This window comes from Cupressus sempervirens, chromosome 10 (assembly GCF_028749045.1).
Source record: "Cupressus sempervirens isolate cs-2001-9-10 chromosome 10, ASM2874904v1, whole genome shotgun sequence".
In the NCBI taxonomy this organism is placed as follows: Eukaryota; Viridiplantae; Streptophyta; class Pinopsida; order Cupressales; family Cupressaceae; genus Cupressus; species Cupressus sempervirens.
In genome coordinates this window covers 9,486,454-9,558,542 of record NC_143127.1, presented here as the reverse complement: position 1 = coordinate 9,558,542, position 72,089 = coordinate 9,486,454, and the positions used below count along the sequence as shown (strand labels likewise).

The 72,089-nt window shown below is 35.4% G+C and overlaps 1 protein-coding gene across 1 annotated transcript; it reads left to right on the top strand.

Annotated features, from left to right (window-relative positions):
• The first annotated feature begins 21,272 nt into the window (after positions 1–21,272).
• LOC149532301 (plastidal glycolate/glycerate translocator 1, chloroplastic) lies at positions 21,273–65,709 on the top strand. The gene is made up of 8 exons (XM_089807255.1): positions 21,273–21,644; positions 21,746–22,061; positions 26,997–27,258; positions 27,443–27,558; positions 35,276–35,385; positions 35,976–36,153; positions 62,633–62,762; positions 65,384–65,709. The coding sequence occupies exons 1-8, from the start codon at positions 21,360–21,362 to the stop codon at positions 65,532–65,534; spliced, it is 1,548 nt and encodes a 515-aa protein (XP_089663381.1). The 5' UTR covers positions 21,273–21,359; the 3' UTR covers positions 65,535–65,709.
• Positions 65,710–72,089: the final 6,380 nt, after the last annotated feature.

Genomic DNA, 72,089 nt, shown 5'->3' with positions numbered 1-72,089 from the left:
TAGGTAATAATATAGGCTAGGGTTAGACTTATGCTTATAGTTAGGGTTAGGGATAGGGTTAGAATCCAATTATGGTAGAGTTAGAATTAGGGTTAGAGTTAGGGGTAGAGTTATGCTTATGGTTAATGTTAGTTTTAGAGTAATGCTCATGGTTAAGGTTAGGGTTAGAGTCATCATTATGGTTATGGTTAGGGTTATAGTGGGGATAGGGTTAGGGTTAGGGTTTGATTCAAATATATCTTTTAATTTAATATAAGGAATTTAATTTAGATTAAAAAAAAAAAATTTGGGATATTGTAATGTAAAATGTTATAGTCATACGTAGATATATGGTTAGGGACAAAGTTAACATTATAGTTAATGTTAACCTTAGGCATAGAATTAGGGTTAGGGTTAGCATTAGGGTTATGGTTGGAGTTAGGGTTAGGGTTTGAGATATGGTTAAGGTCAAGGATAGAATTATGGTTATGGTTATCATTAGAGTTATGGTTAAGGTTCAGATTAGAGTTATGTTTATGGTTAAGGTTAGGGTTAGAGTTATGGTCATGGTTAAGGCTAGGGTTAGAGTTATGCTTATAGTTAGGGTTAGGGATAGGATTAGAGTCCAATTATGGTAGAGTTAGAATTAGGGTTAGAGTTAGGCATAGAGTTATGTGTATGGTTAAGGTTAGGGTTAGAGTAATGGTCATGGTTAAGGTTAGGGTTACGGTTAAGGTTTGAGTCAAATATTATTTTAAATTTAATATAAGGATTTTAATTTAGATAAAAATATATATTTTATTTTTGGGATATTGTAATGTAAAATGTTATAGTCATACGTAGATATATGGTTAGGGACAAAGTTAGGGTAAGGGTTTGAGGTAGGGTTAAGGTTAGGGTTAAGGTTAGATTCTAATTATGGTAGAGTTAGATTTATGGTTAGAGTTAGGGGTAGGGTTAAGGTTAGTGTTAGGATTAGAGTTAGGGTTAAGATTAGGATTAGAGTTAGGGTTAGGGTTAGGGTTATAGATAGGGTTAGGGTTAGGGTTAGGGTAAGGTTTTGGGTTAGGGTTAGGGCTAGGGTCAGGTTTAGGGTTAGAGTATGAGTTAGGGCTAGGGTTATAGTTTGAGTTAGGGGTAGACAGAGCATTATAATTTGGGTTAGGATTAGGGTTAGGTTTAGGGTTTGAGTTTGAGTTATGGTTAGAGTTAGGGTTAGAGCTAGAGCTAGAGTTAGAGTTAGGGTTAGAATTAGGGTTAAGTTTAGGGTTTGAGTTACCAATAGAGTTAATTCTACAGTTGGGTTAATGTTAGAGTTAGGGTTAGGGTTAGAGTTTTGAGTCAAGGTTAAGGTTAGAGTTAGGGTTAGGGTTAAAATTAAAATCCAATTATGGTAGAGTTAGATTTACAGTTAGAGTTATGGGTAGGGGTAGGGTTACGCTTACAGTTAGGGTTAGAGTTAGATTTAGGGTTAGGGTTAGGGTTAGGGTTAGGTTTATATTTAGAGTTAGGGTTATATATAGAGAGAGTTATATTAATGTTAAGGTTAGGGTAAGGGGATTGAGTCAGGGTTAAGGTTAGAGTTAGGGTTAGGGTTAGGGTTTCAGTCAGGATTAAAGTTAGGGTTAGGGTTAGAGTCTAATTATGGTAGAGTTAGATTTACAGCAAGAGTTAGATTTAGGGTTAGAGTTAGGGGTAGGGTTAGGGTTAGGGTTAGGGTTAGAGATAGGGGTAGACAAAGGGTTAGGCTTAGGCTTAGGGTTAGGGTTAGGGTTAGGGTCAAGGTTAGGGTTAGGTTTAGGGTTAGAATATGAGTTAGGGTTAGAGTTTGAGTTATAGTTAGGGCTATAGTTTGAGTTAGGGGTAGATATAGTATTAGAATTCTAGCTACGATTAGGGTTAGGTTTTGGGTTACGGTTATGGTTACGGTTAAGGTTAGAGTTAGGTTTAGGGTTACAGTTATAGTTAGGGTTAAAGTCCAATTATGGTAGAGTTAGATTCAGGGTTACAGTTAGTGGTAGGGATAGGGTTACAATTATAGTTAGGGTTAGGGTTAGGGTTAGAGTTAGAGGAAGGGTTATATTTAGAAGTTTTCTTATGGTCACAGTTATAGTTAGGAGGGGAGTAAGGGTTGGGATTTTAGATTATATTTATTATTATATAAGGTGCCCTATATAATAATATGTATATTCCCACACTCATGGATAAGGTTAGGGAAAGAAGTAGGACCATGGTTATTAGTGATACATTTAGAATTTCATTTAGGAGGGCATTGTGTGCCATTTTTTCCCCTATCAACCCATCATTGATGTCTGATCTGAGAGACCTTAAATGGGATAGGTTCTTTGCAGAGGGTTAACATTGCTAAAGTTGGCGGCTAACATTTTGTGTTGGCTCGGTTTCTTCATTGACCATGCTGGATCATTTTTTCTTGGTCAGGTTGATTCATGCTGCGAGATTCGATAACTCTTATTTCTTTGCGAGCTATCTTCCCATCTTCCCAAAAGTGCAAGATGTTGCCATGCATTCCCATTCTAACATTTATTTATACGCTAGTGTCTTCGAAACACTCTAAAGCCTAGAATTGCACAAGATGCTACCATGCATCTCCATTCTGATGCATCATCATGCTACATTGTTTCTTCAATTCTCTGAAGCCCAGAATTGCATCATGCTACCACGCATTGCCTTTCCAACATTTCCTCACTCCACAATGCTTTCATGAGTCTTTGAGACCCAAAATTGTGCCACATGGAGGGGGTTCACACCTTTTGTGCTATCTGCTTCATTCGTTGGGAGGAATCTCTTCACTACATCTTAGTCATCCATTGGAAATAAAGCCAATCTTGATCGACGAATGTGACTTAATCCTTCATTGGGAGGAGTTTCCTCGTTGCATCTCAGTCATCCTTTTTGAGGGGAGAATGTACAGCAACGGTTGCAACTTAATCCTTCATTGGTGAGGATTCACGATGCATCTATGCCGTCTATTTCGAGAGGAAGACCTTCATCGATGACCATCACTCATTTTTGGGGAAACCAAATTCCCCCTTGTGGTCAACCTTGTATTTTTTGTGGGAGGTTAACACATCATGTTATCTCTTTTCGTAGTTTTCTGCCAGCGAGATAAAATTCTGTCCTCTTCTTTCCATGAGTCTCCATTCTAGCGCCTCCTTACGCTGCATTGTTTCTTCAATGCTCTAAAGCCCAGAATTGCGTCATGCTACCACATGTCACCTTTCTGACATTTCCTCACTCTGTAGTGCTTTCACGAGGCTCCAAGACCCAGAATTGTGCCACGTAGCGGGGGTCCCCACCTTTCGTGCTATGGTTACAATTTAGATTTTAGGGTTATGGTTAGAATCAAGGTCAATTCTAGAGTTTATAGAATATTTAGAGTTAAGATTAGGGATTAAATATACATGAGGGTTAGCATTGGGTTGTATGATAGTTACAGTTAGGATTATAGTTAGATATATCATTTAGATTAGGTTTTAGTCAGGGTTTAATTAGACTTAAGATTAGGGTGAGGATCAAGGTAAAGTCTATATTAGGGTTCATATCATGGTAGGATTGAAACTAATGTTAGGGTTAACATTGAAATTATGATTAGGGGTAAGGTGAAGATTTATATTTGGTCATGATTGTGATTTGTGCTAGGATTAGGGTCTAAGCTATGATTAATTTTATGATTGTACCTTTAGGGTTAGGGTTTTGTTTAAGTTTATGGTTATGGTTACAACTATGGTTTATGGTTCAAGTTTAAAGTTGGGAATGTGATTAGGATCAGGGATTAGTAAATTTTTTAAGAGTTCGGTTATAGGTTTATACCATGGTTAGGACCTTGGGACTGGATTTAGAGTTTAATATCATGGTTATCCCTATAGTTAGGTTGTGATTTTGATCAATATTTTGGAGTTTGTTTTTACATTATGGTTAAGGGTTAGATTTTAGGGTTAAGACTATAACCAATATTAGTGTGTAGGTTTTTGGCTTAGATTATGGTTTGGGCTGAGATTTTCGTTATGATTAGAGTTTAGAATATCAATAGGGATATGTTTTAGTGCTATAATTATAGTTTAATGTTGGATTATAGTTAGATTGTACATCATTTTTGGGGCTAGGGCTAAGGTAGGGGTTGCTATTAGGGTTAACTAAGGATGACAATTAGGATGGTTTATCTTTTCAAGTAGAAAAAAAAACTCATATTGATTGAAAAACAAAGAAAATATACTTCAAAAATATTTTTCTATGTCATAATAGATTTATTTATTTTAATTATTGTATTAGTTAATTAGTTGTTTGATGTTCCAAAGTAAACATGGCTTATTTTATTTAAATTTAAATAATATTATTGTTTTGAACTGAATTTAGCTTAATTGTTAATGATCATATTTATATTTCTAATATTAACTCCAATTTGATTAAAGACCAAATATATTTTTGGTATTTTTGTAAACAAACTTGCTTAACACTTCCCTATTTCAAAGTTAATAAAATATCATTTCTATTGTCTTAGATTTGAGAGGAAGTATATTAAATAAGTAATAATAAATGAACATTATGATTAATATATTTCTAAAATAAAAATATATTACTTAAAAACTTGTTTACTTTAAATAAATAAAGTACTCATTTACTTGTAAATTTTAAAAATAGAAATTAATCTACATATATATAAAATATTTATTCTTTTTCCTATTTGCATACAAATTAATTAAAATCTAAACTTTAAACTACATAAATATTTTTAAAATATATATCCATCAATAATTAGTTTAGAATAAAGTAAAATCTAAAAATTAGACACATAGAATCTTTTTAATTTCTAGATACAAGTTTTTCTAATTTATTTCTACAAACATGCAACTGATATTTCTATTATCCATTTTTTTCCATTCTAAAAAAATCTAGATGTAAATAGAATTTTTTTAGATGCATGCAATCTTTCAAATTTTTTCTACATACATATATTAACATTTATATTTTATATTTTGTTTTTACATTATGGTTATTTCAATCAAAATATGTAGATGTAAATAGAATTCTTTTCAAAAAATCTAGATGTATATAGAATTCTTTTAATTTTTTACATACATAAAATCTTTCTAATTTTTTTCTACATACATAAAAGAATATTTTCTATTTTCTATTTTTTATTTTCTATTTAAAAAAAAAAGCTATCATAAAGATTGATAAAAAAATTGATTCATATGCATTCTTTATTTTGTGCACTAAATGCATTAATTTTTTTCATTTATCTAATGGTTTTGAATGAACTTTGTCTCATCTTGGCATTGCATCTTCCAAAGATGAGTAAGCAATATCAAGATATAAAATATCAAAGTTGAAAATATTAAAATGAATGACTAAAATATCAAATGCTCAGGATGCAAGGCAGAAATAAACTGTGTTGAAGTGTATTTTATTGATTAAATGATGACTTTTATATTGAATTACTAAATTACCAAATCTACCCACCCCATTGTAAAACTTAATTGCTCTGTTTCAAACGTGATTAAATTAAAAATAGAAAATCTACACAACATAGATCTGTTCTGCATAATGCAGATTTTAAAACTATGTAAAAGATTTGTTGTTCTGCATAATACAGATTTTAAAACCATGTAACAACAATTTATTCTTGACTTCCAACTATTTGTATCTTCTCTAATATAAATTATTTTGTTCATATCATACATTATATAATGAAAGTAAATCCATACCAATTAATATTAATGTAAGTGGGAAATAAATTTTTTTCACATTGATAGAAGAGTATGACGGAATCCAAAATGGGTTTGTCGTGGATTTGCATTCTTGCATCAATAGTTTAAACTGATTTCGTACTCATGAATCACACCGGCTAAAATACACTGAAAAATAATCCATTGCAGGGAGGCGATAAAGATTAGTAAAGAACTTAAAGAAGACACACGGGTATAATACGAAGAGTTTTTAGAAGTGAGCATCTTATTAGCTCCAAGCTGGAACCTCACAGAATAATCTATCACAGAACAATCAAATATTCATTTAGGTTTTTTTTATAAAAACATTACAAATACTATATTTTCAAAACAGAGAGATTGATGCTATCAACACTCAAATGAACAAGACTCGTTCTTATTAACAACATTTACAGAGAAATAAAATAAATAAAATCTGAGAAGACTGAGCAACTCTGGAATTTTGTCCAAATACAATGAACCAAATCAAAGTCAAATAGAAATTGAAATCAAAAGGCTCCAAAAATTCAATGTTTCAATTTGTCATGGATCTTCTGAATTCTGCAAAGATTTTAGTGTGCTCATAGACTGGAAGGAACCTATAAATTGGAGCCACAACAGAGCCAATTCCAAATGCATATCCAGATCTAGAGTCAGTCATTTATCTTTAATCCATTCCCATTCAGTCCCAGCAACGCGCTAATAGCGTCAGGAAGCTCCATGCATGAATCAGAAGAAAATGGATAGATCTGGTTAGGAAAGTACATATTGGACCAAAATATTTCAGAAATAGAAAAGAAGACATCCCTAAAACACTCCCATCAAGCACCATTAACAATGAAAAGTATTATAAAATATATATATCAAATAGATTTTGAATCCAAATCTAAATCTAAATCAAACATGCAAGACTAAACTATTAAATGCAAGCCTAAATAGTTATGAACATAATTCTAAATCTAAATCAAATTAATTAAAATTGAAATCTAAATCAAAGTAGAATATTATAACTAATTTTGAATTTCAATTTACATCTACATCTAAATCTAAATGAAAATATAAATAAAAAATAGAAATCTCACCTGCAAAAATGTTGCTCCAAAACTTCAATTTACTCCTATTCAAAAACTCCAATCTAATCCTCCAATAACCTCCACCTCTTCCTTCTTGCAAAAGCATAAAATGAAAATGAAATGAGGAGCCTTGGTTTTATAACTTCTGAGAGTCTCCTCATATCCCCCAACAGACGTCTCTTCACATTCCACGAATTTGTTTCAAATTCCCCCACTCCCCGCAAAAAAAAAGCATGAATGTGCATGCAAAATTATATTTAACAAAAAAAAAAATCATATTGAAATTATTTCGCCCCTATTTTTTCAGGCCCTATTTTTTCGGGTCCTATTTTTTCGGGTCCTACTTTTTCGGGCCCTACTTTTTCGGGCCTATTATTTCGACCTCCATTTGGCTTCCTATTATTTCGGCCAACTATTATTTCGAGAATTCTTTTTTAATATTTAATTTGGAAGTTTGTAACTGCTCCCAAATCTTTTTTATTGACAAGGAATCTTGGCATATTCTCGTGCTGCCATTGTGTAGAACGCCTCTCGGCGTAAATATATACCTCTATATATATTACGCCGAGAGTAATCGTTCTCGAGGCGCCTATTTTTATTTTCATTAATCCCAACTTCGATTAAAATAACTTTGGGATTAAATAAAAATAGGCGCCTCGAGAACGATTACTCTCGACGTAATATATATAGAGGTATATATAAGCTAGTGGTAGTCGCGACGCAATAGGAAAAATATTTACTTTTTATTTTTTATTTTGATAAGGTTACTATAAAATTGTTAATTAATTTTTAATTAGATTTGTATGAAGTTACTATAAAATTATGCTTCAAAATATTTTTTAAAATTTAATATAAGGAGTTTAATATAGATTAAAAAAATATTTTTTATTTTTGGGATATTGTAATGTAAAATGTTATAGTCATACATAGATATATGGTTAGGGACAAAGTTACCATTATAGTTAATGTTAACCTTAGAGATAGAATTAGGGTTAGGGCTAGCATTAGAGTTAGGGTTGGAGTTAGGGTTAGGGTTTGAGCTATGGTTAAGGTTAGGGATAGAGTTATGGTTATGGTTATTGTTAGAGTTATGGTTAAGGTTTAGATTAGAGTTATGTTTATGGTTAAGGTTAGGGTTAATGTTATGGTCATGATTAAGGTTATGGTTAGAGTTATGGTTATGGTTATGATTAGGGTTAGTGTTAGGGTTACAATAAGGCTAACGTTAGGGTTAGGGTTAAGGTTTGAGTCAAGGTTAAGGTTAGAGTTTAAAGGGTTAGGGTTTGAGTTAGGATCAAAATTAAGGTTAGGGTTAAGGTTAGAGTCCAATTATGGTAGAGTCAAATCCAAAGTTAGAGTTATGCTCATGGTTAAGGCTAGGGTTAGACTTATGCTTATAGTTAGGGTTAGGGATAGGGTTAGAATCCAATTATGGTAGAATTAGAATTAGGGTTAGAGTTAGGGGTAGAGTTATGCTTATGGTTAATGTTAGTTTTAGAGTAATGCTCATGGTTAAGGTTAGGGTTAGAGTCATCATTATGGTTATGGTTAGGGTTATAGTGGGGATAGGGTTAGGGTTAGGGTTTGAGTCAAATATATCTTTTAATTTAATATAAGGAATTTAATTTAGATTAAAAAAAAAAAAATTGGGATATTGTAATGTAAAATGTTATAGTCATACGTAGATATATGGTTAGGGACAAAGTTAACATTATAGTTAATGTTAACCTTAGGCATAGAATTAGGGTTAGGGTTAGCATTAGGGTTATGGTTGGAGTTAGGGTTAGGGTTTGAGATATGGTTAAGGTCAAGGATAGAATTATGGTTATGGTTATCATTAGAGTTATGGTTAAGGTTCAGATTAGAGTTATGTTTATGTTTAAGGTTAGGGTTAGAGTTATGGTCATGGTTAAGGCTAGGGTTAGAGTTATGCTTATAGTTAGGTTTAGGGATAGGATTAGAGTCCAATTATGGTAGAGTTAGAATTAGGGTTAGAGTTAGGCGTAGAGTTATGTTTATGGTTAAGGTTAGGGTTAGAGTAATGGTCATGGTTAAGGTTAGGGTTACGGTTAAGGTTTGAGTCAAATATTATTTTAAATTTAATATAAGGAGTTTAATTTAGATAAAAATATATATTTTATTTTTGGGATATTGTAATGTAAAATGTTATAGTCATACGTAGATATATGGTTAGGGACAAAGTTAGGGTAAGGGTTTGAGGTAGGGTTAAGGTTAGGGTTAAGGTTAGATTCTAATTATGGTAGAGTTAGATTTATGGTTAGAATTAGGGGTAGGGTTAAGGTTAGTGTTAGGATAAGAATTAGGGTTAAGATTAGGATTAGAGTTAGGGTTAGGGTTAGGGTTATAGATAGGGTTAGGGTTAGGGTTAGGGTAAGGTTTTGGGTTAGGGTTAGGGCTAGGGTCAGGTTTAGGGTTAGAGTATGAGTTAGGGTTAGAGTTTGAGTTAGTGTTAGGTTTATAGTTTGAGTTAGGGGTAGACAGAGCATTATAATTTGGGTTAGGATTAGGGTTAGGTTTATGGTTTGAGTTTGAGTTATGGTTAGAGTTAGGGTTAGAGCTAGAGCTAGAGTTAGAGTTAGGGTTAGAATTAGGGTTAGGTTTAGGGTTTGAGTTACCAATAGAGTTAATTCTACAGTTGGGTTAATGTTAGAGTTAGGGTTAGGGTTAGAGTTTTGAGTCAAGGTTAAGGTTAGAGTTAGGGTTAGGGTTAAAATTAAAATCCAATTATGGTAGAGTTAGATTTACAGTTAGAGTTATGGGTAGGGGTAGGGTTATGCTTACAGTTAGGGTTAGAGTTAGATTTAGGGTTAAGGTTAGGGTTAGGGTTAGGTTTATATTTAGAGTTAGGGTTATATATAGAGAGAGTTATATTAATGTTAAGGTTAGGGTAAGGGGATTGAGTCAAGGTTAAGGTTAGAGTTAGGGTTAGGGTTAGGGTTTCAGTCAGGATTAAAGTTAGGCTTAGGGTTAGAGTCTAATTATGGTAGAGTTAGATTTACAGCAAGAGTTAGATTTAGGGTTAGAGTTAGGGGTAGGGTTAGGGTTAGAGATAGGGGTAGACAAAGGGTTAGGCTTAGGGTTAGGGTCAAGGTTAGGGTTAGGTTTAGGGTTAGAATATGAGTTAGGGTTAGAGTTTGAGTTATAGTTAGGGCTATAGTTTGAGTTAGGAGTAGACAGAGTATTAGAATTCTAACACATGATTACTTAAAAACTTGTTATATTTTGAGTTAGGGTTAGGGTTATAGTTTGAGTTAGGGGTAGACAGAGCATTATAATTTGGGTTAGGATTAGGGTTAGGTTTAGGGTTTGAGTTTGAGTTATGGTTAGAGTTAGGGTTAGAGCTAGAGCTAGAGTTAGAGTTAGGGTTAGAATTAGGGTTAGGTTTAGGGTTTGAGTTACCAATAGAGTTAATTCTACAGTTGGGTTAATGTTAGAGTTAGGGTTAGGGTTAGAGTTTTGAGTCAAGGTTAAGGTTAGAGTTAGGGTTAGGGTTAAAATTAAAATCCAATTATGGTAGAGTTAGATTTACAGTTAGAGTTATGGGTAGGGGTAGGGTTACGCTTATAGTTAGGGTTAGAGTTAGATTTAATCCTAACCCAAATTATTAGTATTTATAAATTTATAAATTATAACACAATACTGATGATGAAGGAATTCAAAAACATGAACAAGGAAACTAAGGGCAATGACCTATGGTGCACGAAATGTAAGAAAGAAGGCCATACAAAGGGATCGTGCCCGAAAGATCAATTTTGTGAAATTTGTCAGATCCTTGGACACTCGGTAAAGGAGTGCCCTTTCAATTTAAAAACAAGGACACCACAACAAGTGTTTCTGTCACATGAGGCATCCCCGTCAAGAGGGAACAGGAACACTAGTACGGAAGGTGCCACATCAGGCGGATATAGAAACAACCGGCGCGGTCCAAACAACAACAGTAATAACAACAATAACAACACTGGAGGAAGGAGTCGAATCCAGTACGATGTGAATGGTCGGCTAATTGTTCAATGTTGCGCATGCAATCTGTGGGGTCACTTCGCCCAGGAGTGCACAACGACGAACACACCGAAGCTGCTATGCCGTTGGAGTGGACCTGGAGATCATGACGATACTAAGTGCCCGAAGCTCGGAGTAAACTTGATTACCGTACAGACAAATGAGGAAGAAGTTCTGGCAATCACTCGGAAGCAGGCGAAGCTATACCCTGACCCAGCGGAAGAAAAGAAGAAACTGGAGGAAGCAAGGGCAGAGATCCACAAAGTAACACGGGCAGAAATAGTACACTTGAAGGACATGCCAAGTACTTTCGTCCGAAACTATGTAGAACAGAACATTGTACGGCAAATTTTGCAAGCCGAGATACCTGTCAAGATAAGTGATCTGTTGCTCACTATGCCTCAGCTCTGATCGACACTCACAAACATCGTTCCCGCTGCTCAATTACTAGGAGAACATGGAAGGAAGCAGGAAAGTGGAGCAAGTGTAGCGGACAAAAAGGAGAAGGAAAGTGGTGCAAGTGCGAAAGATCCGATGCTGTTAGCTCTTTCATTCAGATGCTATCCGGTGGTTGTTGAAATGGGCATTCTCGGGACTGTATTGACGAAAACAATTGTGGACAGAGGGTCTGGTGTCAATGTGTTGCTTGAACACACTTGGAAAAAGTTGGGACAGCCGACATTGTGGCCACCTACCTTCCAGTTGTTAACAACCGATCAACATGGAATCAAGCCATTGGGAATACTCAGAGCGCAACCAGTGACGGTTGGAACACAACCGTTCCTGTTGGACTTTGTCATGATCCCACTATAGCGGAGAGGATATGATGCCATTCTGGGCCGGGGGTGGTTGATATAAGCCAAGGCAAAACAGGATTGGAAGAAAAATACTTTATCACTTGAAAGCAAAGGCCGGAAGTATGTCATCGATCTACACACTCAGATGGTTGGAGAAGAAGCTCTATCATCGAATTCCGAAGGAGAAGATGATGAGAGGAGGCAGAATATGGAACCCGATCAGGAGGGAGTCCTACGATTGGAAGGAGATGATGATCTGGATTCTGTAAATGGTCTTTACCACTGGCAAATAGAGGATTACAAGCTCTTTCCAAGCTGTAATATGCTAAGGATCGACGAAGGTAAGAAAGAAAGAAATGAATGTCTGAAGGAACATAGAGAAGCCGACGGAGGAAATGAATGTCTAAAGGAACATGGAGAAGTCAAAGGAGGAAATGCAGGTATGACTGAAGCTGAAGGACAAAACATACAATACGAACCCAAAAGAAGGAAAGATTTTACTGTACTACTGCGCAGGAAGAAAGTATTATGTCGAACCACAAATATAGCAGAAAGGTACCAGCAACAACGAAGACACACGATACGGTTTGCACAAGAAACAAAGCAGAAGGGTCTAATAAAAGTTGCAGCAGTACGGAGTGGACATGTTATTGGTGGCCAGAAAGGGCAACTGATGGAGTCCATGCTACGAAGCTTTGGGAACAAACTGAGTGGTATGGAGATGACATAGAACAGGCATAACAGGTTTCAACTCAGACAGTGGGTGTTGAAGTACAACGATCAGAATGAGATCAAACCAGGCAAGTTCAAAATTAAATGGGTCGGGCCATACCAGATGCGGGAAGTAAGTAATAACGGAGCAATAAAACAGTGGATGCTAGACCGAAAGGAAGTATTCGATGTAGTGAAGAGGTCGAAGTTGAATGTCTGCAATGAAAGAAGTAATGCACCCCTGTGGACGAATAACTGAGAGAATATTGTAAGTACTGTATATATGTAAATATTGTACATAATTGTTCCAGAAGCGAGATTTAAAAAAAAAATTAAAACTAAAATTAAAAAGTACCGTACGGGTTTTGTTTGCTCACCGTACAGTTTTCACTTGGTTTTGAGTTGTACGATTTTTAAGTTGGGAGCTAGTGTACAGTTTATTAAAATCTGAAGCACCGTACAGATTTAACCTACTCATCGTACAAAATTTGGAGGAAGAGTACGATTTTGCAACTTGTAAAGACTGAGAGTTTTTGAAAGGAGCTAAAGTGAAGATAATGTATGAATTTTTGAGCTTTGAACAAAACAGGTTTTAATTTATGATGTACGGATTTTATAACAATGATGCACTGTATGAATTTCCATCATTCCTGCCATACGGATTCAGGGAGGGAAACTATTGTACGAATTTTTGGTCTTTTGGTGCAGGCAGGTTATGTACGAATTTTATGTAGTCACCGTACGACTTTTGAGTCCCTATCACCATATGGACTTTCAGATGTAGTGTAGCCGTATGGATTTATGCAATCAGATAAGCACCGTATGGATTTTTACAAGTCAAATATGGGCACCATACGGCTTCCTCAAGCACGTACGGATTTCACAATGAAGAAACACCGTACGGCCTACGGATTTCGCACATCCACCATACGTATCTCTCAGAAGATGGAAAGTGGTGTACGGTTTTAAGGGAGAGTATCGTACGGTATTCAGTACATGCAAGAAGGAGCACCCCCATACGATTTTTGTAGTACAATTTTTGGAGTACAGATTTTGCAGTATGGTTTTTTAAAGACAAGGTACGAGTTTTAAATTTGAAGTACGGTTTTAAGGCAAGACTGGGTGGGATATTGTTGTACGGCTTTTTCAAGAGGATTGGAATCCAGATTGTGTCAAGTTCGAAGCCATACAGATTTCATCACAGAAGGGTGCAAGAGGTTTTCTAAAAAAAAAAGCCGACAGAATCAAGTTGTTCAGAATAAGTGACAAATGATGCCAAAGGGAAGGGGACGTATCCGTGGTTGCCAGAAAGAGTGTAGAATCGGCAGATAATGACAGAAATGGTGTGTTCCATGCATTTCTATGTGGGTTACGAAGTGCTAATTTGGTCTTGGCGACGAGGGGCGTTGCCCCTCGACCCCGCCCTGTACTGTGACAGGGAGCGCACCCGGGGCGCTGCCCCAGGACCCTGCCGAGGGCGTAGCCCCTTGGAGCCCCAGTCATTGCGGATATCAGTCGTGGGAGTCTGACCAGTTGAGAAGACTTGGAGCTATGGCAGGCATGGAGTGTCTTTCTACCAGAGGCACTGAGAGTAGGTGTTGGCCGTGAGACTGTCTTGGTGGATGCGTAGAGAGCTCGGGAGGAGCTGATCATCTAGTTGGAGGCAGTGCAACGACACTTGGCTCAAGGTACTGAGGAGTTGGAAGCAGAGGAAGCAACACAGGTGCTATCAAGGTCAGCTTGAGGAGTCAGTATTTTGTTAGCAAAGGCTATAGATGCAACGGGATGAATGTGAAAGTAATATGGTAGATCAATATTGTTGTATTAGTTGTTTGAGTTTTGTTTTGTAGTCGTCAGGAGATAACTTTTCTTTTTTTGGGGGGGATGATGTCATCGGTAGAAATTGTGTATCGGCCGACGGGTCCCTTTGGGAAGGAAATTGTGTATCGGCCGACAGGTCCCTTCAGAAAGGAAATTGTGTATCGACCGACGAGTCCCTTCAAAAAGGAAATTGTGTATCAGCCGACGGGTCCCTTCGGGAAAGTTCTTGTTATGTAGTCGACGGTAAATAGTTTGTAGCGGACATAATGTATCTGGTCGACGGATACCTTCGGGAAGGTTCTTCGAAAAGTATTTATAAACCCTTCGGGAAGCATTGTATTCATCTTATCATCATATCTTATCATGGAAGCATAATGTGCTGTTGGGTGTTCGTGTCTATTTCCTGTGTGCGTTGCTTAATTAATCCATATGGTAAACACTTCAAAAACTCTTTAAGTTGGAAGGAAGCTATTTTAGGAGTTAATCTTAAATTTAATATTGTAGTTGATTCTTTGCAGCAAATCATATTACTTAACATTTGGAAATGTAGATGTAGGGTTGTATTTCTAATTCTAAGATGCATCTTAAAGGAGAAATTTTTTTGATTTTACTCTGACATCATTTTTTAGACAATCTTTTTGTGTAACCTTTTGTAGGGAGGATCCAAGGCCCAATTGAAGATCAGTAACCAGCTTGATAGAATTAAATACCAACGACTACAACTTTTCAAAAGAGATGTATTTTGCTCGAAGGAGCTTCAACAAATATTAAAATTCAGTTTGTAATATATTTTGTTTGGTTGTAGCACTTTGGACCCAGTTAGTTGCTAATCTTAATGTTCACTGTATGAGCTATTAGAGCAATTGATTGACTTTTTTGTATATTATTCTTTTGACTTACTATATATATAATTTTGAAGTTGCCAAATAAATTTTATGAATCCAATTTTGAAGGATTTATAAAAATCAAAAAGTCTTAAATCTTCATAAATGGTGTAGTAGTTACAACGTGATTGAGTGTATTGTGTGCTTTCAGACACTTCAAATTGTTCTTTAGTGCAAATGTTGTGGCTTTCAAAAGTTGGTTGTTTTGAAATAGGAAATGTAAAAACATGCAAGTTGTGAAAGAAAGTTACATGTGTTGGAGTATGTTTTGACACATCATAATGTGCATTTATTGGAAATAAAATGGGCACCATTTTATAAGTATTTTTTAGCCCATGGTTTGTAATATTGTTTGATGGTTTCGGTAACTTTAGAAAGATGGTGTGCAAAAAGGTTTATATAAGTGGCCATTTTTTTTTTTGAAATCAAGTAAACCTAAACTTCAAAGAGAAATTTGAGGTCTTGCATGAAAAATTAGAAGATGTACAAAGAATAAGAATTGTGCTACTCTACATCTAGTTTCTAAACTATTAAACTTAAAAGAAAAAAAAACTTATAAGATCCTCTCTCTCTCCCTCTCAAAATTATAAAATGTGCAAAGAATAGAATTGTGCTACTCTAAATTTAGATTCCAAACTGCTAATATTTTAAATAAAAAATAGATAAGACTCTCTCTCTCTCTCTCTCTCTCTCTCTCTCTCTCTCGCTCTCTCTCTCTCTCCCCCCCCCCCCCCACCCGCCTTCCCATTTTTAGAACACGTGTACATGTTATGGAAAAGTAGAGTTGAACCTATACATTTCATAATGTATGCAGTTTATGGGGAAAATACTATGAAGTTAAAAACATGATCACATTTTACAAATATTTTTTTTCTTTGTCTTTTACAAAATACAATCACATTATGCAAAACTTAAGTATTTTACTAAAAAAAATTGTGTCTTGGAAAAGACTCATATTTTCCAAGCCTAGTTTTTTTCAAATTATGAATGACATGAGTGCACTATGAATTTTTTTAATTTTTCTTAGCTGGTGGTCACTTTTGGTACCTATTTCATATGTTATATCTAGGTACATGCACAAAGTTGTGGTGCCAAAAGGGGGGTATAAGTGGCCACTTATTTTCTAAAATCAACAATTTCTAAACTTTGACAAGAATTTGAAGATAGTTATGCTCAAAATTTTAAGATATGAAAAAAATAAAAGTAGTAATCCTTTGAATCTAGTTTCTAAAATACTAATTTTTTTTTCAAAATGGTTTAGTTTTAGGCCCTCTAAAAAGGGGGCCATAGAAAGTGGTATTATTTTTCACAAAATGTTTAACATAGTGCAAAGTGTGGTCCCCCTAAAATTTTTAAGTTTAAAAAAAATTGGTTAATCCCTTAGGTCAAAAGTTACCTAACACCCTATAGTTTATCCTAGATGTTTCAGGTAATTTTATAATGTGTATTTTTTTTAATGAAGTTTGTAAGTGGACACATCTAAAAAACATGAAATATTTGTGTGCCCCCACTAGAAATTATTGAAAACTAATCCAATATCCAAAATTGTTTTTTTCAAAGTGTATAGAATGGAGTCTAATTTCTAAAAAACTAACTTGTTGCAAAATTTGATGAACGAGCTAAAATCTATACCCCAATTAGTACATGTTGGTTTTTGAGAGAAAATGGACATACTTTCAAAAGAAATTATAGTTGAAAGGCTTGAAATAGTATGCATTTGAAATAAATTATACGATTATATAGCTAACATTTCGATCTACAATATCATGTAACTTGATTTTATCGATACTCAACCATAAGGAATCTTGAAGGAGAGCACAAAAGAAAAATCAAACATTTTTTGTATGCTTGTTGCAAAACACATCTCAGACCAGATTAGAGCCTCCAAACCTTTGGGTTGGATCCCCAAGGAAAATCCAAGCCTTAGGCTTGGTTTTATCCAATGCTTTATATAGCACACATGTGCAATAACATGCACACGCTGTAGTGCGAGCACGTTGTTTAAAGTATTTTTAAATTCAAGGTTTAAATAGCACGCACACACTTTGTAAGCCTTATATTGCAATAGAGAGGATGGATAGGGAGAGAGGGAAGGAAAGAGGGTAGGGAGTGTGTGTGTGTGTGTGTGTGTGTGTGTGAGAGAGAGAGAGAGAGAGAGAGAGAGAGAGAGAGAGAGTAGAGGAAAAAATAGAGAGTGAGAGAGAATGGAGAGAAAAGGCTAGAGAGAGAAGGGGATGGGGAAAGAGTATGGGATAGGATGTAGAGAGAGAGAGGGATTAAGATAGAGTAAGGGAGTAAGAGAGGGTATGGGATGGGGATGGAGAAAAAAAGGAAGGAGAGAGAGAGAGAGAGAGAGAGAGAGAGAGAGAGAGAGAGAGAGAGTACGGGATAAGATGCAAAGAAATGAAGAGAGGGTGGGGTAAGGAGAGAGGGAGGGATATATATATAGATAGATAGATAGATAGATAGATAGATGCAAAGAAATGAAGGGGTCGGGTAAGGAGAGAGGTAGGGATACTAATTCCATTTTAATTTTGTGGCCCTATCTTGGGTGATACTAGAACTTGTAGTGTTGGCCAATACAAAGTTGTCAACTAGTGAATCTCTCTAATTATTCGTCATGGGACCAAACTATCTACTCTGTTAGCTCTAGTGAATCTCTCTAATTATTCGTAATGAAGGAAATAAGGAGGTAAATGTAGTAAGTAATAAATCTGAAGAGGATGCTTTGCTTCTTTCTTTAAATAGTGTTGATGATTCATGAGTTTTAGACTTAGGGGCATAATTTCATGCTACTACCCATAGAGGTTATTTTCTTGATTATGTCCAAGGGGATTTTGGGCTTGTTTATTCAGGGGATAATGAACCTTGTCAAATTGTTGGAAATGAGAAAATTAAGATTACATTGTAGAATGAGAATCATTGGCTACTACAAGAGATAAGACATGCTCCAAGATGGTTTAAGAATTTAATTTCAGTGGGGCAACTAGGTGATGAGGTTTGTACAATTACTTTTAACGATAAAAATTGGAAGGTTTCAAAAGGTTCCCTTGTAGTAGAAAAATGTGTGAAAGTAGGCACTTATATCTTTGTACAAGTCATATTGTTTCTTCTACTTTAATTATTTAAGAGAAAAATGAATGTTTAGGAACAATTGGTGCAATTGAGCGGGGAGAACAAACATATGTTGTAGATTTTGATACAAGACTATGGCACAATAGACTTTGGGCACGTGACTAAGAAAGGTATGAAGTTAGTTCATTCAAAGAAAGTTTTATCATGTCTAAAATGTGTTAATATAGATTTATGTGAAAGTCGTGTGTATGGATGGAAAACAAAAGAGAGTTAGTTTTGTGAAGAGTGGGAAGGAAAGAAGAATGAGAAATTATAGCTTGTGCATACAAATGTATGGGGACTAGCTTAGGTATCTTCTATTAGCGGATTTCATTATTATGTTACATTTATTGATGATGTAACTAGAAAAGTATGGGTTTATTTCCTTAGATAGTAATATGATGTATTTATAACTTTTAAGAAATGAGACTAGTAAAAGATTAAAATGACTCAGATTTGATAATGATCGTGATTATTGCAGGAATGAATTTGAAGATTATTGTTTCACTAATGGTATTCATAGGCAAAAAATTGTTCCAAGGACTCCACAAGAAAAGTGAGTGGTTGAACACATGAACATGACAATAATGGAGCGTACAAGGAGTATGAGGTTTCATGATGGGCTACCCTAAAACATGTGGGCGAAGGCTGTTAATACATCTATATATTTGATCAATAGAGGTCCTTGTACTCCTTTGTGTTGTGGTATTCCAGAGGAAGCATGAACTAATAAGAAGGTGAGGTATTCCTTTTTCAAAACCTTCAGTTGTAAAGCATTTGTGCATATGGATTTTGAAAATAGAACCAAGATAGAAGCTAAATCTAAGAAATGTATATTTGTTGGATATGGCATTGATGAATTTGGTTATAGACTTTGGGATTTTGAAAATTATAAAATTGTAAGAAGCAAGGATATCATATTCAATGAGAAAGTGTTGTACAAAGATCTATTGCAGCAACATGTGTAAAGAAATAAAATGATTATGTAGTGTTAGATGATACTCAAAAGGATGGTGTTCCAATAATCCCTCATGTTCTACAACACTCGCAACAACAAATACCACAAACCCCAATGAGTGTTAGATAGTTAACAAGGCTAAGTGAACTGCCAAAAACATTTTCTCCCTCTTTGTAGTCTATTTTATTAACATATTTCTTGGATCTATTACTTGGAGATATCAAAATTATAAAGCTAGTAAAGATCCCTTGAACAAATATATCATATTAACTAGGTAAGTTCATCCTATATGGTTGTGACCCAACTCTTAAATATTTTTAGAAGTGAGGTAATTTCACATATCTGATGTTGTATGTGTCAATTCAAACATAAAAATACCCTTCCTATTAAATATGTTGTCAAAATATAACATGGGGATGTACGTTGTGTAAAAAATTAAGCTATCCAAATTTTGAAGTAATATAGAGAAATAGAACAATTTCTGATGAAGATGACTAGTTATCAAATTAGAATTGGCCAAAATCAAATCTTATTGTGAAAACATACTTTTAAGAAAAGAGTAACATGCATGCAAAACTCCAATAATACTTAAAAACCAATCAAAATAAATAAAATATTATTTAGTGATGTAGGATTGTGAATCCCCTCAGAAATTATTATAATAGCACTTGAGTCTAATATTCATGGGGTAGTGATATGGCCACATAAAGTCCTCTTGATACTACTCATAGATTTGTCAAAGATGGTCTTCTTTTCAATTAGTGTGGTGAAATTATAGCAATTCTTAACCTAATGACCATTCAAAGGGGTTTTGGCTATACAGGGGCCAAAATGCACCTGATTAGACGATTTGTTTTTATTTGTCAAAGAAATTAAAATTCTTAAAATAAGTGTACATTTTTTTAAAATTTAATCAATAAATGAAAATAAATTATCTAATCAAGTGCATTTTGGCTCGGATGTTCATAGTCTATTTACTACACTCATGCATCATTTCAAGATTGTGGGTGGGCCAACAAACAACAATAATGTTTCATTAGTTGTCTTACTACTATGGAGTACTTAACTTCTATTGCTTGTTGTTTAGGGTTTGCAACTAAAAGAAGGTCCAAAGGGGCATAAGACATCATGTTTACTGGTTGGGAGCTAAAAGATAATTGAAAGGACGTAATTGTTGAAGAGTGTAATAGTTCTAATGATTAAGACCCCCTCCTGATTTGTTTTATAACTTTGAGTACTTAAATGTATTTATATTTGTTTGGTAAGCATTGCTAGAGGGGGCAACCCCCTTTCATTAATATTAAAGAAAAAAAGTATATACAAGTAGTCAAGCCCAAAACAATGGACCTCAATATTAAATAAAGAACATCATGCCCTCAATAAACTCACAAATCCTCTCAGTTCGTAGTTCATGTAAGTTGGAACATATTCCCATGCTGATTGATGAACCTCCCAAATATACATTTAAAATGGATTGTGAAAATTTGATAATGTTAAACTTCCTTTCCTTTGAAAAACAATCTCATTTAGATTTACAACAATCATGCCAAAGAAATCTACAATACACCCATAGGCTAAACAAATGTCCAACTCATTGACCTCCTAAGTAAAAACTCAATCACAAAATTCTAACATATTGTATATAAATTTTAATTATAATATCATAGACAATTACATTTTTCACCATATTTGATTCTCATTTTTTTCTTTAAAATTAAATATTTAATTATTTTTGAAAAAGTTTTACTTAATATTGTGACTTTTTTTGATAGGTAATGGGTGGAAACCTAGACTATTTATTATTATTTATTAATATTAATTATTATTATGTATTAAAGTTGAAATAAATTCGAACCTTAGACCTCCCACATGAAAGAATTATTCTATTATACCTTTAATCTATATTCAACTTTAAAGTTTCATCAATTTTTATTATAAATAAATTGCGTTTACTTACAATAAATATATTTTCATGATGACGTCTAAATATAGACACAATATAACCATACAAATCCAATGTGATCCACTCATTATATGGATGGGCTTCTTGCCGCATGTTTCAGATAAAAAGAGAAACCTTTCCATTAGATATTCCGAATGTCCACGTAAACATTCTGAAACTGAAAAACTGCTGACCTGGCAGTTTCTCATTAGCGTAGAATACTGACATATTGGTGGAAGAATAATTTAGGAGCGGATGATGAGGAAACAGAGGAAGTAATAACCTGCATCGAATAAATGGCCTGCGTTAATTAAAATCTCATAAATTTGTTTTAATGGCCGCGGCAGCACCATCTCAGATCTCATGGCTGCTCGCCTGGAAGTCTCCCGCAAATCGATTAATCGTGCACAATTATTCTTACCTATCTTCTTCAATTCGATTTATTCAACATGACAAGAAATCAAAGCGGGCCACAGTTAATTACCAAAATAATTATTCTGGTCTTGTAACGCAGAGAAGAATTAATTCTGGTGTTGTAAAGCAGAGAAGAATTCATGTGAACAGAATTAAAGCTTCGGGCGAGTCGGGCTTCACGGGCGCCAACTCCCTCTCGCAGAATGTAGTTTGATTGAATGCATCAATTTCACGTGATAAATGTTTTTCACATTTTGATTGATCCCGTGAGCTCACGATTTCATGGCATTTTTTCGTCATTTTCAGGTCGGTCGAGCAATGCATTTGGGCGTGTCGTTGGGGTCAATGTTGGCGATGGACAAGTTGTTAAAGAAGGGCTTTGAAGCTGCGGCAATTAAGTTTCCGAGTGCCCTGTTTGGAATGTTTTGCATATTTTCCGTCTTGACTGTGGTGGATTTGGTGAGACCTGCAGCGGCGATGGCTTTGGTGGATTTTTTTGAGCCCGCTACCACATTTATACAGAGATGGCTGCCGCTCTTCTACGTGCCTTCTCTCGTCGTTTTGCCGCTCGCTGCAAAGGGCATTCCCGCTGCTTCCGCCGTTAAAATTGGCGCTATCATCGGTACTTTCAATTCATTCTTACCTTTATTCTGAACATAACCTCAGTCCTATGAATTTTGAAATATATATTATTGTCTGTTGACAATCGTAACGGATTAATGGAACTGAAAGAGAAAAAGGAGTGCATTACATAAAAATATATATAAAAATTGTAAGCGAAGATTTTATGCTGATCGCGAGATTTTGCACGTCACAGGGCTTCTCTGAAATCGAGCTTAACAAAAAGAATTGAAAAGTAAAGGCCGAGATAAACAAGTGTCCTAACGATTCTTAAGAAGATTTAAGCTCAACTCAGGACACAAATTTGATTGCAACTGCAGATTATTTGAGCAGTAATTCCTTCCTAGATTTAGTTATGCAAGATTTCAGTTGAACTTTTTTTAATGGCATCCTCTGAAATGATCTGGTTTGAAAAACAACAAAGCTTCTGGAGAAATTTATGGTAATTTAGAAAATCAACTTCTTGAATCTCACTTTGTGGTCCATCCTCAGGTTCAGCGATCTTATTTACTTGCAGTAGAACACACATTTCTGCTATGACCAATTTGTGAGCGTTGCTAGGATTGAAAATAGATGCAGTAGGGCAATTCACTTCTCAAAGATCAAGGGTGGCTATTTTGCCGTTTTTATTCTCGCGAGAAATTTCCCCGCTACTTCTGTTCTCTTCTTTGCAAAGAGCGCTAACCTAGAGTCAACTCGCAAGTTGTCAGCGTGTGTGGCACGAATAACAAAATAAGTTGAGCATTACACGACGAGACGCCTTGATGCTTTAACTTACAGAATGTTGAAATCCATCGTGTGATTTTCTAGATGCTAGAAGGCTAAAGATCGTAGGAGAGAGCATTGTTGTCTATCTGAATTGGGGATTGTTTACTTACTCTCTGATTCCAGGTTTTGGAATATTACTATAGAAGAAATAAATAGGTGCACTTAGCTACTGATCTCAGATTTTGGAGTACAACTACAGAAGAAGTACATAACAAATTTCACGAAAATTAAGAAATCTCAACGGATCATTTGTAAATATGGACCTTAGTCAATTACAAAGTTGACTAACATATACGGAAATCAGTAACCAATTTTAAGTGGGCATGGAATTCTACCCTGATTTTGGAGAGTTGCAACTCCACAACTTTCTACCAAACTATTCATCAATCCTTAACTCTTTCAGGGCTCCAAGTATCCTTATTAGACCATATCTGGTAATTCAGATGTGCAATTACTGGGAAACATGATGAGTTGCATTAGGATGACTCTACTTTTGTCTTTCCCCACTACACTCGCACTCATTTTCCCAAATGGCGGTTGACAGTCCATAAATTTGGGGCAGCTATGCTACACCCTGGTCCATCACTTACATATTCTAAAACGAGATTCTCTATGACTATCTTTCCATGTCTCAAACCACCCTTAATGGCTAACTATAGTGTACACACTAAGGCAATTTAAAATTAGATATGTCCCTCAATTCAGAAAACAAACCTGTGTTGCACAAACAACAATATTCAAAACCAGATTACTCTTGAGAAACTCTGAAGTGGGCAGAAAACTCTAGGATTAGTGAGCTAAGCTTCTCATGCCACTAATCCTCAGCCATAAATGTATATAATTCTCCTCATCGGCTTTACAGAAGCTCTACATTTCATATTGAGATCTATCACATCCACAGACTGACCTGAAGATGATCACAACCTACAGCTGCATTCACATTCATGGAGAGTGGAAGACAATACATCCTTACACAAGTTCTGTTGTCCACTTGTAGCAGTACAGAATTTTGATGCCGTAGTCCCAAATGACTCCAGATGCAACATCTGCTGAATGGATTACGGAAAGGTGTTGGTCTCCTACATTTGCAGAAACATTTGTTTCCTATCTTAGTCATGTGCCTTCAACACGTTTTGAACAAATGTAAATGGTTTTGGCACTCTTGCGAGTTGCAATGTCGCTACCATCATACTCTTGGCCTCCACATCAATAAGGCTCCAAACTTTGTGCAGGCTGTCCCATGGCCTTAACAATCTGTTAAATAAGTGGAGCAAAGCTCAGCCCTGGATGCTTTCTTCTTTTCCAGCTGGTAGCATAACTTTGTCAACCTACCAACCTCTTGCACTTATCGTTTCCCATGCCATTAACAAAGGTTAATCTTTATTTCCCATTCTTCAATCCATTACCTTGTCCCTTCACTTTCTGGCTCTACATCTTTTGCCCTTTCAATTTCATTATCAACAATGTAACAATAGCTGCCTAGTTGTTGCTGCCAACAAAGCAATTGTGGCTAGTGGTTGGGCAAGTTAGGGTATTGGCCAATAAAGAATAATGTTCGCCTAGACAAAATGAATTGCTTGCAAATTAGGCAACTAGCTAGGTGAATCATGCCTGCAAATAGATGCTTGGTAATGGCAAGTGTCATTTTTGACTAAGGAGAGTGGATGCTTGCCAATGAAGGAAAGCAGTCGTTGCAGGGGACATTAATTAGACTTATGGAATGACCTTTCTTTAATCATTGCCACCAAACAAGAAGTCCCTTTGTCTCCTCTTTTTTTGTCTCCAAAATAGCTACTGCCCACCTTATATTCTATGTGACTTTCTGTCCCCACAGGACAGTACCAACTCTGTTCAAGCAATACTATAGCATTGCTGTAAGTGATCATATAGTCTTCACCTACTTGAACATTGCTGCAAGTAATGCTGGTGAGCTGCCACTTGTCGATGTTGGATTTCAGAAGCAAAGATGGATTTGGAGTGATACCAATTACTCTCCATGCTATTCTGGTTGACTTGGCAACTATATAATTGCCCATGACATTTGTTGCATGTGAATTGCAGTTCCACAAAGCCTTTCTATGGTTGTCATTTCAGCTGCTGCAGGCGAATTTGCAATCTTGACCTCATTGTCCACTTTAACCGATTCAGTTATGAATCAACCCTCCCAAATCAGGGAGCTTTTGATCCCCAAAAGCTTTAAAGGAAAAAGTGAAATTATGAACTCTCATGTCTCTCCAATTTGAGTTATAGCAACTTTCTCAAGAGCTGATTACTGATTTATTCTCCCTGATTACTTGCAATGACCCTTTGATGGATTAAAACCACCATGGAGATGAGATACCCTTACAGTTGATCCTTCTCTTGATCAACTGAAACCACTGTAAGAAGAGCTTATTTAAATGACAGAACAATGCTCAAATTAGCTGATGAATCTCCAATCCTTTGGAAATGAAGTACAAAAGGGGTTCGGTTGAATTCGTCCTGTTGACTTGATATACTACTGTCTGAATTTGAGTTCCGTCCTCCTGCATTGACAACTAAGTCTCCAGGCCCAACAAATTCCTATGGCTGTTACACCTGTTTGTGGGTCCGATTTGGCACTAGCTTTGGCCCTTGCTCAATTGGCAGTTGCTCAGGTTCTTGACAGTGGCTTTGGCACTGACTCAAATCACACAGGCTTTGCCTCTTGGTCTCGCACTCACTCTTGGATTTGGCAATTAAAACCTCAATATGCTTTTCTTGTTACCTATCTTGCACCTTGTAGCTAATTAGACAACCTTTGCACACCATTGGATCTGAGGAAAACTTAGGTACAACAGAAAGACCTGCTTGCTACCACTTTCCTCCAGTACTCAAAAAGGAATGGTTATGATACCACTTCCTCAATAGGAATGGGAGACTTGTATGCTACTTGATCCAGAAACCTGGAGCAGACATGTTGTACTTTATTATATCATTTACAAATTCTAAAATGAGATGCTTCTGCAACTACCTTTCCATGCATTTAATTGTCTCTACTGACTGCCTATATCATGTACACTAAAGGAATTCCAAAATAAAAATGTCTTAGTGGAAAAACAAATTTGCATCACACACACAATATTATGCAACATAATGTTACATTAGAGATGCCCTTAAAAGGGAAAATACTCCAAGAACAGTGAGCTAAGCTCCCCATGTTACTGATTTTCCATCATACATCTGTATAGATCCCTTCAAGGGCTTTACAAAAGCTCCATGTTTTACACCGAGTTCCATTATAGCTTTGTATTGATCTGAAGATGATCATGGCCTGCAACCCTACTCATGTGTATGGAGAATGAAGGACAATACCTCCATGCATAGGTTTTACTGCCCACTTGTAGCAGTCTAGAATTTAGTTACAGTAGTCCCAAGTGACTCCACATGCAACTTCTGCAGATTGGGATGATGAAAAGATGCTATTTCACCCACAGTTGAAAAACTTGGACTTGACAATTACTTGATTGACTCAATTTAATAAATCTTGGGAATTGACAAACACTTGACATTAATTCAGCAATTTTTTTGAACGTTAAAAATATGTAGATTTTTAAAATATTCTTCAAAACATGCATATTACTTGATTTATGGAACACATTATTGATGCCCTTTATAGAGAGGTCAAAATTAGAGTTAAATACACATCATAAAAGCAATTTCAAAATTTCAATACGTATGAACTTTGAGCTTCACTATCAATAAAATTATAATTGATAAACTTCTTCTATGACTGCACCTTAGACTAGAAAGACAAAAATGTTAACTTCCAGTTGCAAGTTTTTGTAAAAGTTAGAAGTTTATCGATGGATTTTTTAATAATCAAATAGATTGATCATCATCAAAATACTAAAAAGGAAAAAACTATTAATCAATACAGTGCCAGTCTTGATCAAGTGTTTCCTAAAAGTGATGGCCTCCGTTATCCTAGGGTATTGTTAGTTGAAAGTGTACCATTTTTCTGCCTATCACTTGTCCAAATGCAGACAAAGCTACGAGGACTGCTAAAACTAAGAGCATATGTTAAAAATGAAACGCTTTTGTAATTATAAAGGAAATGAATAGGCTTTGAAGGTTGTTCTTAAGCTTTAAATTAGTTGCACGCATATATTCATGTTAAATATTGACACGCTTTGTTTTATTTATGCAGTTGGTGGCTGGGTAGCATCCCTCTGTGTTGCTGGTTATACAGCCATTACAGTGAGAAGGATGGTGAAAACAAAGATGATTCCTGCAGAACCAATGCCAAAGCCTTCCCCATTTTCAAAGAATGAGATATGGTTTTGGACTAGTATTTTCATACTCTCTTTCACTTTGGCTGTCCTTTCACCATTGGCTTTTGGAACATATGCAAGCACATGTCTTCCATTCCTCCTAGCAGCAACCGTATTAGGATATATTGTTGGTTCTGGGTAAGTATTATTTTTTCGTTGTAAGAAAATTTTAACATCTATGTTGAACAGCTTATATTTTTAGGAAAACATTATTACCCATGCATGCACTAACTGTTCTATTTGGGGTACATATTTGTATTTTTAATATGTTGAAAAAGAGAATTATCTCCGTGCAAGTGCTTATGTTAATGTGTGCATGCAGATTTCCATCAAGTGCCAAGAAACTATTGCATCCAATTATTACTTGTGCCCTGTCTGCAGATTTGGCAGTGTTTGCTTTTGGAGCTATTACTGGTTCAGGCTTTGAATCCACATTAGGTATGTGGTTGAACTTACAAATTTCAATGAGTTTTTCTCAAAAAACTACACAGTTGAATCCTGATAGCAATATCACAAATTGGCTGGCTTTGGAAATTATCTCCTACTTATCATGTTATCAAAGTTCCTGTTTATTACTTGATTATGTTAGCATTGCATCAAATCCATGTTGTGAACCCAACTGAACACAGTGTTTCCTTTGCAAATATGATTTAACTGGATATAGTACTGCATTGTGTATTCATTCAAGGTCTTGAAATAAATTTTTTCTGTAGGAATAGAAGACAGGTGTACATACTTTCATGCTGTAACTACTTTCTAACAATCTCAATTGCCTTACTTTATGGAATCCTTTTCAGGCCTCGTTTAGCATTTTTTTTTCATATGACAATTTCAGCTTCCTTGTTGTTGACCTGGCTTGGATAAAAATGAACATATTGAGTTCAAATTTTTGATATTTGAGCTGATCAACAAAGGTTGTCTATAAAAAGTTAATAGCCACGAGTTAGCTCATTCTGGACTCAGTCAAATGAGAGATAAATTTAGGTAGAATTTTATTCTATCCCTGGTTGCAATTTCATGTTTGCACCTTTTCTTTTTGCTTCCTGTTTCCTTTACACTTCTGAAATAATACTGTTGATGCTTTGTTATTTTATAATGATCTACAAGATCTAGTTGTTTGATAATGCAATTGTACAGTTATATATTCCTCACCAATCCTTATGAGAATGCATCAGATATATCACGCAAGTATTATATTTCCAAGAAAGAATTATACTTTTTGTGTTTAACCCAAAAACAATGGCTTATTCCAAAACAGTACAGTGGTCTCGTTGTACCTCAGCTTGACAGTTTAGAACCAAGCTTTGAAAGAAAATCTTTTTCATCCTGCAATGCTATGAGGTCAGTTGTGATTGTCATTTGAGATAGCTTAGTTTTGCAACTCTGAATGCTGTTGGAATATTGCCAAAATTCCTCTAGGATATAGTTGAGGTGAAGATTTATGTAAAATCTTGCATTACATGTGTGCCGTAATCTGTTTCAGTAGTTGATAATATATTGTGTAGATTTCGGACTTTGAGGTTTTTCTTCTGAAAAGGTTTTCCCCACATAAATCATTGTTTTATGTTTTTTTGTTGTTTCAAACATAATTAAAAAAAATAGTACCACCTTGGCTAAGGTTTTAAATATGCAATTACTGCACTTCATGCTGTTATTGTCACCAACAAACTCGTAGAAGAGTCCTTTGACTTCTTTAATTGGGTCTCCATGACCTTAAGGACTCACCATCCTGAATTTCAAATATATTGCATTGCAGTCCAAGGCCATGTGACCACATACCTAAATCTCTAGGTTGATCATGTTTTACCCTGATTTTTAGTTTAGTTGTGATTTGGACTACATAGCATCCTAAACCTAGCTGCAGGGCAGCATTCCCTTAACAAACAATCCAACCCCACCATAATCTCAGTGCCTTGTCTACCAAGACCTAAGGATAGTTTATAGTTGCAGTGTAAAAGGGTTCTCTATATAGCCCAGTCTCAGAAGTTGATTTCAGTTTAAACAATGACTCAGTTTCAAATTGATACTTGACTGTCAATAAACAGTGAAATGCAAAGATAAACTGCCACGGAAATTTCTCTCTTCTCATGGTTATGAGGATTCTTTCTCTTACGGAAATAGTGATACTTTTGTACTTCAAACAGGGAATGAATTCCTTGGTTTTATTGTTTGAAAGAAATATGAAGATTCAGTTAGAGATGAATGCAGGCCAATGCATTTCTCGAAGACAGAGTGCAATTTCCCTTTCAAAGGATATGAATCATTGAAACAATTCTTCTACCTATATGCAGATGCACAGCAGTTTGATTTGTCAAAGAATAACATTCAAGAGTATGATCTAGATGCATTGATTATTATCATGAATCAGACAGGCATATTTAAATATGCTTCAAATCTGTTAAGGATATTACTAGTTTACTATTATAGGCAGCCATCCATATGTCAATGATTGCACAGCTGGCAGTCACGCAACAATGATGCAATGGAAATACTATTATGTCTAACTCCATATGCACTGTACTAAATTTATTAATCATTCCCATGATCAACTGAATCGATTAGCAAGCAATATGCAACAATGATGCAGTGCTATATATAATTTACTGATGAATTCTCTAAATCGATGGCACCATTAAGATTAGAGATCATTTCTATGATGACTGATCAGCATGTAAGTAGAAATACATAAGACGGCATAACATCATGAATGAGAGCACACCTGATAAATCTAGAAGGCGGATACTACGTCCTAGACTCTTGTGTGCTTTTACTGCAGGTGTGATTAGTCTAGCTGAGAACTATATGCTAGCACTATGATGATTCTCTGATTTTGGTAATAGTTTCTAATTACATGAAGAAATGCTGAATGCTGATTATATGTTGCAAGAATCAATAATGATAACTGTTGTTGGCATAAAATGTGTACTTAAATTCGTAAATGTATTGATTGTCTGTAGTAAGTTTTTAATCATTCACAGGTAGTTGTGTTGGTTGACAATTGTGTCTCTCTTGGCAACTGTAGGGTCCTTTAAATATGTTGTGTACTACCAAGGAAGGGGAATGGTATCATTGGGTAAATTGTAATCCTTGGTGGACCATCTCTAGTCTTTTTCCCTATATTGTATTTAAGAGCTAATAAAGATATATTTAACTTGTATATGTGGCAGGCATTGCGATCTGTATTATTATTTTATGTTTGTAAATTATCCAATACAATAGTAAACATTTAGCGTCATTGCCTTAAAAGAAATTGGGTCAGCATTGTGTGATTCACTCCCTTGGATCCTAATAAAAGGGAGGAGAGGTCACTAGGTGGTCAAAACCAAGTGATTAGGCAATCTCTAATAATTCTAGAACAAAGAGAACAGAGAAGATTACAAGAGAATGTTGACGAAATTTGCCAACCAAGCAAGATAGTCATTTGTATATACATCGTCAGATGAAGAGTACGAAGCAAATCATGAACTGACTAACATAGTGCACAACATCGAGAACCCATCCATCTTAGGAGAACCCATCACTAGATGATTTGAAGCAAAGGCCCTTGGATGGAGGGAATACAAGTATGAGTCAAGGCCTAGAAGTACTTGAGGTGTTGGGGATGCAAGAGGTGGATGTATGGAGGATGTACATAGCAGAGAGTGGAGGGAAAGAATTGGAACATAGAGGTCAGAACCGTCCACTCAAGTATGATGCACCATGGGGCGATCGAGTGAGAAATATGGTGACTCCTCTGGACAGGTTTGATTGTGGATCAACAAAAACTGCCAAAGTTCACAAGAATGAGTTAGAAGACCCCTACAAGGCACTGGAAGACTTGTGAGATTATCTGGGTAGAAAATGGTTAGGATGACAAAGACTATCAGCTAAGAGCGTTTCCAAAAATGCTACAAATTACAACCATCAAGCGACTCTCAAAACTGATGCTTCATCCATAGATTCTTTGGGCATGCTTGGGAGGGCATTCGAAGTCGAGTTTAAATTGCTACAACACGACAATGAGATTGTTTCTGAAATTCATAATACCAAACAAGGGAAGAATGAGAGTGTATAGGCTTATTATCGTAGACTCAAGGAATTTATAGGCAAGTTGGAGAATCAACTAGCCGATGGGTTGAAGAAGAGGTTGTTCATCAAGGGGTCGATTCCCTCCTTGTATAAGTGTGACATGCTAAAATTTCATACTAATTAAATAACTTGGAATGATCTAAAAATAACATTCTTTCCAATGTAACATGAAAGACAGTTATAACTACATATGCATTTATATCATTTTCCTATCATTAATATAAACAAGAAAACTATTAACTGAACTAATTGCTTTAATCCAAGTAAAGAGAAGCTAACCATATCATCTAACTATAATAGTTAACTAGAACTGCAGAACATAAATATAAAGCAAAGTACTTGACTTTCAGATGATTGCATAGAGACTTTGACTTGAGTTGTACAAGCCTTGATTACCACAGGAAATGAGAAGCATTGTCATTGGGCTTAACCTCCCAACCACAGACCTCTAAGTACCCGCACACAATCTCTACCAAGAAAGGCCTTCTCTACCTTGGGAATCAGGCCTGGGGCACCAATGCCCAACCATTGAGCATCTTGGTCTTAGAGCATCAGGTATATAACCAACTAGGCTTAGGATACCTTCTTTTTACTTTTCTGGTAACTATTAGCACCCCGACATCTAGTGATCACACGACAAGCATGCCACTAACCTACCTTGGCCAAGGATATGTGAGGGCACTGTGTACCCGATCACCCACCGCTCGCTTGACAACAAGACTACATTAAGGACTATCATGAGCTAACATAGTTTCTTTTTAACAACATGCTTTCTTGTTTGAGTTACTGATGATTCCTTTCTTTATTATGCAAGGATAAACCGATATTCATTGATTACCATTCACGCCCTTCATCTCGACCATGTTGGTCTTCCTGGATGAACCACTTGGTGATTGTGTAGGCATTTTAAATACAACCAATGTATATGCCGATCTGGCTTTGGCATTATAAGATATTCTAAATGTATAAGCATTTTTATATTTATTGCCAATGAAATTGCAAATACACATGCAAAAATTAAATATCCGCCTTATGGTGTTGGCGTAAAAGTCACTCAAATGCTAAAGTAATTAATTCTTAGGCATCATGTTTGCCTTAATGGAATTGGCATGGTAAAATAAACACGCACAGATCCCTGTATAAGTTATGATTCAGCTTTTAAGTTCTTTCTAGGTTGAATGCCATGCTTCTAAATCATTCATCCCAAGTATGCAAAAGAAAGAACTACTGTTCTTAACATGATCTATTCTAGTTTATGATTTCATGACCGACTACAATCATGCTTCGATGCAATATGAAATTGAATAAAGTTTAATAATAATAATGTTTTCATGACCTGAATTAATGGTCAGCACTTGCACGGCTTGAGAAGTGATGGCAATTCGGTTGATCAACTCTGGTTGCTAAGAACAAGAAGCATGACCGACTACTACCGCTTGCACCAGTGCTCTGCAATATTCAAATTTGAACTGACTTTTTCCATGTGAAATAATAAGGCGACTATTTGTAGGTAGAGATTGCTTAGGCAAGATCTAAAAGATGGAAGAGATTATGTGAGTTGCGATTTTTGCCGGAGGCAAGAATTGTTATATTAGAATGAGCTTTGCATTGTACTTAGCCTTCTCAGCTGCATGCTCACTTATGAGCAAGATTTTGCAAAGGCGTCAGGGAGTTACAATGCATATGGCCATCGGTTCAATTTGGCTAATAAAATAATATTAATGTGGCCACTTTATAAGCAAAAAAATTAATATAAGGCCAATGGAACACATAAGAGAAATATAGTTGCTTAAAACCATTGCCAAGGAAACTTAATGCTTAACTACCTTAGTATAATAATGTCATTCTCTACCTTCCTATACTCGTGTACACATGCACGCACACACACATGTGTGGTATATTAACGTATTTATGTCATATATTATGTGTACGCATACATACGCCTAAATCACGCGCGCAACACACACACACACACACACACATATATATACGCGGTTTTTGCCGGAGGCAAGAATTGTTATATTGGAATGAGCTTTGCATCATACTTAGCCTTCTCAGCTGCATGCTCACTTATGAGCAAGATTTTGCAAAGGCGTCAGGGAATTACAATGCATATGGCCATCGATTCAATGTGGCTAATAAAATAATATTAATGTGGCCACTTTATAAGCAAAAAAAGTAATATAAGGCCCATGGAACACATAAGAGAAATATAGTTGCTTAAAACCATTGCCAAGGAAACTTAATGCTTAACTACCTTAGTATAATAATGTCATTCTCTACCTTCCTATACTTGTGTACACATGCACGCACACACACATATGTGTGGTATATTAACGTATTTATGTCATATATTATGTGTACGCATACATATGCCTAAATCACGCATGCATACATACATACATACATACATACATATATATATACATATATACGTAGAGGATATGATACTATTGTACTCAGGCATGGCAATATCACATGGTGCACTAAATCATCATTTTCATAAGGTAATATATTTTAATTAAATGTTTAGTGTTTTTCTTAACAATGCATAATTATTGACTGGGTAGCTCATGGTATTCCTTAATATACTCTTGCTTGCCTAGCCGTTTTACCCCTTAGCTTTGGTGGTTAGATTTCATACCTGTCGACTCCTAGGTGAAGTGGTGTCCCTTGCCTAAATTCTTTCTTGGCAATGCTTCCCGCCTTCGACATGCTCTTGCAAGAAGAAAATCCTCCACAATAATATCATATTCTTCAAAATAATCAAAATTATTTTAACAAGCTATTAATCATAAATCATAATGACCAACTACCATTTCACTTATCATGAAAGAATAACCAACTTTCCAATATTTCAAGATAGCAATATAGCAACATCTTAGCTGATAACTAACATGTCATCTTCACATGAAATCTTGATCATTAACCAGCTTACTATTTCACACGACACTTCATGTACTCAATTGCTTAACCATCATAAATACATAGAAATGGTCACTTATAGAATACGACTTTATGCACATGTCTATGAATGGTTGTGCAAATGGCTTTCATACACTTTATGATCATTGGTATGCACATACATTTATCTATGTTTACATATAGTTGTATATGTTATGTATATACAATTGAACAAAGATAAGTAATGAGTTTTCCAAATTTTGTCCCTTCAAAATCGTTAGGAAAAGATCACAGTGCACTTCTATCAATTGAGAGTCGTTAATTATTTTACTAAATTCTAGGTCAAGATCAACAACCCACCCGACATGACCAAGGAAACAATCTACCCAAGACCGAATGACTAGATACTTGGTTATGGTATCCAGCTTGGACCTTAACCTCATGTCCGCACATTCTCTCTTTGGTGGTACTCTTCCCCTATTCGTAGGATTGATCTACTCCTACATCCATTGACAAGGAAGGAATAGTCATCTTTGGAATTTATCTCCGCATCATAAAAGCATTATCCACTCATGAATGAAATCCCACGTGAATATTATGGGCTAAACAATCCACATAAATGAAAACACAATCATGTTAATCATAAGCTTCTTAGTTGAATATCCAAAATCCACATAACAAACTAATTTCATACTTCACATGAAATATTTACTACAGTTGTTAAAAAGTCCTCATGGAAGGGATGTAACACTATATAACCCTTTCCACTAGGATACAAATCTGATCTTTACATTGTCAAGTCAATATGGTGCCTGTGGGATGCTGAATCTAGTAATGTTAACAATGTTGATTTTATAATTTAATTGTTTGGTTATCTTCATGTCAACATTTGGTTGTTATATTTCTTTCAAAAAGTTCATGGTTCAATATTTTGCAGTTACATAGTCAAGACTTGTTTCACCTTTTGTCTGCATTGGTTTGCATTTATCACATTTAAGATATCACTGTAGCTTAGGCATTGTGGTTGTACTGCATGAAAATAATGTAAAATATTTCATTTCTTTTGTTATTGTGAAATCAAATATTAAAGCATTATAGTTGAGGATTTTATTCTTTTCTGTTGCAATTTAATATGCCCAAGGCATCTCTATATATTCTTATTTAATACACCTCCAACGTGCAGGATCATATTTGACTAAAAATTCATCGAATCCTGGTGCTGGCGATATATTCATGGGATTTCTAGGATCCGTGATTCTCTCATTTGCTTTCTCTATGTTTCGGCAGAGAAAGGTCTTTCATATTCCTTTAACTCTTCTTTATGTTCAATTTGAAATATGCAGAAAGGTGATCTATAAATTTAGATAAAATCTTCTCTGAAAAAGTGATGTGCTTTTGTTGAGCATTTTGCCTGTCTATGAATCTACAAGTAGAAGAATAATCATATGCATGACACAGCAGAATGAATGAACTTTTGTATGATATTTTGGTTTACAATATTTATAATTATAATGTTCCATCTTGTTATGTACCCTAATTTTAAAGGAATTACTTGTGTTTGGTGTGCTTTTTACTCTTGTTCTAGTGGATTGAACCTCTTCATCTTTTGCAACCACAATGACTATTACAATATGCCTGCCATAGTACAAGTACTTGCAATTATTGCTGTATCTACAGTAATCTACCCCACACTTTTCCTAGTCCAGCATAGTGTGAAGAATAGCATCGTTATAGTTTTAATGACATCCTTTAGAATTCCTTGTCACAAGAAAGTAGCTACAAAGACAAGTTGTGCTAAATGAATTTGCAGTGATACAACTAAATAAGTACTATGAATTTGTGCTTTGGAGATCTTATGAAGTTGGATTTCTTTTGTGCCTTAGCTTGTCAAGCGACATGCCACGGAGATCTTCACGGCAGTGGTGGCTTCAACTGTATTTTCCCTTTATTCTACAGCAGCTGTAGGGCGTATGATTGGGTTGGAACCAGCCTTAACTGTTTCTATTTTACCAAGGTGTATCACTGTAGCACTAGCACTCAACATTGTCAGCCTATTTGAAGGTCTGTTTTCTTTACCCTTGATCTTTTTTAACATTTGATGTTGCAGCCTATAAATGTACCTATGCATTGTGTCAACTGCACCAAATGGTTGTCCCTAGCACAAACCATGATTTGTTTTTGTGTGCATGGACATGTGAATTCCTTTGACTATTGCAAAACAGCTCCTTAGCATATAAATGCATATCAAGTAGTGTTTTAAGTTTTATCTTTGCAAAGAACCATGGAATTTTCTGCAACCTACGACAATAACAAGTAGTAGGTTGGGATGCTACTGGCAACTGATTACTAAGTAGTGTGCTAGGTCCTACTTCCTATGCTCCCACTAGTTTCTGGTATGGGGACAGTAGTGAACATGTTTTTTCGAAGGCCATTTTTTGTTTGACAACTTTTAAAAAGCTAGGATTTCTTTTGTTTAACTTTTTGTAGGTCCCACTGTGTAGCAATATTTTTTTAAACAGTTGAACCCAGAAAAAAGTAAAAGATTTAGATTTTGGAAATCTGATAGCGAGGATGTTTATTGAAATATGGGGAAATTTGAAATATTTTAACATTGATGAGGTATTCATCATAGGCATTATAGAAAGTTTTTAAGTCATTTTGTTAGAGTTTTAGGTGACTCTACAACACCCCGGGATCAAATGAAAGACCAAGATAACTTCCACAAGAGATTGGCAAGACAATTGCATGAAGATGCAAGAATGCTATTATTGATAATGGACTTGATTGACATCCAATTGATTGATTTAAAATGTACATAATAGGCATCCTTATATAGGAGAGGCAATAAGAGACAATGATAAGGAGAAGATAAGCCATCACCCACACAAGGTGGAATCACATGTCCACCAAAGGTGGATCATCCTCCATTATGCAATGAAGTATGTGCGATGATGAGGATGATAATGTGGTAAGTGTACTAAAGGTGGAATGAGATAACAATTGTGACCACCTAGAGTGGAATTCTCCTATACCATGTGTTTAATTGAGGTGCAAACTCCTAAGTGTCTCAATCACAAAGTACTATGCAATGCATTATCCTAAGTAAGCTTAAGTAAGTGTAATTAGTGAATATTTAATTACACCAACACCCCCCTTAAGTGCAACTTAGGGGAATGCACTTAAACTCACAATGCAAGATGGGTCCCGGCTACTGGGCCATTTTAGGTACCCATGTACAATATGCAATGCAATACATGAAATGTTATCTCTCATAAAGTGGAGGAAGAAAACCTCATGGGAAAAATCCTCCTCCAAAAAGAGAGATGAAAACAAGATGCATGGATGGATGGAGTACTCAAGACCCCCCAAAAATTGCATACATCATGTATATACAAAGAATGATCCCTGCATAGGAAGGAAATAAGGAGACATGATATCCCCCCCATAATGAAGAAGCTCCAATGTAGATGAAGAGTACCTATAAGCAAAATATAATCCAATGCCTACAAAAAACATGTCTCCCCTTAGGAAGAGATAAATACATCAAATGATGAAGAAGCCACTCCATGTAAAAAGTGAGGAAAGAGGAAGTAGGTCTCCATGTATGCTTCTCTAAAGATTGAATAGGTGTCTCCAAGCTCAAAGATTTTGTCACACCATCAAGCTGACCTATGAGATTTGAAAAACTAAGAGAACATGAAGAGTTGGGAAATCCAATCTCCAAAGAAGGTGAAGAAGTGTCTCGAAGAGAAACCCCCTCAGATGTATTAACCAAATCTGCATTATGAGAGACATCTGAAAGAGCATCCAGGAATTCATCCCACACTGCAAGATCTGAAGCATAAAGATCATCTTGCTGAAAACTGTTTGAAGAAGTAGGAGGTGGAGGAGTAGGAAGTTCAACACTTGTCTCAAGAACAAAATTATTCAAGTGTCCAATGTTCTCCTCACATGAATTATTCACCCTTGATAAAAGGGTTAGGTACATCATGAATATAATCATCATTATTAACAAAATGTGCAAAAGAATACAAGCGTGATGTATGATCAACAACTCCCATAGCTATGACATCTCTAGTCTCCATGTCCCTAATATAGACATGATCAGGAGTGAACTCAACAATTTTATCTTATGCCCCATGAGTAATTTGGTAAATGGAAAGGAGGTCAAGGATGGTACACAAAGAACATCATTAAATGTACCCTCTCCCATAGGAATAGAACCTTTCCCACAAACTTTCATACATGTATTATTACTATTCAATATATGTGGAGAAGTACAAGGCTCAAAGAAGAAAACATATCCATAGAAGATGCCATATGATGTGATGCACCTGAATCAAGAAGCCATTTACCTTGCTCAAGATATGTGGAAGCAATGAGTGCTTGTCCTTTACCTTTGGATGATGATGTCGATGTAGAAGTTGCTTGATGTTGAGAAGAAGGAAAAGACACTGATGAGGGCAACTGGATATTGTTCTTTTGAAGAATGTGAGTGAGTTCATCAATCTTCTTATGGAAACATTTATGCTCATCATGTCCCAACTTTTTGCAATAAGCACATTTATCTCTCTTTCTTCTAGATGTTTCCTCTCTTGAAGAGGACTTGGATTCAATATTATGTTGTGAAGGAGAGTCATCACCTTTGTCATGTTTTTTAGGATACTTGTGTTGCTTGTTTCCCCTTCCTTTGGGAGCCTTTGGAGAGGAGTCATTTGCAACCAACTTTTGATATTTGGAAGGCTTCAATTGACCCACGTGTGTTAACTTTGCTTGTTCCCTTGTGAGTTGAGTTGCAAATTCATCAAGAGAAGACATTTTGTATGCACTACCAAGAGCATCCATAGTAGCATAGAATGTGGAAACAAAGATTGAATATTCTGGACCTAGCTTGGAAAGAATAGATAATATCAATTGCTCATCATCTTTAGTAATACCACAAGTAGAAAGCTCCAATCTAATGGAACCAAGCTTAGCAAAAAGTCTTGAATATTGTCAAAATCACACAGACTTAGACCTATGAGCTCATTGTCCAATTTGAATTTTCTTTTTCTATCAAGTTTACCAAATATTATTTTCAATTTAGTTCAAGCATCATGAGGATGTGTGTAAGATGCAATATGATATAGAAAAGCATGAGATATGGTGGATCTAAGAGACCCAAGTGCTTTATCCTTTTGATCAAACCATTTTCTTATTTTTGCAACACTTGTAGCTGGTTCTAGATCCTGTACAAGAATCATTCTAAGCAATGCAATACTCATCAACTGATTAGAAACTGCTTGTTTCCATTCATGATAGTTATATGGAGTGAGTATTGGAACTTTTGAAAAATCCATAATGAAATCAAATGATGGCTGAAATAAGCTGATAACTCCTTCAAATTACTGATTCAATTAAGAAAATTGAAATCCAAGTATTCACCAAGTGCAAATATAGCTAAAAAAAGACCTATTTTTGAAAGTAATATGTCCACTCCAAATCACTGAAATCTAATTGCAAATCTGGAAAGTAGAGGAAAAATCATGCACTTCCAAAAAAAATTGCACCTAAAAATGTTATTGGACATGCCCAAACAAAGCCTTGAAAGTTGCAAAAAATGGAATTTGCGATTTTTAGAAAAATTTAGAGACAGAGATCGAAAATCACCTGCACCACTGTGTAGATTGTGAAATTCTACCCCAAAACAAAAAAATTGCTTGGAAAAAGGAGTCCATATGAGGGAGATATCGCTGTTTGACAATCGCCTCTAAAATTATTTTTCTTGAATCGTCGCCACCACACCTTCAAAAAACAAATGGCTTTAGATTTGGCCTTAGATGTCTGATTTGGATGAAACAAAATTTGATTTAGGGGTTTTTAGACCTCCTCTATATGATGCCAACCTCTGATTTGCACCAACAAGCTCCAATTTTTGCCTGCAATAGAAGGTCACAAAATGCAAATCTTGAAATCTCCTCCAAATTGTGATGTCTAAATTGCCAAATGCTGTACCACCAACGAGTCAAGTCAAGATTGCACTTCTTGAGAAGAGGCCTTCACACCTTGAGAGCTCTAATGCCATGTTAGAGTTTTAGGTGACTCTACAACACCCCAGGATCAAATGAAAGACCAAGATAACTTCCACAAGAGATTGGCAAGACAATTGCATGAAGATGCAAGAATGCTATTATTGATAATGAACTTGATTGACATCCAATCGATTGATTTAAAATGTACATAATAGGCCTCCTTATATAGAAGAGGAGATAAGAGACAATGATAAGGAGAAGATAAGCTATCACCCGCACAAGGTGGAATCACATGTCCACCAAAGGTGAATGAATCATTCTCCATTATGCAATGAAGTATGTGCGATGATGAGGATGATAATGTGATAAGTGCACTAAAAGTGGAATGAGATAACAACTATGACCACCTAGAGTGGAATTCTCCTACACCATGTGTTTAATTGAGGTGCAAACTCCTAAGTGTCTCAATCACAAAGTACTATGCAATGCATTATCCTAAGTAAGCTTAAGTAAGAGTAATTAGTGAATATTTAATTACACCAACACATTTGTCTAGATTTTAATTACCAAACTATGTAAATGGTGCGCTTCCCATTGAGCCCATTGGGGGTGTTGTCCACAAATCTCCATTAGACTCATTTGAATCTTGATACAAAGCTATAATGAATCCACTACACTTGTAACTATAAGTCTGATTGTGTAATAAGGTAATAAACCGACTATGTTAGAAATAAGTAATACCGGGGGGGGGGGGGGGGGGGTGTGGTGAATCAGTATTCTACAAAATTTTGCCTACAACTAAATATTATTAATTACTTTATAACATGCATTTGAAAGTAAACCAACAATGCTGAATAGTAAATACAACCATACACAAGAAGAACTCATAACACCATGTTTTGTTAACTGGGGAAACCCTGGCCAAGGTAAAACCCCGGTGGGGATGGTACCCACAAAATGATACAGTAAACAAAAGAATCCGGTTAAGGATATTGACCCTATTAGGAGTCTATGAAGTACATATAGTGTCTTGGTCCTTGTTAGAGGACTAGGCCCTGTTAAAAGCTTCAACCCTGTTAGGAGTAGTTAATACAAATACAAATGTATGCAAGATGAGCTCATTGCCCAAATATGCAATTATACAATGCAGCTCTTATATACAAAAGAGATAGATACAAAAACCTCTTTACTGTTGTCTGTTGTACTTAGCATATCTTTCATCATACATCAGAATTCACATCATATATACCTCATATAGCCTTCACATAAGTTCGCAAATCATATTCAACACATTCACATATTGCACATATCACCACACTACTTCGCATAATTCGAGCTTTTACTTATACCTTTCCTTTTTACAAAACTTGCCCTATCGGCCTTCAAGCATTCACAGGCTTGGCATAATGCAAAATTAATTCTTGCTAATATAGGGTTAGCATCTAGCATGTCATCCCTAATTAGTTAAGTAATTATTTTGTCACAAAAATAATTCCTTAACCTGTAAATACCAAATTACTGATGTGCTCTATTCTGCTTTCACTGCCTTTACTGGTGAAACTGTTATATCTGATGCCGTACCGTACTGCGCTCTTGCACATGTCACCATGACACTTTGTACTATCTGTATGCAAGTGCGCACGTGCCAAATGTTACTCTGTAGACTGCACATACCAAAAATGTCTCTGTATTGCTACTAAAACAATTTGATACTAAGACAATTTTCTGTATCCGATTGTAAGATCTTTATCTGTAAACTGTGCCTTCTATTCCTGAGATATATGTTGCCATAAATGACAACTCTAACTTATCCTACTTAGCCATGTTGCCAACAAACTATTAATCATGATTAAAAAATCTACAAATTACATATCGCCTATTGTAGATCTTTGCATCTTCATAGTTAAAATCACAAACAAGGATTATCCTGTTTCATACATGGGACAACCTGTTTGGTATACAAGAACTACCACAGATGAAGTTGTTATTCTATAGTTGTTATGATACTACATAAAAGTTAAAGTCAATGTTGATAGGAAATGCCTCCAACTCATAGAAAAATCCTATCTATTAGTATTAGCTGAGGTCAAACTGGAACATACCCAATTATATTATTACTTAACTGTTCCTCTTTTTAGTGAGTTTGACAACAAGGCATGCAATCTTGAAGCCTTCAGGAGAATGTCAAGAATAAATCCTTTACCTGAATATATGAACCAATCAACCATGTCTTTATTAACTCATTGTCATACACTCATAGACACATAGAAATCAATGACAAACATCAGAAAGAAAACAGTTTTTGACACATGTTTTCGTAAGTTAGTAAACGCTGTAGCTTTATGATTGTTTCATTAAGCGGTTTAAATTAATTTAAGGAAAAGTTTATTGTGATCATCTTGTTCTATTTCAATTTTAATACAATATCAAATAAGTTTCAATTATAACTTTAGTGTTCTTCAATGATTGCATGAGTGATGTGGCAGTGTTTATATGATCTTTAAAGGTTTTTTGGTGATCATCTTGTCTAATTGCCTTGAGAATGTAATCTTAACAAGAAGTTGTATATTAATTTTATATTTTTCAGTGATTGCATGAGTTATGTAAATGCCATCCATTATCTGTAATTGTCTAATTCTACAAATAATAACAATTCATCAATAAAATATTTTAAATAAGAAGAACTTGGAAATGGGATGTACCAAAAAATTTTATTCGTGATTTTTAATCTATGTTGACCTTCCATTGCATTATGGACACAATTCTGGTGTGTTTAGCAGATATCTGAAACATGTATTTCTGATGCTTATCCCGAGATATTTTGGGTCCATCAGACATCCTTTTAAGTTACTTCATCAATGCAACATCCTTACATGCCATAAATTATGGTTCGTTGGGACTAGTTTCCACTTCGGAATTTGTCCTCTTGGCCCATACATTTTTTAAGGGTTTCCTTTTAGCCAACTCCTTTAAGGCCTTTCTGCTTTAAGGCAGCTAATCTTCCTTTCAAGACTTTGACTTCCGAGTTTGCATGGTATGGTGTATTTATAAATACAAGGAAAAATCATTTCCAAATCAAGCAGAAGCAATCCTTACAACAAACTTAATGAATTGCAGTTTCCATTTACACTTCATATTCTCTGAAGTCAATGAACAGGCTTTATCTCAAGGACAACAAAAAAACAGCAGGAGGCCAGAGTCGAGGATAAACTATCAGATAACTTTGTGCACCAGGGGTTTCCCTCCTTGATTTCACCTTCAATCATCTTATCTCAGATGTGATTTGGATCTTCAGTTTTTAGTCTGAGAAAGATTTTATTATTTTGGATTAAGTAGTAGATTTTACTAATCTGTTTTCTGGCTCTTGATGTTAATGCATTATCCTGTATTGCAATTTACTATCAAAATCTGTTAGCCCACATCCCTAAGGTTAGATTCTTGATGCCCTATTTTAACCTCTTTTTTAATAGGGTTATCTGTCTTATCAAGAGTGTATAGAGACTCTTTATAAGGAATATATAATGACAATATTCGTATATGAAATGATTATAGAAAGTATTGCATATAAATACCCATAATAATGCATCCACTATGGTAAATAATTGACATGGAGAAACTTCCTTGGGGTAGCAAACTCTATGAGGAAAAGTTTAGAACTGTTCTATTGGAATAACTACATTGTGGCTTTTCATTTAGAGAAATTTCTTTTTTTCATTTCCTTTATATATCTATTCTCCTTGTCCATGAAAAATGGCCATTGAGGATGATTTCATATCTATTTTTCTGTAGTGATTTTACCCATTATTATGTGATACCACTTTAAAAACTGGTTGATTTTTTTGTTTCATGTATTGATTCAAAGGATCAACTCACCATAGTTCTGATTGTAATAATATAAATCACACATGTTTTAATTGTAATTGCTAATTCAAGATTTCATAAGCTTAATCATAATCATAAATCTTATCAAGTGTATCTGTGTTACAATCTACCTTTCTCATTAAGACTCAAAACTTAACCTTTTTATTTCAATCTATCTTGTCTAATTTGAACCAATACAATAATTTATATTCCACTGAATATAAAATCATAGCTTCTTAACATGACACACAGAGATTCAAGAGATCTCTTTTTCGAAGTACACTCTCATAACAATGAGTTGCCAGTGATAGTAGCCATCCGATACCCAATTATTCTCTCAGTGCAACTAACATCGCTAAATAGACACAACATCTCTTGCCTTATTGCAAAGATGGTCAGGTTGGCAATGGGCCTCATGATGTTTGATCATATGACGTAGAAAAATAATCATTGTGTAGACACTGTAGGGTATTTAAGAATGCAATATGCTAAACTGGAAGAAGCATTTCTGAGAACAAGGTTCTATAATAAACAAACTTGTAATCATATCTTGTCTACGTATATAAATGCTTATAAGGATTTCCTGTCAAACTATTCATATTAATGATTCATGAGGTTATATGCAAATTAAACATTACTCGTCCAGCTCTAGCATTCAACCTTTCTGCATAACTTTAACAAGGTTTACTAACAATATGTGTACTTTTTTTATTCATAGGTTAAACATTCCAGTACTAAGTGTACCTCTATCTACTTCTCCATACAGGCTACCATTACTCAACAGAGAACATGCATTCTCAGTTTAGATAGAGTTCTGATCTATTGCTCACTGTTCCTCTATTTTGAAACACATCAAGTCTTAAAGTCTTATCCAAATATTCATGACTTAAATTTTGCGATGCTATGTCTACATTTCTCTTGTATGATAACATATAAAATACACACTTCAATGTCAATTATTTATTACAAGTAGGTCCACAGAGTAGTCTGGTTCATTTCAAGACAGTCAAAGATCTTTAATTTGTCTCTCAATGTATCAGATAATAGTATTCGTCACTGAAAGCTTAATGGTCTCTCCTTTGATTTTCATAGACCAATTCATTAGACCTTTAGAGATTAAATGCCAAATCCATCTATGAACAACCATTAATTTTCTCAGTAGGTGAATCTTAAAAAATCACGTAATGTCAAACTGTTACAGTAGGTTCATCAAATACAGTATAGTGTTTCATTAATCCCAATCAAAGTTTTCTTTTACAATAGTTTAGCTTGAGTATCATAACTTAGTGAGAAGGTTTCACTAATAGTTAGTCAAATCCAATAAAGAATTAACGAAACATTAAATGTTATCAATTGCTTCATACTACAGCAAAATAGTACGGAGCTACATTTCACAAGCCTCAAGGATAGATATAAACCAATTAAAGTTTACATATATAAGTACTAAATGAACCAAAACAGACTCAGATACTGGGTTTGCATAGAATCATCCTTGTAGAAATCCTAATGGGTCTTAGTCTAGGTACTTGCTTGGCTTTCTCTTATTGTGCCTTGAAGGAGTTGACTGGTGAGACCTCAACAACCCCAAGAACCCTGCAAGACCAACATAATTTCCACAAAAGAGAAATAAACTAAACTCTAATGGTAAGTGTCCCCTCGCACCCCCATCCCCCCCCACCTCGCCAAAGCCTCTCAAATCCTATATAACAGCCTAAAATCCTCATTTTCACTTCTTCACTCTCACTCTTTTGCTCCTCCCAACCTTGCAGTTGTAAAAAATTTATGAGGTAAAATGAGGATTTTATGGTGTTATATAGAATTTGAGAGGCTTTGGCAGGGCCCATTGGCCATTAAGGTTTGACCTGGGTGTGGTTCCAAAACAAAATTAAAGTTTTATTTTAATACTAAAATTACTTTTTTAGGCTTGTTGGCCCATGGAGATACCTGGGCATCCCTGCCTCTTGGTGGAGGTGGTGGAGTAGCTGAGGGATGTCTCCTGTAAGTCCCCATCCCAAAGGTATTGGGATTTTGTTTTGCAGGGGTGGAGGGATGTGTCTTCATGGAACATTGCAAATAAGAAACATATGAGATGTTAACTACGAATCTTTCAAACTTTATGTCAAAGCAACTGTTTCAGATCTTTTAGCTTCCCATGAAAGCTTCATCACATTCAATCAATGTAATTTCATATCCCCAAACCTGCAGAAGTACCAGTTTTCTATCAGCAGAAACCATTCAATGGGAAATTAAACAAACTCAACGATCTCAACTCTAAGTCTTAGATAAATATGTTCATCATACAAGACAAACCATTTTTGTTGGCACAATATTATGGCATCCCACTATTTCGGTGAACTATGAACTCTGAAGCATCCGAATTACTTTAGGTTTCTTGCCTTGAGAATTATCATCACCTAGTTGAAAACTAAATGTTGGTCTTAGTTTTGGACTATTGGCTCATGTAACCATGTTTACTTGGTTTCCCAGTTTTTCTTTCCAAGTTTCAGGGACAAGGGGAATCCATTTTGTGGATGGTGAAATTGTTTCTTAGATTTTGGGTATGACTATTAAAAGAATGTTTACAAAAATAAAAAAATTTAAACAAACGAAAAGAAGCAGTTTTTTGTACAGTGCAAAAATGCAAGTTCTTTGGCTGGAACAGAAAATTTGATGATATGAATCAGGGCCAAATGTTGCACAAAGTTCTTTAGTTGCAAAATCTACTGATGATAAAAGATTTGTATGAGTGACATTGGAATTCTTCAAATAATGAAATGAAAAGAAATTTTTATTACCATGAAACTTAATTCTTCAGATTGATATATGTGGAATTCATAAATTCCAGGTATCGAACCTTTTGCAATTAGAGCTTTTGGAGATCTCACTGTATTTTATTGCATATGTTGAATTTCATTGTGATTTTTATATGAGTTTTAAAGAAAGTGTAATTCGATAGGATGACAGAATGTCCTTTTGTGTCCCCAAAAAATGGGAGATCCCCAAACAATAAGAATGCCTCCTAATTGTGGGGACTTTCCTTGATTTTTCTTCAGCTAGTGGGATGGGAAGGGGATATTTTTGTGAAGTTTGAAGGCCCTTAGATCCTAGATGCATCCCCATGCAAGCCTGATTTTAATTGATTGACTCTCTCTTGACCCTGCAAAGGTGATGCAAGAGCATCCTTGGGTCGTTGGCAATCTTGCATTACTGAAGCAAGAGCATCCTAGGTATAAGAGCAATCTTGCGTCAACCAAAAATATTTCATTTTAGTTGTTTCAATAAGGGTTGTCTTAATGCAGATTTGCTATCTGTGGAGGCTTGCTACTTAGTCAGTCATATGAGCTCAGAATGTCCTATTCATCTTAGATATATCAGCCTACTAGTTGGGGCTTAGTGCCATATCATGCGTATTCATGGATTTATTGCGGATTTTTGGTTTACAATTATGGTATATAAACTTTAGGCTCACCTTTGGAGGCCTAAAAGTGCCCGGATGAAGCCCAAAAACTCGACGGATGGGCACTTGCATGTATCTAGGGCTGTAGATCATGAATCGAGGTTTTCAAAAAGTGGTTATAATAGACAATCGGAGCAACGGTTTGAGAGTTATGGTCTTCCAAAGTTGGGCTGACCAAAACGTTCAAAATAAATGTCAAAAATGTACTTGGTCGACTTTATATGTATTGTCAGGGTCCGTCAGCCCTAGGTATTAAGTTTGAGTGTCTAGACCTTCCCAAGCGGCATAAAATTACCTATTTAAGAAATGCTTGAACATTGTCTAGGATAACTTTGGGTGATAGTTCGTAGCTTTGTCTTGCAGATTACTGTAATGAAGGCACCCATGTGGGTTAGCATATAGTAATTGTGAAAACTGTAATTCCGCATTTGTGGCGATAATAAGAAGCCCATAGTTTGTTCCCGCAATTGTTGTTTCTGTTTACCGCATAGGTTAATTAAGAATTGCACACAGATAATGAACACGAACTCAAACAACAAAACTCTTATTATTATTATTCGCATATGCCAAAAAGTACATTATGCTTTGATGATATGATTTGATGATAAGATCCATACAATGCTTTCCGAAGGGTCCTGTCGGCTGATAAACAATTTCTTTTCCGAAGGGACCCGTCGGCCGATACACAATTTCTACCGACGACAGTTTCTTCATTTTTGTTATGTGTTTATGGTATTAAGGGGAGCACCCTTCATAAATCACCCAAAAGTATTTCCTTTCTATTTTTCTATTTACTATTCATTTGGGCAGTTTTCATGTTGTTTTAGCTTGCGATCGATCTAGTAGGCTTGTTTCCTTGTGCAATCCTTATAGCATGGTCTAGGCATTGTGAAGATCCTTTGTCTAACTTCGCATGGTTTTCAATGTTTCTAGATAAAGTTATCTCAAGATTGGTCTAGTCCTATTCTGGCTTTCCTATTCTAATGACCAGGTTGGCGAGATGTGGCTTGTGATGGAGACTCATGACATGCAATGCTTGTTGGTGCATTGTACTATGTTGTAATACATTTCCATCTTGTATGTTTGCATGATACAATGTATTCATTTGAGGATTATTCTTATGATTTGGGTCTTGACCTATTTGGTGCTACACGTTTCCTTTGTCTTGGGATTTAATGATCAGAAAAGATGATTTAGGAGCATCCTAGGTTGCCTTATAATCTTGCACTTTTGTTCATTGTGACAGTTTAAACCGAGTTCTTTTTAGACCTTGTCAAGCTCTTCAGTATGAATCGAGTTGTTCCTTTGGTGACCGAGTTCCATCAGTGTGAACCGAGTAGTTCCTTTGGTGATCGAGTTCCATCAGTATGAACTAAGTTGTTCTTGTGCTGATTGAGTGTTTCTTTGATCACTGAGTGATCCTGTGTTGTTGATGCTCGGGTCCTTTGACTGAGTTGTCTGTGTGTTTGGTTCTCAATTGGAGCTGACTCTTGTATTTAATTTAGATCATGAATTTAATGATAGGATCTTGTCTAGGGATGAGGTTAACCGTTTTGAGGTCGGCCTTTCTTTGATATAATGTTCTAGAATCTTTTGTAAGACGTTTTGGCAAGTATAAGTAGAGGTATTTGGTTTAGTTTTAGGGTAGGACTTAGAGGATTGGGACTCAGAGCAGATGTTGCAAGTTTGAAGTTGAATATAGAACTAAGGGTTATATTTTGTATCTGACCGTAACCTAGAAGGCCTTACAACTGGGCATGTATGCTAAATATTTGATGAATCAATAAAAGTACTTGTTCTCTCTCTCCTTAGTGTTGTTTTTTGTGTTTTTCTTCCTTTGTGTTTACTCAACAAGGTGGTTGGATAGTTGGGTGCACTTTTGGCCCTAGTTGCTTCATCCCTCCTTGCACCAGGTGGTATGAGCTCGAGGTTCATCCTTGTGAAGATTGAATTGTGTAGAACCTTAAGTTGATTTGGTTGTATGGTAGTAGATCTAAAGATTTGACTTATAACTTGCAGACGGTTATGATCTTGCAGGAACCTAATTATAAAGATGGTTCAAGGTAGAGGAAATGTTGACAATGCCATATTGGACACATTGAGACAAATTGCAGCCAGATTAGATGATGTGGAGCCAACCCAGAGGAGAGGAGCACATCTTTATGATGTGAGTCATGATGAAGCAATAGCACCAAACCCTAATCTAGAACCTGAAGAAGATCAAGATGAGGAAAGTTTGTTGAGAGTATTGTTTAGGGCACATTCAAAGCCTACTGTAGAAGTTGTTCCTTATGATGGAAAATTGGACACCAATGTTGTGTTAGATTAGATCTTTGACATGGAGAAGCTCTTTGAGTTTGAAAACACTCTTAGCAATAGGAAGGTGAAAATTGCAGTTACTAGGCTGAAAGGTCATGCCTCACTGTGGTGGGAGCATTTGCAAATTGATAGACAAAGGAGAGGAAAGGAGAAGATCAGGACTTGGCTGAAAATGGTGAACAAGGTAAAGACAGAGTTCCTGCTGATTACCAAGTTAGCTTGTCGAGAAAAATGAAAAATTTGAAACAAAGGGACATGACTGTGAAGGAGTATACTGAGGAATTCTATAAATTGGACATTAGATTGGGACATGTGGATAATGATGTTGAGAAAGTTGCAATGTACCTAAATGGATTGAGATTTGAAATCCAAGATAAAATAAGTTTTGTGAAATTGGAAAGTGTGGAGGAAACATATCAATATGCCTTGAAAGTTGAGATCTTGACAAAGAAGCATGAACAAAGGCAAAGAGGTAGAGGTGGAAGATTCCAGAGAGGCAGAGGTAGATCTCATTGAGGAGGCAAATCTGAATGGAAGAATGATGACAAAGGCACGATTGAGTGGAAAGGTGGTAATTCTTACTGAGGAGGTACTAGTTCTTACCAAGGAAGAGGTAATTCTTATTTTAGAGGTGGTTTTCATGGTGATTGTTTCAAATGTGGCAAAGAAGGGCATAGATCTTTTGAGTGTAGATTCTTTGGTGATAATGAACAAGGTAACAAAAATGCTATGGTTCAAGGAGACATTGAGGGTTCACCAAGTGGACCTAAGGCTAGAGAAAATTTGATGGTGAGAAGAACTTTATGTAATAAGGGAAGTGATGAGAAACTTGTTCTAAGGAGAAGTCTTTTCAAGACTAGATGTAAGATGGTTGAAAAATGTTGCAAGGTGATCATTGATAGTGGAAGTTCTATAAATTTGGCATTAGAAGAGTTGTTTAATAAGTTGCAGTTGCAGAGGCTGAAGCATCCTAAACCATATCATGTTTCATGGATCAAAGATGAGCATAAGATATTGGTAAGTGAACAATGTATTGTGAAGTTCAAGATTGGACATTATTTTGATGAAGTTCTGTGTGATATTATGCCTATGGATTGTTGTCATATTCTATTGGGTAGACCTTGGCAATATGATAGATATGCTATACATGATGGAAGATTGAATCAATATACTCTTTGGATGAATGGGAGAAAGAATGTATTGTTGCCTTTGATTGAAAGTCCAGATGAGGTTAATTGTACTACTGTGAGAATTTGCATGGTTAATAGAAAGCAATTCAAAAAAGAAGTGAAGAAGAATCAAGTTTGTTTTGCCATAATTCTGAGGAGACTGAGTTATGCTAGTCATAACCGAGTGATAGACGGTGACAACCGAGTGGAAGACCCTAGTGGTAACTGAGTGACAACAAAAGTTGGTACTATTGTTCGAGTAGCAGAAGAAATTGCCAATTTGCTAAATAAGTATAAAAATATTGTTGTAGAAGATATACTTGATGGTTTACCACCAGTAGGGAGTATAAGTCATTGTATGGACTTGATTCTTGGAGCTAATTTACCAAATAAAACACCCTATAGATTGACACCTACAGAGAATGAAGAATTTAATAGACAAGCACATGAGTTGTTGTAGAAAGGCTTGATTAAGGAAAGTTTGAGTCCATGTGCTGTACCTACTTTATTAGCACCTAAGAAGAATGGAGAATGGAGAATGTGCATTGATTCCAGAGCTATTAACAAGATCACAGTGAAATATAGGTTTCCTATGCCGAGGATGGATGATATAATGGATTGTTTGAGTGGAGAAAAATATTTTACCAAGATTGATTTGAAGAGTGGTCATCATCAGATCAGAATCAGAGAAAGTGATAAATGGAAGACTGTTTTCAAGACAAAAGATGGTTTGTATGAATGGTTGGTAATGCCTTTTGGTTTGACTAATGCACCTAGTACTTTCATGAGGTTGATGAATGAAGTTTTCAAGAGATTTTTGGGTAAATTTGTGATTGCTTATTTGGATGATATTCTAATATTTAGTAAGACTAAGGAAGAACATCTTGAGCATGTTAGACAAGTATTACAGAGATTGAAAGAGAAGTTAATGATTAATCTGAAAAAAGTGTTCCTTTATGAAAGAGGAGATTCTGTATTTGGGATTTGTGATTTCAGCTGATTGTAAGAATGGATCCGGAGAAGGTTAAAGTAATTTTGGAATGGCCTACACTTGAGAATGTGGGCAAGGTAAGACTATTTCATAGTTTGGCTAGTTTCTATAGGAGGTTTATAAAGAATTTCAGTTCTGTTTGTAATACTATGACTGAGACAATGAGAGGAGATAAAAAGGATTTCAAGTGGACACATGGAGCTGATAAGAGTTCTGAGACTTTGAAACAAAAGGTTGCTGAGTTATCTGTATTGGCTTTACCTGATTTCAATAAAGTAATTCAATTTGAATATGATGCAAGTGGCAATGCAATAGGAGCTGTGTTGAGTCAAGAAGGTAAACCTGTTGCTTTCTTTAGTGAAAAGTTGAATAATGCTAAAAGGAAGTATTATGTGTATGATCAGGAGTTTTATGCTATTGTTCAAGCCTTGAAGAAGTGGAGATATTATTTGATTCCTAAGGAGTTTGTGTTGTATATTGATCATAAAGCTTTACTGTACTTGGGAAGTCAACATAAATTGAATCAGAGACATATGAAGTGGGTTGAGTACTTGTAGAGTTTCACATTTGCGATTAAGCATAAAAGTGGAGTTACTAACCGAGTTGTTGATGCATTGAGTAGAAGAGGTTCTTTGTTGACCAGGATGAAGGTTGAAGTTCTTGGTTTTGATGAAATGGAAGTGTTGTATGATACTGACCTTGATTTTTGTGAGGCGTGGAGAGAGTGCAGAGGACCAAAGAGGGACCAAACCTATCAGATCACATGAGAAAGTATGACGAGTATTTCATTCAAGAAGGCATGTTATTTAAATGAATTCAGTTTTGTATACCAAACAATGCTATGAGAGTTAATTTGATTAAGAAAAGTCATTGTGGTGGATTGGCTAGACATTTTGGAATTGATAAGATATTGAGTTTGCTGAAGGATAAGTACTATTGGCCACAAATGTATAAGGATGTTTAGAAGTTTGTAAGGAGTTGTGGAGTTTGTCAAGATGCAAAAGGAGCAAGTCAAAATACTGGTTTGTATACACCTATTTTTGTTCTTGAGAAACCTTGGAGTGACATCAGTATGGATTTTGTTCTAGGATTACCTAAGATAATAAAGGGGTATGATTCCATATTTGTTGTTGTGGATAGATTTTCTAAGATGGCTCATTTCATACTATGTAAGAAGACATCAGATCCTAAGCATGTTGCTGAAATTTTCTTTAAAGAGATTGTTAGATTGCATGGATTACCAAGAAGTATTATTTCTGACAGAGACAATAAGTTTGGTGGTTATTTTTGGAGGACTTAGTGGAAGAAGATGGGTACTAAGTTGAGATTTAGTTCTACATTCCATCCATAGACAAATGGATAGATAGAGGTTGTGAATAGAAGCTTGGGTAATTTGTTGAGATGTTTAGTTGGAGATAAATCAAGTAATTGGGAGCTGGTATTGGCACAAGCTGAACTTGCGTATAATAATTCTGTGAATAGGAGTATAGGGAAAACACCTTTTGAGATTGTTACTAGAATGCAACCTAGAGGAATATCAGATTTGCAGGATGTTGCTGGTGAAGAAAAGAGAAGTGTTGCAGGGGAAGAATTTGCTGATTTTATGGAGTCTTTGCATAAGGAAGTGAAGTTGAGGTTGGAACAAAGTAATCAAAAGTATAAGGAGAATGCTAATAAGTCTAGAAGACATCATGTTTTTGAAGTTGGTGATGAGGTGATGGTTCATTTGAAGAAAGGTAGATTTCCTATTGGAACATATAGTAAGTTAAAGATGAGGAAGTTTGAACTTTGTAAGATCTTGAAGAAGTTTGATAGTGGAAATGCTTATGAAGTTGAGTTACCTAATGACATGGATAAATCTTCTATATTCAATATTGCTGATTTGCATAGTATCATGAGTCATATGATGAAGTTGTTGTATTAGATGATTATCCTAAGAAGCAAATTGAAGAGGTTAAACAGATATTGGATTAGAAAATTGGTAAGAGCACAAGAGGAAAAGATTACTATGAGTATTTGGTGAAATTGAAGAATAGACCAGTTGAAGATGCTACATGGATTTCTCAATTTGAGTTGGACTCAGCTCAGGTTGTGACACTTGCATGATTTAGGAGAATCATTTCTTCAACCTTGGTTGTCTGATGTAAGAGCATCCTAGGTTGCCTTATAATCTTGCACTTTTGTTCATTCTGACAGTTTAGACCGAGTTCTTTTCAGACCTTACCGAGCTCTTTAGTATAAACCAAGACATTCCTTTGGTAACCGGGTTCCATCAGTGTGAACCGAGCAGTTTCTTTGGTGACCGAGTTCCACTAGTATGAACCGAGTTGTTCCTGTGCTGACCGAGCGTTTCTTTGATTGCCGAGTGATCTTGTATTGCTAATGCTCGGGTCCTTCTTTGACCGAGTTGTCTATGTGTTTGGTTCTCAGTTGGAGCTGACTCTTGTATTTAATTTAGATTATGAATTTAATAATAGGATCTTGTCTAGGGATGAGCGTTGACCATTTTGAGGTCGGCCTTTCTTTGATGTAATGTTCTAGAATCTTCTATAAGCCGTTTTGCCAAGTATAAGTAGAGATATTTGGTTTAGTTTAGGGTAGGACTTAGAGGACTGGGAGTCAGAGAAAATGTTGCGAGTTTGAAGCTGAATATAGAACTAAGGGTTATATTTTGTATTTGGCTGTAACTAAGAAGGCCTTACAGCTGGGCATGTATGTTGAACATTTGATGAATTAATAAAAGTACTCTCTCTCTCTCTCTCTCTCTCTCTCTCTCTCTCTCTCTCTCTCTCCTTGGTGTTATTTTGTGTTTTTCTTCCATTGTGTTTACTCAACAAGGTGGTTGGATAGTTGGGTGCGCCTTTGGCCCTAGCTGCTTCATCCCTCCTTGCACCAAAAGCAGACCTGTGGCTGGCAATCTTGTACATAAGTAGGTTAGAGGTTCTTGTTTGAGGAAGTGCAAGGTAGATCCATGAAGAGCAAGGTAGTGAAAGAAGTGTCACCCATGCTACACAATTACAAGGTAGTTTAGAAGCAATTGGATGGTTAGGTTTATTGAAGGTTTGTAGTTTTAAGGGATGATCAACTGCAAACTTGCTAGGAGTTGTATATTGAGTTTGACAATGGTGATGTAATAATTGCATTTGTTAATCTAGTGATATTCTTCCATGTTGTGTTATGCTTGTTAAGTTTGTTTGTGCATTTTCGTTGTTGCTTACTCTAGTTACAAGGTTAGACATCTCCCTTGGAGATTCTCTAATCTTGGTTGTGTCAAGTGGTATTAGAGATGGTTTTGTTGGTTGATTGCTGCAAGCACTTGGAATCTTGTGCTTGACTTGCATCTCTTGTTGTTGTGGAGTGACATAAGATGAGGTTCTGATCTAGATCAATCGAAGGCAAATGCAAGTTGGAAAAAGAAGGATTCATAATTGGAAAATTGAGATCACACTTGTGAACCTAGTTCTGGGGTGGTAGAAGATCAGATCTGACCTACAACTGTGGAGGTTGAACAAGAAGGATTGGTTGGTTGGTGATTTTGATATGCTTTTTGGATACCAAACAAACCAAATTACTTGAGGCATATTGTCTATGTTGGTGGATTGCCGAATCCGATTAGAACAATCAACACTTGTAATCAGATCGCAGAACTTGAGGAATTGAAGATTGGCATCTTGGTAAACATGCTGCCTAGAAGAATGACTTCTAGAAGACTAGAGAGGATAGTGGAATATTTTAGAAATGAGATGAGGACTGAGATTCAGAATGCTTAAGTTGGGGCTAGGAGAAACCTTGAGACCGAAGAAGAATGTGAGGAAGCAGCTGAAGATCTTGAGACATCAAAAATTGATATTTCTGTTGAAGAGGAAAACTTGTTGAGAGCTATGGCATAAATGGGTAAGTGTCGTAGAATAGATGTCGCATGCTTTTTTGTTTCTTTACATCGAGAAGAATTAATAGATTGGATTGACATGCTAGAGGATTACTTTGAGTTTTAAGATTTTCAGGATCCATAGAGAGTTAGGTTAGCACAAACTAAGTTGAAGGGTCATGCTGACTTATGATGGAAGGATTTGTAGAAAGATAGGGAAGATAATGGTGACTCGAAGATAACTAGATGGAGGGTTATGGTTTCTAGACTTAAAGCTAAGTTCGTACTGAAAGACTACAAACTTGAATTATTTAAGAGGTTATAGAATCTAAAGTAGAAAGATCTAATAGTGAAAGAGTACACCGAGGAGTTCTGCAAGATGACAATTAGGTCCAGGCACTGCGAGTCATCTAAGGAGAAGGTGGCTAGGTGTGTTAATGGTCTAAGACTTAATATTCTGGATGAGTTAAGTGTGTTGAGGATTAGTTCAATTGAAGATACTTATCAATATGCCTTGAAGGTAGAGGATAAGTTGAAGAGAAAGAAAATTACCCCTAGGGTTAGGTATAAGCTAGTTGATAAGGTGAGGATGAACTGGTGAGTGAAGATGAACCTATCAAAAGAATCTGGGAACAAATAGAAGTAATGGAGAATTCAAATGCACTTATAGTTGTTTCTAATGTGGGAATGTTGGTCATAGGGTTTTTCAATGTTTGAGTGGTTCCAAGGGTAAACAAAACTTAGTAGCACATGAAGAACAAGTGGAGAAGGATGAACTGATTGAAAGAGAAGCTAAACCTGAGATGAGAGAGTCTCAGATGTTCAAAAGAGTTATGCTAAACAAGAAGGAACCAGAGCCTATGCAAAGAAGGCAATTGTTCCAAACTATTTGCAAGTCTAGTGGCAAATTGTTGCAAGGTGATAATGGGTGGAGGTATAAGTAATATTGTATATGAAGAAATGGTGGAAAAATTGGGATTGAGAAGACCCTAGCACAAAGAACTAAAACTCGAAATCAGCAAGGCCTACTCAAATCGTAAATCACCTATGAATTGCCTATGAATCGGCAAAGTGAAAAAACCCTTGAAATTTAAAGATTTTAATGATTTAAAACATATTTCATGCACCTTTTATTGAATATAACTTAAATACATTATAACATCATCAAATAGAAGCTAAAGCCAAACATACATAAGCAAGGAACATAAACAATAAATCCATCACATATGTAAAAAAATTGGTGATTTTTACCAATTTGACAATTTTTGGGGCCGATTTTTGACAAAACAACCGAGTTAGGTGATTTCTGGCGATTTATGAGAAAAAATCACCGAGACAAGTTATCGAGTCACAAAAAATCGCATGGGCTTGCTCGAATCACCAAAATCACATGAATCACCATGATTTTTGGTTCTATGCTCTAACATCCTTTTCCTTATGGGATAAACTAGTTTCAGGATGATCATATGGTAGAAGTGAAAGGACAATGTTGGGTTAGTTTCAACATTGGACCTTATCTGGATGAGATACTTTGTGATGTGGTTATATGAGTGCTTGCCATGTTTTGTTGGGTAGACCTAGCAATATGATGTTGGTGTTATTCATGATTGCCAAAGGAATTTTGTTTCTATGATCAAAGATGGCAAAAGGTGTACTTTACTTTCTTTGAAGGATGAAGGAATGAAAACTAAGAAATTGAGATGAGGACTTACACCTTAGGCAATCAGATTGTTTTGGATCAGAAGGTGATGGATCTACAATAGGTGGTTTGATAAGATTTCTAAGGTTGAGAAGTTACTGAAGGATTTGATAAGAAGACATGAATCGGTTAACTTGAAGATTGGTGTGAACCGAATGTTACAATAGGTTACCAGAAGAGATGGTATTGTGGTGTTAGATGAGTAGCATAATCTCAAGAGTGGATTGAAGACTAATGTGCTATATGATTTTAGAGGTGGAGTTAAATGACAAATGATGTAGTAGATATTAGTTGACTATTATACTGATGACAAAGGAAAAGATACATGGATCAGTAAGATTCATTTGAGGAGATGTTGGAGCAATGGTAGTAGTTGTGGGATACTTGATGGAGGAAGCTATTTATTAAACACTTGCATCAATAATAGTAGCAAAAATTGTGTGGAGAATTGAAATGATATTGGTTATTTGGAGGGAGAAGACAAGTGGGTAAAGAATGTCCATGGCATCTACATTCTGAACCTTGTCAAATGTTCATGGAACATCATCTATTCACTTGGGGTGTCTGATGCAGGATCATCCTTGGGTTGTTGGCAATCTTGCATCACCCAAAAATATTTCCTTTTTTTTTTTTTTGGTTTATTGTTCATTTGGGCATTTTTCTTGTTGTTTTAGCTTCTGATCGATCTAGTGGGCTCGTTTCCTTATGTAATCCGTATGGTGTGGTCTAGGCATCATAGAGATCGTATATCTAGCTTCGCATGGTGTTTCGATGTTTCTAGATAAAGTTATCGTAAGATTGGTCTGGTCCTATTTTGGCTTTCTTGTTCTAACGGCCAAGTTGGCGAGATGCAGCTTGCAATGGAGATTCACGACATGTGATGCATGTTGGTGCATTATTCAATGTTGTAATATGTTTCCTTGATTCTCTTGTATGTTCGCATGACCCGATGTATTCATTTGATGATTACTCTTATGGTTTGGGTCCTAACTTATTTGTTGTAACACATTTCCTTTGCTTTGGGATTTAATGATCGGATAAACCGACCTATGGTTGGCGATCTTGTATATAATTTAGGGTTTTAGGCAGTGCAAGGTAGATCCACAAAGAGCAAGGTAGTGGAACAAGTGGCACTCATGCTACATGATTGAGAGTTATTTTAAAAGCAATTGGATGGTTAGGTTTGTAGGGTTGTAGTTTTGAGGGATGATCAGTTGCGAACTTGCTAGTAGTTGTATGTTGACAATGGTGATGTAATAACTAATAACTACATTTGCAAGTCAACTTGATAATGATGTAATGATATTCTTCCATATTGTGTTATGCTTATTAAGTTTGTTTGTGCATTTCCATTGTTGCTTACTCCAGCTACAAGGTTAGACGTCTACCTTGGGGAGTCTTTGATTTTTCTTCAGCTAGTGGGATGGGAAGGGGATATTTTTGTGAAGTTTGAAGGCCCCTAGATTCGAGGTATACATCCCCATGCAAGGCTGATTTTCCATTAATTGATTCACTCGCTCTTAACCTTGCAAGGGCCATTGCCTCTTGATCCCATCCATCAAGGAGTGAAGGATTTTATTATTGGGGCAGGCTTTTACCAAAAAAGCCTCTACATTGAACTGCTGTGTAGCTCAAATTTGTTCCTTTTGTTAGAAATGAATAAGATCTTATTATTGGGGCAGGCATGTACCAAAAAGGCCTCTGCATTGAACTGCCAGGTAGCTCAAATTTGTCCTTTTGTTAGAAATGACTAACCTTTTTTTTTCCCACACCATCCATTTTTTTGATCATGCCAAGACATGTATCCACATACAACAGCCATAAATTGCACCTTTTCATTGCTGCCATTCCCAACATTAAATCTAGACACAAATGCTTGGGCTTAATTGGTTTCAGTCACATGCCGTCCTTATGTTTTTGCATATCTATGCCTATGTTACACGATGATGCATCCCCTATTTTTGGCCCTCTAGGAAACTATAAAAACCCTCAACATGCTATATCCTTAACAAACATCAATTTGCTTTTGCTAATCAATAGTTTGATATTTTGTCAATCATTTGGTAGGCAAATTATTATCACTCAATAAATAATGCTTTAAATTCACAACCAGATGACCACAATTTTAATTGATTAAGTCTTTATCAATTTGGACAAATGAACACCACTAAACAATTCAAAAGTAATTCTATAATTGATGGCAATGCTACTAATATCCAATTTAAAAATTGACTTTTGGAAATTTACAAGAATGCATTAATGAACTTGGAAATTGACTTCTAATAGATGAAATATGGATTGCAGCTCTCAAGAAATAATCCAGTTTACTCGTAGGTTTAGAAATACATGCTCCTCGCTTATAATTGTAGGTGCTCTAAAACTTGATTGCTGCCCTCCAATTATTGATTGCAGCCTTCCACAAAGTTTGAAATCGCTACCAAATATAGGGACAATAGCCATGGTACATTCCTCTTTAACTGTGCCAAACAATAGACAATAATGACATTCCAAATCACAAATTCTCTAGCCACAATGAAATTCCCAATTACAGTACATAACAGTTGGAAAATACTTTAATTTAATTAAGACAATTCTCAGAATTAATTAACAGTACCTCAACTGTGAATTACTAGGCACTTCTTAATTCCTAACCCTTATACTTCAGCAAGGGCAAGAAAATCGGCAAACTTAGTAACTCTTCGCAGACAACAAAGGAAAATAATCAGTCAGATGCTTTACTTATCAAATGGGCTCATGTTTATAATCTCCAAATGGCACAAAGTTTCCCAAATGAACTTCACTTAAGAAGCTTCCCACACACAACATTAAAACATAATAAAGTGCCATTATAAACTAATTTATTAATTGCTTTTGGGTCTGAAAATGACCTTTTCCACCATAATTTCATATTCTGACATGTAAGGCCACTATTTCTTATTCCCATGATTTAAAACTTTTCGTCCTGGTTCTTGCGAGCTATGATACTGAGGTGACCAACCAACAATACTAACAAAAATAGCAACCTTAGCGTATTTAGATGAATACTAATAATAAATTACCCGTATTGCGAAAACAACTGAAGAAGCATCAAAATCGAAATTTGACAACACCAAAGTGATCTTGATGATGAAGGACAATGAATGAACCTGATGGGATGACTTACTATAAATAAATGCTCCCTCCAAGATTTTTGGAGCCCAAACCGAAAGCTCGAAATAAAAACTAAGAGCATCCTCCAACTCCTCTGACTCAACTTAGCTCATTAGATGCAACGAATTGACTTACTATAAATAGTAAGTCCCTCAAACGGAGCCAAAACACACCATAGGCTGTTGAAAAGTCTATAACCACACAACTAAGACCCTCAAATCCTACTGTTAGCTCATGAGGGTCGCAATGGTGAATTGACTTGGCCAATTGTAGGAACCTGCTAAAAATGGGGACATTACAGAAAAATCTAGGAAGTGTGCTTCCCATCCCTGTCCTTGAAACATCGGAATGTTTTGAAATCAACACAAGCCAATGTTTTCCTTAAGACAGAAAAGTTACAAATCCAAGTGGGCTTTGATGTTAACTAATGGTTCTTAAGCTGGCACTAAATTGAATGTGTGTTTCATGAACGCTTCAAAATGTTAGAGTTATATATATACAAGTCAAAAGAACTTTTTAACTTATATATAAAACTTTTAACTATGCAATCAGAATGTCTTGTTTGAAGCCTGCAACTCCTATATATATATTTTGATATATTGAAACACCCACACAAACACGTTTTAAAATTTGTTTGCTGCTATCCCCTACTGTATTTCCGTTCCTGTCCCTGAAATGTCGTAGAACATAGAAATATGGATTAATAATTGTAATAAGTGTCTTGTTCCACAAAAAGGCTGCCCTCATTTGGCTGAAAATTCACCTCAGATATGGCACTTATTTTACTTTTTTTAAAATTATTTATTTATAGGTAATGAGCCAAAGCCTAGATAAATTATTATTTGTTCAGATTAATTATAATTATATGTGAAGTTCAAGTAGATTCAAACCCAAGACCTCCCTGATGAGAGGCTTACAAGTTACCGTTATGCTATAGGCTCTTGCCTGGCACTTATTTTACTTTATTGTATTGCAAGTGTAACAGGTGTTTGTTTTGCAGTGATCAGTCTCATTCATAGTGTAATACTCTCTCCCAAATATAATCCTCATTAAGTTGTATCTCAACTTGTTGGCAGAGGAATTTATGATTGATATTGACACAAATGTGAATATCTGATGAGCTTCTTCAGAGGTAAAATAATGCAATTTAGGCGATCCCCTGGTCTAAATATTAACTTTTCCCTTGAAATAGAGACTGAAGGATATTTGGTGAAATCTCTAGGTAAACAGATCCTAAATAAATGCTTAGTGGTTATTGACTAACCAAGGCAAACGCATAGCAGATATTGGCTCACTGAGTTAATGAAAGTGCCATACGGGAATTGAAATAGCACAATTATGCAAATTCGGAGGCTTAGTTGCTGTATGCCTTTAAGTTCTGTATCAATGATTGAATGACGTAACAAAATGAAAGATCTGGGTGAACGTCTGGCTGACTAGTCAATAATATTATTGATTTATTGTAAGTGTCCTTTATTGTTTTTAAGCCTAATGGAATTTTGGTAGATGTTACATGTCTTATATCGTATTATTGTAGTTAGACTGCTACTTGAAAACCGTGAAGACTCATGAAGTTGTAATGCCCAGTTAAAATATTTGTTAAATTTCGTAGAGATAGGATCAGCATTAAAAAAATGAACACGTTTTTCACTTATTTTTCTATCTTGCTGTGAATTCTGGTTGCTTCTTATAATCAATGAAGATGGAACCTTGGCCTGTCTACCTAAATACGTTTAAGTGTTTTGTATAGAAAAGAGAGGTGGTATGTTTTTGAACTTTGTTCTGTGTGAAGCTTTGCTCCAATGCAATGCATGTACTATAGAGTCCTATTCTGTCATCTATAAATGTCGATATAGAGAACATGGTATTAGGTTTATACTTATTTATCTGCTCTTTCATTTTTCATGCATTGAAAATTAGGTATAGATAATTTTCCCAATCATTTTACACTTCATTTTCTATGATAAGACTTAAAGGTAGGCAAATTGATCATGGCATAAGTTGTTTTATTGCAGCTACAAACCCTTCCCTTACAGCAGCTGTTGTGGTGCTAACGGGATTGATTGGAGCAAATTTTGTGCAAACATTGCTTGACAAACTTGGTCTTGATGATCCTATTGCACGGGGAATGGCTACAGCTTCCAGGTCACAATCTACATACCCAGCTTAAACATGATATTCATTATTTTATGTAATTATCATTTTCTTGTCAGCATTTTAATTTTTTTAGTGAGACTGTTGATTGTTAACAGACATGAGTACGTTAAAGAGAGTATAACAATCAATAAATGGGTAAAACAGTTGAACTGGCAAAAAGTCATGCATCAATAGCCATGCTCTTAAGATTTTCCATCCTATAATTGTCTTCATGATATAAATGAATGAAGGTAAGTACAATTAGAAATCAGAAATGAGATAAAATAAACTGTATATAATTCAATGAGAATGCAAAACATACAATGCAAATTGATATATGAGATATTACAAGATACGTTGCTTATCTAGGCAAGGTGAGAGATTACGACAAGTGCCATAATCCTATGACACGTGACAACTAACATAGCCAAATAATAGATGACCTAGGCCAAAGAAATAAATGAGATAGGGTCTCATTGACGACAAAGACTTCTAGAAAGATTCCTAGGACCTGAGTAAATTTACAATTGTGAATAGCACCTCCTAGGCGAACTCATTATGTAAAATACCATTTTCATATCAGCACCTCACCCTAAGTGCAACTTAAGTCAGTACATAAATGCATAATGATGATGTATCGCAGTAGGCAGGCTTGTTGAGGTACTCATGTAGAAATACAATCTTTCAAAAATGGAGAAAAGGAGAAAACCTAGTGGGACAAAATTCCTCTCCTAAAGAGAGAAAAACTTGAGAAAATAGCTCTAAATACGTAGAGTTTTTTGCAAGGAAAAATTAAAACTACTAAATTACTAATGGAGTCGGGGGCATATTGGAGAAACTTGCTAATAGTCACTGTCCATCAGATTTAACACACTCTTGATTGATTGCCATCAAATTTAATATAGTGCCAATTGATGATTGTTTGGCTGTCAAATTTAATTTACTTGACCCAAAATGCTTTGAAATGACGACTCCCTACTGGATCTTGGAATGAACCTCCCTCTTTAAACTCTTGTGATCTGGAGTAAAATTTGTCAACCTCAATTGCTCTAGACTCCATGGTGAGCTTAGAATGTCTCTAGAAAGCTCAAAAAATCTTGGCATTGCAAGTCAAAATATGATCCCCATCAAAAATTGATATTTTCTCCACACCTTTTTGATTCTCCAGATCATCCAAGGATGTGAGAGAAGAGCATACCCATGTTCTTTGAAAAATACTAGCTCTACACTCCTTTTTTCTAAAAATATGCCAACCCACTACTCACACATGTTCTGATAACCTGTAAGATCTGTCTAAAAAGTGTACCCAGGATTCAAACGAATGAAGGAAAGAAAAATAGAAATCAGAAATGAGATCTAGAATAAATTATATTCTATTCTATGAAAATGCAAAGCATTCAATGCAAGAGATATAAGATCTTATTGGATAACTTATTTATATAGGCAAGGTGAGAGATAGTATTAGATGAAATCATGACAAGCTTCTCAATCCTATAATATGAAACAATTGACATAACAAAATATGGAATGACCTAAGACACAAGAAGTATATGAGATAAGGTAAGATCTCATTGACATCTAGGATGTAAATTAACGTGTGAATAGGACCTACTAGGTGAACTATTTATGTAAAATACTTTATTCACACAAATAGAATGTAATAGCCCAGATTGTGTGCACTGAAGTAACTTGCACTAAAGAATAACATAATAGGAAATATGCTGCAAAAAATTGAGAACAATAAATCACTCTGACAGGGCAAACCTCCAAATATCTCCAATATGAACACAATTCACAATATGATGGTGATAAATTAATGACTAGCTCCAATATTTACCCTTGCTCTGGATGTCACCTAGGCTGACTCAGATACCTAAATATAACATCTAGAATGACCTAATTAACTAAATAAGAATATAATAGTAATCACCTAGTTAAGAGTTAAGGTAGCCACAAGCTGACCACTCATAGTCACAACCTTTGTATACTACAGGACTAAGGGCCTAGCAGCTTGATGTGGCACATATGTCTAAGTACAATGACGTGGATAAAGTGACACAGAATAAAGCAGACTGCAGATAATGTCCACATCGCTAGAATAGGGAACTTACAATAGAGCTCAAATTTTTAAATCATATTTTTGTGTTTAGAGCAAGAATCAAGGGCAAAACAAGAATGAGAACCAACATCTGCTGTTCATAGAGTTTCCTCTTCCTTCACCACCAATGTTGAAATATTTGTGGACTTCCATGACTGCTTCGTAGCCATATCATTCAAAATCATTAAGTCCTGTATTGATAAACGTCATGTGCATCTAAAATCATTTTTTTGCTCTATGGCCATAGCAATAGGTATTCTAGGCTATCTTCTTCCTATTTGCTTTGTTACCATCATTGTACTCATTTAACTCAAAATGGTGATTTGATCTTTTTTCGGTAGTTACACTTTGCTGGTTGTCCTCATGAGAGTTTGCTGAGTTATTATCTGTTGTGAGAAATGCTTAGTTTGCTTAAGTTGTTGAAGTGTGTCTTTCTTTTTCAATAAATGCCGGGGGTAACAACACATTTTTATTTGGGTATATAAACTGTTTTAGATAGAATCAGTTAACAGTAGCTGTTGGTGTATTTCAGCGCTCATGGGTTGGGAACAGCTGCACTGTCAGCAAAAGAGCCAGAAGCCCTTCCATTTTGTGCTATTGCCTACGCTTTAACTGGCATATTTGGGTCGTTATTGTGTTCCGTTCCAGCAGTGCGCCAAAGTTTACTGTTTGTTGTAGGCTGAGGCTGAGAACACCTGTAAGCTTGGATTGGCATTAGGCAGTATGTACATATGCAGTATGATTCATCTTCAATTTTCAGTGTAAATTAAAAAAACATGTTGGCACGTCTGCAGAAAGCAGATGGTTCTGTATCAAAATACGATTCATTTTCATAATTTTATTCAATCATTTTTACTATTTTGTTGATTTAATTTTGTTATTCTTATTTCTGGGAAATCTTAATTAAAGTGGGACATATAGCGCGCAAACTTCACCAATGCAGTGGCAAAATGACAGTTTGGATGTAATATATCTTACAATGGCTTCATATACGCACTGCTTTGATGCTATAGTAATACACGGTCACTATAATATTTCGACTCTATGTTCTTACATTTGAATTGGTTAAATCATAGATGTCAAACTCTGAGTACTCTGTGAGTTCTACTCTGATTTTTTCGTTGGGCGAGTTTTCACAAGTTTAACTCATATTTCTATAGGAACAAAAAATAATAATTTGTTAGTAAAAGTATTATTAATGCATTTTTCACATTTTTCACATGTTCTGATAACCTGTAAGATCTGTCTAAAAAGTGTACCCAGGATTCAAACGAATGAAGGAAAGAAAAATAGAAATCAGAAATGAGATCTAGAATAAATTATATTCTATTCTATGAAAATGCAAAGCATTCAATGCAAGAGATATAAGATCTTATTGGATAACTTATTTATATAGGCAAGGTGAGAGATAGTATTAGATGAAATCATGACAAGCTTCTCAATCCTATAATATGAAACAATTGACATAACAAAATATGGAATGACCTAAGACACAAGAAGTATATGAGATAAGGTAAGATCTCATTGACATCTAGGATGTAAATTAACGTGTGAATAGGACCTACTAGGTGAACTATTTATGTAAAATACTTTATTCACACAAATAGAATGTAATAGCCCAGATTGTGTGCAATGAAGTAACTTGCACTAAAGAATAACATAATAGGAAATATGCTGCAAAAAATTGAGAACAATAAATTTTGGTCTTGTAGTCTCCTAGTAGTCGGAGTTTGCAAACTATGAGTTAAATCAAGTACATATTTTCTATCTAATTTATGACCATAATTTGAATATCTTGCACTAATCAAGATATTGTTGCTTAAAAATACCTTGCATTTTTTATTAGAAATTAGGCCATGGAAAATTGACATAGTCTACCTAGCAGAATATATGCACCTTGATGTGACCTTTTTAAAAATTGTTAATAGAGTTAAAAAATAACGAAAAAACAAAATAATATAAAACATATAATATTATAAATAGTTTAATAACACAAAACACAAATTTAACGTAATATTATTTTGTTACTTATTTTACATTATTTAAGTTTTTTGCATTGTATTTTTACTCTATTAATAGTGTAAAAAATGGTTAGATCAAAATGCATATATTCTTCAAATAGACATTGTCTTGAAAACTTGTTTGACTATACTTCGAAACCCTTATTTTAAGGTTAGAACCAATTACATATCAATTTACTATAAAACTGAAACATCATGCAAGTTATGGCTATCTTAACTACTTGAAGGTTAAATCTGTGTTAAATCAAACTTATGACAAGTATCTGAAAAATCATTATGCATGGTTCAATAATCCATATGACTAGACACTCAGGTATAAATTAATTATAGAACACCAACAATTGTTAATGATATACTACATGAAATGCAGTTGTAATGCAAATCCATTGCTTAGTTCAAAATCAATTAGGTGAAGAAGTCCAAGAAAAGGGAGTAAAGGTTGCTCGTAGCCGAGAGGTATAAATTTACAATTCTTGCTTGTTGTTGCAAAAAATTTGCTACATCTCATCGCAATCATACAAAATCCTCACTTTTTCTATCTGAATGAATGAAAGATTTGACTAACGCCCATAAGGCCAAATCGACCTATAGATCTCACAACATAACACACACCTTAGACTAGAGTGTCATAACTTCCTCTTTAATTATGTGTTATATATATAAAAAAACAATATTTTTGGACAAAGATAATCCCTTTGCCCAAACAAAAATTACATCAAAACCAAATAAGTTTTTAGACTTGTACATAGTCATGCTACTGTGTTAAAATGGTTTTTTTAACACTAAATTACACTGGGGCATAGGGTAGCCTCAAAAAGATATATTTCACTATTATGTGTCAATCCTATAAAAAAATATCATCGACTATTGATCACCTAAGCATTGACTTTCTCAAGAATTGTTTGATCTATAATGCAATGGTCACATAAAATCCTTTGGGAATCTAGGACCTAATTTCTTCTCCTCGTGACATAGACAAAGAAAATATAGATTCTACCAAATGAAAATAATGTTTAGCTCATATCATGATTATTAATTTTTTAATGAGGCCACATAGAAAATATCTTAACTATAGGAGGATATAAATGGTTAATGCATTCTAAACTATATATGTGTTTTTTTGTTTTTTTGAGCTTTCAGTAGTTTGGATAAGGGATTGAAGTCTTTGGAAAAGAAAACATCAAAGGACAATATTATTTTAACTATTTACATTCACTAGATTTCTACATGTAAGCTAAATCATATAAGCATCTTTGACTATGCTTAGTATCACAATTTAATAATCTTACTTTATATGTGTGCCTATACTTGGCTTAGAGTTGGAATTCACTAGGGTAGGGAATGTCAAATTTCGTAGTTCATTGCAAATCACTCACATACACACACACATGCATGCTCGTGCACACACTATTTAGATCAGATTGAAAAGATCATTGTTGAGGGAGATTGTTGAAACTAGATTGAAAGAGGGAGATTGTTGAAGAAGACTATGTGTTTCAATCATTAATTTGTCATTGATGTCAAACTTGTTATTTGCTGGTAAGACAACTACTTATAAGATTTAAGTACTATCACTTATTTGATTGATGAAGAGGATTTGATCAAAAGATGTAACGATAACACCTAGAGGAAAGGTTGACTTATGATTATGTAATGAAGTACAAGAATCAATTAAGACAGTGATGACATAATGTATTGATAATCTGCTTAAGGATACAAAGGCTGGTTACACTAGGAAAGTTTAGAAGAACAAGTTACACAAAGTTTGTATACCAAGCTAGACCGAGTGGATGGTAGGTGCCAAGCAAAGACAGAGCAAGCCAAGCAGAAAATTAATTGGAACTAAGTAAAAGTTCATTCTAGTGTATGCTGAGTAGAACAATGAATGTCGAGTAAAGTTTAGTTGATGCCGAGCACTAGTAAACTTTAGTTCGTGCTAAGCAATTTCACAATGGTTGCCAAGCAACATAGTAGGTGTCGAGCATCAAAAGTTTGATAATGCCGAGCTACTGCATTATTCAAAAGATGGTGAATTCGATGGATCTAAGCCGACAAGTTTGTTTTCTTAGATTATGTGAACTAGGTGGAAAATAAGGTTGATGAATTGGTGGCATAGACTTCAAGGTAAATTGGTTTTAGGCGAATTCAAAGTGGATTCTAGGAGAAGTTTTTAGAAGAGATATGAGATATGGGGTAGATACATTGTATCCTACTTAATCCATCCAAACCCTAAATTGGGCGATGGAGAATGAGCGGCAAAATATCTTAATTTCCTATTTATAGGAATGGCTAGTCATGAAGCAATGTTGTCATGTGCGAGAAACTAAGGGAGACAAGGAATCAAGGGTTTTTCTTCATCAGGTGACCTAAGAAAAGAGTTTGCAATGGCATGTTAAGCAAGAAGGCTTAAGGGTATGAATACTTGAAGGGTGAACAAGCTATCAAAGCTGCAAAGTATGAAGGTCAAGCATAAGTGAGGATTGAACATAGATTTGTAATCTGCAAATGAAGTTGTAAGTTGTGTTAGATAAAGCCTCATTGTTACTCTCTAACAATTGTATTAGTCTAGCATACATCCTTTGGATTAAGGTTGACCTAACAGTCATTTGTAAATCCTTTAACCGGGTGACATTCCAAGTGAATGGTCTAAAGTCCTCTAACAAGACTCATTCCTAATAGGGTGATTGAAATCCTTTAACAACATCACATTTAACAGTGTGTATTGTAACCTTTAACAAGGTTGGCCTTTCATAGGGCATCCCTTTAGAAGAGTGAAAAGAGTAGCATGTTACTGGTGGTTTTTTTCAAATTGGGTTTCCACATAAATCATTGTGTCAAGTGTCTTGATGAATCTGTTATGTTTCATGTTTTACATTTTTGCAAAGTTGATTTGACAATAACCTACAAGTTTTAAGTGATTGCATAATCTTATGGATGCATGCATGATGAATAATGTTTTATGGGTTCACTAAGCTATGAAAAGTTTTATTTATACATTTGGACCTTGGATAACTAATTCACCCCTCCCTCAGTTATTCAAAAGTATTCCACTCACATGTGCACAAACATGCCCACATGCATTGTACACACACACATGCACCCATGCCTGTACATGCACGCATGCACACATGCGCGCGCGCGCGCGCACACACACACACACGTCTATGGCCACTTGCACACGTGTACACATGCACACACAAACCCATACATACATGCGCACACACACACACACACATGTACACACAAACCCACACATACATGTATGTGTACACACACACACACACACACACACACATGCACACATGCATACATACACACACATGCACACACAGATAGACACACATGCCCACACCCACACCCACACACATGGGCACATGCTCCCACATACATCGATAAGTGCACATGCTTGCGTGTGCGTACACACATAGATGCCCACACACACAAAAACACATGAATACACAAAATCCTCAAACCAACATGAATCCTTAATTATGATAATTTGAATAGAATCCTCTTAGGCTGGTAACAAACCTCTTCTCCAATTGTTACAAGAGATAATTTTTGGTTTAGACATGCAACAATTTCATTCAAATCCTTGAAATATTTTTCAAAAATTTTAAACCAGAGGCTCATGTGATCTATAGTTTGTTTATTAGTCTCTTTCTCATCGACCCCATATCTATAAGTATATGCATATAGGAGAAAATGACTTATTTCAATGGATAGCATATAAACACTTTTCACAATTAGCAATATTAAACATAATTCTACATCTGAAAAATATCTTAGGTCTAGTCATAAATCCTTGTGTGCCTCTTTTACATTGACTAAACCATCCATTTCCTTTGCTAGAGCCCATATATGTAGCATACAAATGGAAGGACTAGTAATCTCTCATGTAAACAACAAACTTTTAAGATTGTCATTATATGAAGTTGGATTTACTTCCTTTGAAGTTTTCTCATGTAAGAAAATATAAATCCAAGATCATCTAGTAAACATTTAAGCATAAATAATTTCAAATAATTTAGCAAAACGAAATAAGACAACACTGCAACAAATTTGAGACAAGATTTATGAAATAGGGTATTTATTTTGTTGAAGAAATCTCCATGTGTATTAATGAAGGAGGCACTTGATGCCAGTAGACATTTGATGTAATGAAAAAGTCTATGTTGTAGGTACTTCGATGGTGTTGAGTTCAAATCATCTACAATACAAAAAAATCGTGAATATTTTCCACCTTGCATTAATTTGTGTCTATGTGCTATTCCTCATGAAAAGAGGTGAGCACATAATACAAGTGAAGGTCTTCGCTTCTACCATGATCTTACAAAACTATAAACTTACTTCAAAGACTCTCTACTTCTACTCAAACACATGGATTGCAACAATACAAATTAATATTATTTATAAACTCTACATTTTTTTTACACAAATGTGTCATTCAACGACCTCTTGACTCTTTAGGAAATTTTACTTTTTGTTAAGTAATTAGTGTTTGTTGAAAGGTGGGTAGGTGGGTAATGCTTGACACTCACACCCCTTAACACATCCATATATCCATGTACTCTTCTCAAAGGGCAATAATGGTCATGAGGTAATGAAAGTACTATTGTTAGTTTGAGATACATTGTGAGGATTTGTGATTTTAATAAACACGCATTATTGAATTTTCTTATATTGCACAAGTTTACTATTATGTTTTCTATGCCACTTATTTTGTTCTAAGTGTAGACCCTATGGGGTAAACATTTGGCATCATTGCCTAGATGAATTTGGGAATGATGGTCGGGTATTACATGGAAAGAGTACAACAATGGCCCAACCTGAGTGATGATGTCACGAGAAATAGTAACAAAGACATGTTTGAGGAATTGTTTGAAGGAGAAATAAAATTGATAGTGGACTTTGTAAACATGTTGCAAGCATCCATTGAAACTCAAATATGAAGGGAACCAACACAAGAGAAAGTTCCTATAAGTAAGGTGTAGAATTCATTGGGGGTGAGTCCAACAATGGATTGTATGATGTGTTTATTACCAAGTCTATTGACACAACATTTCCTTGGCTTTTTAAACCTGTGAGAAGAAGACAATAGTGAATATTGTTGTCAACAAAATCCTACAATAGTATGAGGAAAAATCCCGAAGGGAAGAGAAGCACAATGAGAGATGGAGGCAACACATCCTCAACCCCTTTAAAACAAATAATTAA

Bases quoted from the DNA above. Each gene is read 5' to 3' on its own strand.
- LOC149532301 (XM_089807255.1), top strand. From the start codon at position 21,360: ATGGCCGCGGCAGCACCATCTCAGATCTCATGGCTGCTCGCCTGGAAG. The intron at 22,062-26,996 runs GTACTTTCAATT...TTATTTATGCAG, and splicing joins TAAAATTGGCGCTATCATCG to TTGGTGGCTGGGTAGCATCC. The intron at 27,559-35,275 runs GTATGTGGTTGA...TCCAACGTGCAG, and splicing joins AGGCTTTGAATCCACATTAG to GATCATATTTGACTAAAAAT.